Source organism: Sapajus apella, unplaced genomic scaffold, assembly GCF_009761245.1.
Source record: "Sapajus apella isolate SASKATOON/1434 unplaced genomic scaffold, GSC_monkey_1.0 scaffold83, whole genome shotgun sequence".
In the NCBI taxonomy this organism is placed as follows: Eukaryota; Metazoa; Chordata; class Mammalia; order Primates; family Cebidae; genus Sapajus; species Sapajus apella.
In genome coordinates this window covers 8,223,238-8,294,918 of record NW_022437023.1, presented here as the reverse complement: position 1 = coordinate 8,294,918, position 71,681 = coordinate 8,223,238, and the positions used below count along the sequence as shown (strand labels likewise).

Here is a 71,681-nt window from a genome sequence, read left to right as displayed (position 1 = left end):
AGTACAGGGACCCACAGCCCCACCAAAAACAGGTGGAGCCTGGGAAGAGCACCTCCATAAAGGAAGGGTTGAAGGACTTGGGGGATTCTGCTGCCAGAAAATGGCAGAAGGGATATGCATAGACAGAGGGGAAAATCGATGTTTAATGCAGAAGTGATTGCAATAATCTAGATGGGGAGAAACATAGTCCAGGGAATGGTTTGAAGGAGAATGGAAAAAAAAAAAAAAGGGACTAGCATGGATGAAGTTACTGTGTGCCAGGTATGGAGCTGGGTCATTTTCCTTATTTTCACAATTCCATGATGTAAGACTGATTTCATAGAGAAGAAAACTGAGGCGCAAGAGAAACAGGGTTGTTTGCCTGAGATCACACAGACATTCAACAGAGGGTTTGAGAGTTGATTTCAGGATTTGGTGGTTAATTTCAAACCCTATGCTTTCTTGTATTCAATGTGTATCTTGGGCAGAGAAAATAATTCTGGCCTTTGACATTGACTTCCCAATTACAGGGAGGCCAACCAGAGAGAACAGCCTTGGAAATAGCTTAACATCAAGGCTCACAGAGAGAATGAGGGGTTCAGTCTAGATTTGGAGGTTGAGAGGTCATCCTGGCAGGCTCCTGAGGCATGTGAGTCCCCCATTAAAATGGGGGACTGTGTACTGCCTACCTCCTTTTTCTTTCCTCCCTGCCCCCCTGGATGTGGTTACCTAACTGGCCTGGTTTTTGCTGATCTTCCAATTAACAAAAAATCCAATTGCTTTTTTAAATTCTTATTTTAGGAAAAGAAGCAAGATGATTTAGCATAGGTTTGTCTGATTGCTGGATAGCAGGCGCCTTCCAACTTGCTTAATCCTTATTTAATTCCTTGATCAACCTGGTTCAGCCCAAAACAGCCTGCACCTAGAAAACTCAGAATAAAAGCTGTGTTTTCAGGCATTAAGCACTGCCATTGTGTTTATTCTTTAATGTGATCAAAATGTGCCTGTGTGTAATGAGAGGGACAGGCATACCAAGAAGTGGTTGCTGGATACGGAATTCAAAGAGCAGAGAGTCTGCATCTTGAAAATGAGGTCCAGGAGGCCAGATGCAGTGGCTCACGCCTATAATCCCAGCACTTTGGAAGGCAGAGGTGGGCGGATCACTAGGTCAAGAGATCAAGACCATCCTGGCCAACATGATGAAACCCTGTCTTTAAATTTTATACTAAACCCTGTCTCTAATTTTGTACTAAAAATACACAAATTAGCTGGGCATGGTGGCTTGCACCTGTAGTCCCAGCTATTTGGGAGGCTGAGGCAAAGGAATCGCTTGAACCTGGGAGGCAGAGCTTATAGTGAGCCGAGATGGTGTAGCTGAACTCCAGCGTAAGACACAGCAAGACGCTGTCTCAAAAAAAGAAAATGAGGTCCAGGGGAGATGGAAAGGGGAATGGACTTGGGGGTGGAGTCAGGAGGGAAGTGTGACTGGATACTGTGCCCCCAGGGCTGGGAGCCCCAGGCCCAAGCAGGGACTGCTCAAATCATAGGGTTCAGGCAGGAAAGAAATGTCACATTGCAAGTAGGGAGTTTGTAGACAGTTTAATATAGGGACCATGTGAAGAGTGGGGAAGGAGATTGCAGAGAAACCACAGAAATGATGTGGTGTCCAGGGCTAGTAACACAGGGGCCATTCCCATTCCTAGATCTGAAGGGCCAAGGGGACAGAACAGAAGAGTAATGGCCAGAACCCAGAGGCAGAACAAGTTGAATGTAGAGGACTGCTGGACAGGAGCTGCGACCTCTAGTTGAGGATCCTGCAGGGTGGGAGCCGGGAATGAGCCCCCAGTCTCATTCTCCTTCCTCCCCCCATCTCCTGTTGGTATTCTTCATTGGCAAAACCCAAATGGAAATCTAGGGGCAGACAGCCCAGTGAGGGATCCCATAGGCTGAACAGAGGTCTTGGTGGTGGTGGGGGGTTTGCGGGGGAGCAGATACAGAGGACCCAGCACAGCTCCCTGCAGTCATCCTCCTGGCTTCTCTGGCTGTGGGCTGTGAAGGGAAGCAATGCACGTGTAGGGGAGGAGGATACACTTCAGACTCAGTCATGGCTGTCTGAGCCTGGCCTTCCAGCTTCCTGTCCACCCAGGCTTGCCAGCCATGTCTTCATACCCTTCCCTCCTTTCTTTACCTTTATCAATGTGTATTTGTCTCTCAAGGCTTATTAGACAAGAGGAACTAGTCTGACAGATAGAACCTGGATTAGATGTGTTTCCCCTTCATGTTCCCATTCATACAGAAACAAAGCAACACTCGCCTCTTAGGCCCTGCTTTGGACCTCAGGGGAGTTTGGATACAGCTCCTCTGAGGAAGAAGAGAATCTACCTGACCCAGGTGTGCCAAGCCTGCCTCCTTGTTTTGACTCTCATCTTTTCCAAGACCTGAGAATCCATCAGAGTGGAACGTAATCTGGATGTGCTGCCCTCTTCTCCCTCCTGACTCCACACTGACTGTCCGTCTCTATCCCTTCCTTCTAAGAAGTCTTCCCTGATTACCCCACCGGTATCTGCTCACTTCTCTGCACCACAGGCAATTAGTATTCACAGGTTCCTCTTGCTCCTGAATATGGCTCTGAAAATGTGGGTTCTAAGCCCACTGGGTTATGATCACTTTCAAGGAGCATCTCTTTGGAATGTCCCCAACTTTCCACCATCTGCACCAGCTGAGCCAACATCTCTGGAAAATGTGAGGTTGCACGGGAGGCAGGTGTTCTGTGGAATCATCTAACTTGACCCCAGAGACACAATACCGAGAAGTAAAATGTAATATACTCAGGGTTCCATAGCTCTGGGAACAGAACCAGGCCATTGAACCAGCTCCTACTTCTGGATTTTGAAAACTGAAATTGTTAGAATTGGAAAGAAGCAGAGACAACACCTAACCCAATAGCTTACACTAATTTTTAGCTAAAGAATCTTTTATTTCCCACAAATTAAATCCTTTGTGGATTTCAATAGCTAACAGAGAAATGGTAGCTTCTTTGATGAGGGAGGTTTAAGGGTCAGAACTCCACTCAACCTCTGCTGGTCTTCAGGTCAGAGAGTCAAGGGTTCCATGTGGCACGAGGCCAAATCCCTGAGCTCATGCAGCCCCAGTGTGAATATTGAGGCCACACAGGAAGGTAACTTGTCTTAGCTGGTTACCGGTAGGGGAAGAGCTGGAACCCTGGCCTCAGCATTCCCCGGCTGATGTCCTTTCCTTCTCACCTGGCCTCTTATGAAAGTTGTTTGCCTTGGTCATTTGTAGCTCAGCTCTCTCCCCTCCCTACAGACATGCTCCAAGAAGCCAGGTCTATGGGAGGACAAAGCATAGCCCGTGAAGCTGTGCTGGACCTATGGGCAGGCTGGACATCTGGGACTGGAACAAACCTCAGAAGCTCCTCCTGATCATACCCCCAGAGCCTGTTAGACCCAGTGGCTGAGCCATCCAGTTGCCAACAATCCAGGCCCAGGACTTTGGGTTGTGGAAAGCCCAGGCCGGATTCTCTCACTCTTAGCTGAGTGCCTTTCTCTGACCTCTCAGGAGCTTGCTGGTGACCTGGCAACTTGGCTGTGTCGAGATCCCATGTGAGGATCAATTAGCATGCAGTGTTGGTGCTGGCTGGCTCCACGTATTATTTGCATAGGTTAAATATTCCTGATAAGACTTCTCAAATCAAAGGGCTGAAATGAACTTAATTAGAACTCAGAATACTCAAGGTAGAGATAAAAGGAAGCACCTCCAGTTCTCTGAAAAAACACACTGTGGGTGGGATAGGGAGAGCAGAAAGGAAACAGTGAGGGTGCTGGTCCCAAGCTATGATTAAATCCTTCCATGTGCAGACAAGGAGGCTGGAGCCCAGCCTTCAAGCCCTGGTCTTCCCTCCAGGGACCTTCTCTTCCCACCAGACTTAAACTCAGACTGTCTCTCTGGAAAATGAATGTCAAGTGTACTCAGGGGCCAAGCAGCATGGGTGTGAGGAGAGCAGGTGGGCTGGCAGGCAAGGAAAGGAAAGGGAATTCCATTTTGATTCCATTTAGAAAGACGGACAGCCCCCAGTGCTCACGATTCCCTCCAGGTTGGGGTAGAAAATGCAGTCATCAGAGATGGCAGCTTCTTAAGCCTGGGGTAAGAGGGCAGGGGAAAGGGGAACTCGTTTTCTCTAATTCTTTCAGATTTTCATATTAGTTATCTCCCAGATTCTACACTTCCAGGAATCTGGGTCCTTACTAGTGGCACTTTCAGCCCGTTGCCCGGTGGGTTAGCTAAAGGACACTCTGCCATTCCCAGTGGGGCCAGGGCTCCTGGTGCCTCACCCATGTCCTCACACATGCTCATTGCTCAAGCGTGAGGTGTGTTCCCCACAGGGCCCCAGGCCTCCCTAGCAGGACCGAGCCCCAGTGGCCCACAGCCATCAACTACTCAATACTGCACCCTGAAGGTGCCATACTTCCTATTGTCATGGCCCAAAGAAACCACTTGCATCCAGGTCCTTGTTTCAGAATTTCCTCTGGAAGACACAAGTCAAGATACTGAAGAATAAAGAATCTTCAAAGACTGGGGGTGGTTTTTATTATTTTCCTCCTCGACGTTCTCACAAGCTTGGACTGAAAAATCGCAGCTCCTGCATCATTTCCTTGGTCTCACGTCTCTTTATCTCTCATCTGAGTGGTGCTGAGCCTCCGGGGGGTGTGACCTCACCATGGCCTCCACCCCAGCCTCTGCCTCTGCCACTGGAGGGTCATCTCACCACTGACTCACCCCTGGCCATCTACTGCCTTTCAGCCTTGGTCTGGAAAGCAGTCTCAATGCATGTCCACTTGCCCACATGATGCACTGGTACCCGGAAGAATGGGCCCGTAGATCTGCAGGCATATGCTTCTGGGCCCCCCCCAGAAGCCCCCACTTGCACCCTGCACCTGCAGCCCGAGCCTCTGACCCCTTTGAACCCCAGCCTCACTTCTCTGTCTCTAAAGTCTTTATCCACTCTCTGCTCTCTGCTATGGTTAAAGGTACAGGTCATGTCTTGGGGAGGTCACTTGAGAGCAGAATCTAGGTTGAATTCATCTTATGGCCTGTGCAGTCACAGGCACTGTTGCCCTTAGAACCATTTCTCGCCCTCCCTCCCACCCCCCTCCGCTCTGTTCTATACTGAAGGGCCAACCCCTGCTCATCAGCTTGACTGGCTTCTGGGTCCACCAGTAGGAGGCCCTGATGGAAATTGGAGGGTGGGAGGAAGGGAGAGTGTTTCTCCTTTTTATTTCCAGCAGTGTCTGCCTTTCCTCTGGTTCTACATTCCTTCTAATAGGATCATGAAGTTCAAGATATCCCCTACTGCTAGGGTTTGGTGACCTCCTTCTTTCATCTCCAGCCATAGGGGCAACAGTGGCTTCCTGCTATTGCTAGTCTTGCTGTTGTCTTACTCTCCCCTGTTGGCTTCCCACCTCCCCGCATCATCTAAGCAACCAGTATTCTGCATTAAATTCCCCCGGTTCTGTACTCTGAGTGTTTCCTGTTTACCGGGTTGGACCTGACTGATTCATATCCCATTGCCCTGTAAACCCTCTGGATACAGATCTGTAAGATGGGGGTAACATTAGAACATGCCTCAAAAAGTGGTTATGGGGTTCGTATGAGTCAACCCTTGTAAAGCACAGAGCACAGCACCTGGCATGTGGCAGGCATTCAGTAAATGGGTGGTGTTATTATTAGTGAACTGTGTGTGTCAGTGAACTGTGTATATTAATAAACTCTGTGTGTGTGTTATTGCTAGTGAACAGAACTGATAAATCTCTGTGGATGTGGGTGTGCATTGGGGAAGGGGAGGATATTCACTTCTAGGGGCAGCTGTGTGTGGCCTGTGTGAAAGGGTGCCTCTGTGGGTAACCAAACCAGAACTGAGAGCCCACGGGGAGTGCTCTTATTGAAAATGACTCTTGTCACCTCATTATCCCCTTGTACTATCACCTTTCTCTTTGCAAACTTATAAAAATCAAAGGGCCTGGAGGACTCTGGGGGCAGAGAGTAGGTGCCAGCCTCAGCCCACCTGGGGTTGGCACATCAGAGATATGGCTCGTCTGTGGGGAAAATAAGGTCTTCTGTGGCTGAGTGGCCAGAGGAGTAGGGGAAGGATTGCCTGGAGCCCATGGTGCTGTGTGGGCCATGTGGAAATCTGTGCTGGACTTGACAGAAGTCATCCCATGGGATCAAACTTCCTGATCCTTTAGCATGTGTGCCCCTGGTCCAGGCATGGGATGCACCATGTAAGAGCTTTGTGGAAATTCACTCAGGGTGGTGGCAAAAATATTATGGGAAAAATATTAGAGAAAGCTATAAAATATAGTCTCAAACATTTTTGGAAGGCCTACGAGTTTTTTCTATAGTTCTTGGGTGTTAGTGAACTGTGTATATTAATAAACTCTGTGCGAGTGTTATTGCTAGTGAACAGAACTGATAAATCTCTGTGTATGTGGGTGTGCATTGGGGCAGGGGAGGATATTCATTTCTGGGGGTAGCTGTGTGTGGCCTGTGTGAAAGTGTGCCTAAGGCACCCAGAGTCCCTTTGCAGGAGCCAGAGAGATTAGGGCACAAAGACAAAGGAACGTGAGTAGTTTACCTAGCTAGCTTGTTTACTCATGTGGTCTTAAAATTAAACTTTGAGCTGAATAGCCCTCTTGTGGGTAGGTCGACAAGGGATATTAACCACTAATGGTGTTTGCTTTGGGCACTGGAACCTGTCCTTTGACCTTTAACCTCTAGTGGTGTTGACTCAAGCTTTTGTCAATTAAACTTTACTAAATAAATGTAAGTCTCACTGGCTGGTGGGGGCCAGCAGCTGCTATCTCTTTACAGCACTCTCCAGAGAATCTGTAAATGGCCACAGACCCTCAGCTGAACTGACAAAGCATAATATCTGTGTGTCAGTGTACTTTATTCATCTGTCACTGAGTCAGGGTCTGCAGGACAGATCCCCGCAGATGGTGATCCCAACAGAGCTTCAGTCTGTGGGTGTTGGCAAGGGACCTCCAACTCCTCTGATGTGCAGAGACATGCAGAATTTACAGCTCATGGGCATTAGAGACTCATTCCTACCATAATAAAGAGGAGGACACTGGATAAGAGAGGGGGAATGACTTGCTCAAGATCACTGAGCTGAAATGAGAACTCAAGTGTTCTTATTCTACTCTACCTTTTTTTGTGTTGGGCAGAAACAACCTTCTCTAATTTTTCAGTACAAATGGGATATTTCAATAATAACAATTATCCTTTATCTTTGTTTTAGGCTTTATAGTTTACAAATACCCATCTCATTTGTGATGGGGATAATATTTTGCAAAAATAAAAATCAATGCATTTTAACTTTCCCCCTAAATTGTATTCTCATGCAGTCGTGTTCCTCCAAGGCTGAGCCATGAGATTTGTCACCCCAGTGAAGGGAGTCCTGCTTGGAACAAAGACTCCATGGAGTGGGTCTAGAAGACCCTGGTGAATCCAGTGGGGCTCAAATCCTGGCTCATTCACTGGTCAAATAACTTCTCTATGACTTAGCCTTTCTTCTGCAGCCAGAGGATATCTCAGATCTCCCTTATAAAGTAGTTTTGAGACAGGCACAGAGTAAGTGTTGCATACGTGCTATCAGGCCTAGAGGACTTGCTCATGGAGCTTTCCATAGGGAACATCCCATTACTCATTCATTCCAGTCTGGAGGCCTGTAAGGGAAAGAAGGAAGCTGGAGATGAGGAGGGAGGCAATGAGACCTGCCCTGGTCTTTCACCAGGCTAAACTCCCCAAAGAGGAAGTTATCCTGTATTAATGGAGAAAACACCAGAGTAGAGAGGATTCTGTCCCCATCTCTTTTAGAACTCAGGCAGGTCATTGGCTTCCCAGGCTGCTCCTACCATAGTGTGAGGTGGCTGCACTGAAGCAGACTGAGCAATGTGTACAGTTAGTGGAGAGAAGGCCTGAGTTTGGGTCTCCAAGTACCTCTTGGTGTTTAAGCCCAGAAGTTTGTGCCAGCCTGAAGTGAGGTAATTCTAGTTTGAGAGTTTCCCAGAGAGTTCAGAGAGGGCTGTAGGCCAGGACCTCAGAGTATCTTCAGCATCATGAAGAGGCAGAACGGGACCTGTTCCATATGGGAGTTCCAGGGCAGCCCTGCCCTGACAGAGCTAAAAAAGAACATGCCAGGGGGTTATCAGCCTTGCCCACCAGCAGTGGAGGGCCTACTGAACACTCAGAGATAGACCACCCACCCTCATCTTGCTGGGCACCAACCCACACACACCCAAGGACTGCTTGAGGCCACATGTGCCCTTCCCTCCAGTGCCCCACCAGCCTCTCGCCATCCACAAAAGTGCCACCTGGAGGGCAGGAGGGAAAGAAAGATCAGCATTTTACCCCCAAGAAACCGAGTGGTTTCTTTAAAAGACTGTTTAAATCATTGAATTGAACTTAGATGACTGGATTGGGCTAAAATATAGTTGCCTCTCCCCCATTACCCACAGACTAGGGGCACACACTCCAAACAGCTAACAGAAAATAAAGAAAAATGCCTTCTCTGCACATCTGAGTGTGCTGTGAGTACATCTGTGACCTTGCCACATATATTATCTTGTTTGATTCCCATATGTGCTGGAAAATGGCCATCACTGGGGGTCAGCTTAGAGTGGCCATATGGTAGGGAGCAGCAGAGGCCATGGTGGTGTGCCCAGATTCATCTTCATTATCACCATTTCCATTTCCAGTGGCTCCAGAGGCCTTGGTCTCCACCTGCTGGCACCTCCTTCCATGCTGGGTTCTAGGTTGAACCAAGTTTGGTGAAGGAAGGTGGATGCAATGTAACTCGGGGGAAACAGCTCAGGCTTTGGACACTTCCAGACCAGACCTGGGTGGAAATCCCAGCCTTCCTGCTCACCTGCCATGCAACCCTGGGAAAGCAACCTCACCTCTCTCAACCGTAAAATGGATATCATACAAAGTTAACTCTGCAATGTGGATGTGAGAGTGAGAGGTGCCTATAGAGCATGAGCACAGTGCCCTGGGCTCGGCAGGTTCTTGGTAAATGGCAGCAAATTTAAGGATGAATGAATGAATCAGTGGGCCATTGCAGAGATAAACACACAGGTAGGGGTCTCATGCTGAAAGGCAGTATAGTGTTGTGTTTAGGAGTGAGGGCCACAAAGCCAAGTGGCCTGGGCTTAAATCTGGCCTTGGTCACTTACTTGCTATATGGAAAATTTACTACATCTCTCCACGCCTCTGCACCCCTATGTGTACAATGAGAATGGGGATAATGACACCCATCTAATGGGGTTGCTGGGAGGATAAAATGAGTTAATATACGTAAACCTTTTCCAGCAGTGCCTGGAACAAAATGAGTGCTCTGTAAATGTTAGCCATTGACATGATGACGAGAGCTGCCATTCCATTTCACTCTGCCCTGTGCCCAGCATTGCTCTAGGCCCTGTGAAGAATATATATGAGAAGCCTAAGACATGACATCTGGCCCCAAGCAGTTCATTGAGGAGCCCAGATGTTCATCCCTGCAGCAACCATGCTCAGGCTGCCATATGGGCCAGAGTGAGGCTAATAGAACCAAGGACCCAGGGGAAGTGCACATAAAAGATGGCACTGGGAGGAGAGGAGCAGAGTAGGTGGAGGCGGGTGGCTGAGGTGATGGTGCCTATGTGCACCTGTAGGACGGGTGTGCTATCCAATTTCACATGCTCTGTGTCTCCTCACTAAAGCGTCTCACTGTGGAGGTACCTAACAGCCAGGCCAGTGACAGTGTAACAGGAGTCCAGACACCCGTGGCCTTTGTATGTGCCTCATCTTTCAGAGAATGGAAGACTGTGGACCAGTCACTTGCTGCCCTGAGCCTCCATCCCCTTAAGCATGAAATGGGAATCACAGCACCTGTCCTTCCAGTTTCTCAGGGTGGTCACAGCATAAAGTAAACCAAGAAGAAAGTACCAAATAACTGGTTAGGATCTTCGTATGAATTAGCCAATGCATGAACCACCAGCCCATGGACTATTGGGAAGATAAATGAACCACCCCCTAAAGGAGAAGTTGGGGTACTTTCACTCCTGATTTGGTGAGAGGACAGCTGTCTCATCCCATAGACCTAAAGATCTTCTGTGTTTAATCTCCTCAGAGCCCTGACATTAACCATGGGTTAAACAGCTGACTTCATAGCCTTCCCACATCACAGCTACTTGCCTGTAGATATCACAGCTGGGGAGGACAGAAGCACCGAACTCGAAGCTCCTTAGGGGAAGAAGATATGCGACCCACACAGCCTTCTTTGCTGGACGGTCACCTTTCTTTTCTGCCATAAGATGCTGGCCTAGGGGCCTCATCTGCCTGCTGCCCTGTGAAACCCACCCACGTCTGCTCACAACCTCCACCCTATTTTCCTATCTGCTCATCCCTCGGAAATCAAACTTAATCACCTTCCATCTGGCTTCTGCATTGCAATAAATAGTTGCAGCACGCTTCTGAGGAGGGAAAAAATATCCAGCATTTAAAATATTGAGCCACTCAGAAATAATTATTCATGAGGTATTTGTGCATGCGTTAGAGTTTTCCCTCGAGGCTGAGGGCTGCCTGCTGGAATGAACTTAGCCACAACTTGGCCTTTATTTCCTTGTTTTATTTTTTTCTTTCTCATTTTTTCCTCCCTGCGTTTATGAATCCTCAACACATTTGATAAATTGAAACATTAAAAATGCTGATGAGCATGACATGGGTAGGGCATTTCTAAAGCTCATCAACAGAAGAAGCTTATGATGAGGAAGGACCTTAGAGATGTGAGGCTGTGCAGGAGGGCACCCAGTTCGGGTTGGGAGCCAGCAGAGCCCCGTCCTCAGGGAGTCTCAGCCTGAGGGGAGACGCAGCCCCGTCCTCACGGAGCCTCAGCCTGAGGGGAGACACAGCCCCGTCCTCATGGAGCCCCAGTCTGATGGGGGAGACACAGCTCCATCCTCAGGGAGCCCCAGTCTGAGGGAGACACAGCCCTGTCCTCAGGGAGCCCCAGTCTGTTGGGGGAAGACACAGCTTCATCCTCAGGGAGCCCCAGTCTGAGGGAAGAGAAAGCCAGGCTGTCTTGGGACTTCCTATAAGAGGGGAGAGTCTATTCTGCTTTAGAGATGGTGTTCTTAAGCTCAATGACTTTCTGATTGGGAGATATGTTTGATAGTGTCAGTTTTCAACGGGCAACTGAGTTGACTGATTTACCTATTTGTTCATTTAACAAGTATTTATTGAATTCAGATTTTACTTCTGTATCAAGTAGCCATAATACTGAGGGATTCCCCTAAAAAAATAAGACAGTTTTTTTTTTGTTCAGGACCACCAGCCTTATTTGGGAGACAGATAGGTAATGGTTTTCGCTGTAAGCTGCTCTAAGTGCCCTAACAGAGAGGAGCCCACAGGTCTGGGGAGAGAGACAGGCAAGGCCCAGTGTCTCCATTTTGCTGTGGAATCTTCCAAAAAGATGGAACAGAAAACAAGTGTTGCATGTGGACTATCAGAACCTCTCTAAAGGATGTTTTTCACTCATTCATTTATGGATTTGTTCAGAAAGTATTTTTGGAGACCCTCTAGATTCTAGTGTGATGCTAAATGTGGGGATAGAGGGGGAGTAGACATGATTCCTGCTCTTCAGCAGCTCCCCGACCTGTGGCATCTTCACCCATTCTTACTTGGTATATTCCAGAACTTTGGAGCAAAAGCCATTTGGAGGCCACCTAATTCTGTCCCCTCTCTTGAGACATAAGGCTGTGTGGGCAGACTGAGTCCCAGCACCCGGCATAGTGCTCAGGGAGGAGCACTCTAAATCCAGGTAGATCCAACTGCGCTTACCTGATCCCCACTCTTAAGAGATCTCTGTTTAGGTCTGATCAGCTTTCCTCTATCCCTCTTGCTGCAAACTCATCCCTTTTCCATGCGGAGGTGCCATGGAGGAGCGCTTTGCTCTCCCTGCCCTCCAACCTCCTTTGCCTTCCTGGCCTCACCGCAGCACACCAGCCCAGTCATCTCTGGTTTCTGCTCACTGAAAGGCCCTGAAGATGATCAGATGATAGGTTTCCAGGAGCCCAGAATCAGGATCTTCACAGGGCAAAGCTGCGCCACCCTCTGGGGTGTTGGGGGCTGGGGAAGGGTAAATCAAGAGCACACTGGGAATTGAAGCAATGGCATTAGGACCTGCTGGGCTTGCTTCGGGAGGTGGGGGCGGGGTGAGTCTGGGTGAAGTGGTCCCACCTGGGGTATAGCTGCCTTTAGCGTGGGTAGGGTCCTTTAGGACAGCTGAGTTAGAAAACAGGTAATAGTGACTCAGACGGTGGCTGACATACTGGGGAGCTTACCACTCTCTTTTGCGATAAGCCAGAGGCAGGTGGGCAGTCACCCCACACTGGGGGTGCTGCTCTGCCACTGTGAGCACAGGTGTTCCACTGCAGGCTGCATGAGGGCTGCTCCAGGGGTGGCCAATCTCCAGCTGGTGGGAGGTCAGGAAAGAGTAAAGAGTATTCTCCTTTTTCTTTTTTTAAAGATATGCCCTGGAGGTTGCTTCTGCACGCACTTTCACTCACATCCCATTGGCCAGAACTCAGTCACATTGCCGGGGCACCTTGGAAATGTAGTCTGTTTCAGGGAAGCTACGAGCTCTGCTGAAACTTGAGCGATGCTAAAAACAAGGAGAGAATGGGCACCGGGCGTCATGCAAGGTTCTCTCACAGGGATCGCCTCAATGCTGCCGAAGAGCCATGGCAGTTTTATTTCCCCCAAACACCTCAACAGCCCTTCGGTTCCCAAGGAATAGCAGGATTTGAGAGAAAAGCCCCCAGGGCAACCAGCTCAGAGGCAGGAAGGAGACTTTTTGAATTGGTTTGATGCAGACTTGTTAATGCTGCCTAAAAATGAGACTGGTGATGGGGTCCCTCAGAAGCCAGGCTGAGAGGCTCAGTCCACCAGGGCTGGTGCCTAGACCCATTGCCGCAGCAGCGGGGACTGAGCAGCATACAGTAGCGGCACCCACAGTGGGGCCCTCCAGGATTCTGGGGGTTTCGCACTGTCCTGATCCAGCAGTTACATCTGAAACCCTCCTATGTCCTCTTAGGGTGCCCTTTTGAATTCTATTTCCAAAGGAAATGATGGCTCCTTTGTGAAAGCTCCTGTGCGTGCTGGCTGAGGGCTTTCTCTGGTTACTGGAGCACACGTGTGCCCTCCCGCAGGACAGAAATGGCAGGGAATTACCCTGAGGAGTAGCTCCCAAACAGTAATAAATAGCCAACTCTGAAATGTGTTCTGCACAGTCTCTGAGACATTCCCAGTGGGATTGAGCCCCAGTTACCCACAGCAGTAATCTGCCCCCCGTATTGGCTTCCTTTTCTTTATTTTCTTTCTTCCCTATAGGTACTTTTTGGGGTGACCTCCCAAATCAACTGTCCTGACATCATTGTCTCTGACTCTGCTGCTGGGGAACTCAGACCAAGAAACCTGGGTTGATTGGTTCTCTTTGCTCTTTCCAGAGAGAAGATCCTACAGCCAAGAGGAGGACTTCAAACTGGGAAGGAGCAGGAAGCTGTGTCTTACTGTCACTATTGTCCCAGCACCCGGCATAGTGCCACACACAGGACAGATGGGTAAGCGCCCAGAAATTACTTCATTAGATTGAGTTAATTAAGTAAAGTGTATTCTCTCATCAGCTTGCTGTGTGATTTGGGGCAAGTCACTTTACCTCTCTGAGCCACACTTTCATCATCTACAAATACATCACCTACATAGAAGATGAAATGAGATAACAGATGTGAATGGGCTTTGTGATTCTAACACCCTGTGAATCTTAAGGGGTGAAAGAAAGCTGCCTCTTATTCTTGTTGCTGCTTTTCAGAATGCCCAGATGGGATCATTTAATGGCTAAAAGGCAGCACCAATTTTCTCATTGAAATTCTTTTATTTGAGAAAGTGGATAATCTTAGTGGAAGGAACATACATTATATTTTCTGTAAGATTCATTAAAGTTGTTTTCATTTTGAATTACACACGCAGTTTCGGAATATTTGTTCTGAATTGGTCTTGCGCCCAAAAAAAGAGGAAGGCTGCTCCTCACCAATTTTCTCATTTGATAGCTGAGGAAATGGACCAGAGAGGACTGTGTCCCTAGGGCTACAGGCTAGTTAGGAATATTCATTCATTCTGCAGATACTACATGGGTGCAGTTATGGCCAACACTGTGCTGGGGGTGGATGTGCCTTGGTGAGCCCAAATGATCACAGTCCGGCCACCATGGAGCTGCCAGTCTCATGGAGGCTGTGACTCTAAACAAGACAGTCACACAGGAAGCCAGTATAGGGAGCAGGTTACTGTTGTGGGTAATTGGGGCTCAATCCCACTGAGCTGAGCAGCAAGTACTATGACAGAAAGAAACATGTTTCTTCAGGAACTAAAGCAATGGACCTAAGCTTGTGGTGGTGGGGAACGGAGAGAGAAGGTACCCAGAGAAAGACTATTTGAACCAAAGTCTGAAGTCTGAAGCATTATCTGGGAGAAAAAGGAAGGGAGAGCCTCCCAGAGGAGATAGGCTATGCAAAGATCCTGTGGCCTGAGGTGGTACATACATGGTGGGTTTGAGGAAGTGAGGCACGTCCTTGTGGCCGGAATATGGAGCGCCAGGTGTGGGCTGGTGAGAAATGAGGCTGCAGAGGTGGGCAGGAGAGTCCACATTGGGTCCTTGGAGGGCACGTGTGCCAAGCCAACTGTGGAATCCAAGTTTTATTCATTTTTTTCTGCCCAAAATTGTCTATAAAAATTTTAAAATACAGAAAAGTTGCACTGTGAACGCTCATATACCTACCACTTGGATTCTACAATTTGCATTTTGTTTTCTTTGCTTTATCGTGTATCTGCCCATCAATGCAACCCTTATTTATCTATGAATCCATCTAATTTTCGGTGTTCTTCAAAGTAAGTTAGGACATCCATGCAATTCGGCCCTAAACACTTCGGCGTGCATATCGTATCATTGGTAAAAGCATACTGCTGTGAAGCCCAGATCCTTATCAAGATACCAAATATGCCGTCACTCCAGAAAGCTCCTTTGTGTCCCTTCTCAGTTAATTCCTGCCTTCAGCTTTCAGGCAACCACTGTTCTGATTTTCTGCACCATAAATTAAATTTGCTTATCCTAGAACTTCATATAAATGGAATGATTTATTATATTCCTTTTTGAGCAATGCTTCTTTAACTCAACCTAATGTTTTAGAGATTAATTCATATTGCATGTATCAAGAGTTCCTTCCTTTTTCTTGTAGAATAGTATCCCTTGTATGTATGTGTTACAATTTGGTCATCCATCCTACTGTTGATAAATATTTGGGTTGTTTCCAGTTTTGGGTGATTAAAAAAAACAGTGCTAAGAACATTTTTGTACAAGTCTTTCTGAGGAGGTGTGTTTTCATTTCTCTTGGGTAAATACCCAGGAATGGAATCATCGGGTCTTGAGGCTGATGTATATTTGGTTTTATAAGCAACTTGCAGACTTTTTTCCAAAGTGGCAGTATCATTTTGTCTTCTCGTGAACAGTGTAGAATTTCGGTTGTTCCACATACTCATCAGTACTTTCTGTTGTCAGCCTTTTACATTTTTGAATTGGTAAGTGTATAACGGTAGTTCACCATCATTTCAATTTGCATTTCTCTGGTGGTTGGCTGATGTTGACAACTTTTTCCATGGGCCATTTGCATTGGCTTTTGGTGAACTGTCTGTTAAAATCTTTTGTGTACTTTTAAAAAGGAGAATTGTTTATCTCCTTATTATTGAGTTTCAGGGGTGTGTGTGTGTGTGTGTGTGTGTGTGTGTGTGTGTCCCGCATATGAGTCATTTGTCAGATATATAATTATTTTATCCAACAAATGTTAATTGAACAATTGCTAATGCCAGCAATGTGCTTAACTAGACAACCAGGGGTCTACCTGTGAAAAGCCACAGTCTAGGTCTCCTGACTAGCAAACCCAAAGCTCTTCCTACTAAACTCACCTTCTTCCGAAGAAAAAAGCTTTAGATTCCATGTTTCTTTAGGATCTTTGAGCTAGTAGGAAGGGCCTCAAAGGAGGCATCAGATGACTTATTTTTGAAACTCAGCTCAGCCACTTACTTGCTGTGTGACTGGGGGCAAGTCACCTAACTTCTCTGAGCTTTTATTTACTCATCTAAAAAAAGAGAAGGGGAAAAATATGACCTGCCTCACAGATTTACTGCGAAGACTAAATGAGGCAAAAACACCGGGTGTACAGTAGGTCCTAAGCCAATGTCAGTTTTCTTTCTTTTTCTTCCCCTGGGATAAGAGACTGTGCAAAGCCTGAGGTAATTTCAGCAAGGCTTGACCTGTCTTTGCAGGGTTCTAATAGAGAAAAACTATGTAGTTTAAAAATTAGATGTTATGACGGTGCTAACAAAGTAGTGAGTACTCATTCTCTCCAGGGTTGTGCTCGAAGGCCCCTGCTTTCCAGAACTGATGAGATTTCCTGGGTTTGCTAATGGAGTATGTTTTTAATGGGCTTCCTGATCTCTCTCTATCAGCAAAGAGCTGAGAGAGGAGCACACTGGCCTGGGAGGGAGAGGGCCTGGGTTCCTGGTCTGTCTCTGTCTTAACCAACCATGTGCTCCAGGCAGGATTCTCTCATTCCGCTTGTGCATACCCTTTGGAGTAAAATCAAGGAGTGGGGTAAAGCAATTTCTAAGGTCTCTTCCGGTTCAACTATTCTGTGCTTACAGATTTCTTGGGTCCCTGATGAATGCTGGACCACAGCTGGGAGACACATTTTCAAGCAGAATTGGCTGTTAGATCAGCAAGCGTTTATTAAGCACTTTTATATGATCTTATGTTTTGAGAGTTGGGGTGGGAGGACAGACGCCCAAAGGAACTATTAGATGCTGTATCACAACTCAAAGAGTCTCAATCAGACCTAAATTTAAAAATAACTGATAGGAAAGATGTTAATGTCCTTAAAAAAAAAAAAAAAACAAAGACAAAATAACGGCATACCCAGTGACTCAGACTCCTCTGTGTTCTATTTTCCTTTAACCAACTTCTTGACAGTCAATGAACGATTCTCTTTATTTCCCCAGTTGATGGAATTGGGGACTGTCTCACTACTCCCTTTATTTTTGCCTAAGTAGAAAACATATATTTGTTGGCTGTAAGGGTTTTGGATAGTTTTGTTGCTGTTGTTGTTTTTAGATTATATATCGGTGAGATGAAAGCCATATCTCTTCTCTAATTTACTAATTTGGTAAAATCAAAGCTTCATGGGAGGGATTGGTGTAAATCATGGTTGAACAGGGAGGCAGCTCATGGGAATAACAGCAGTCAGGCTGGCAGTGCTTGGAGGGGCTTCCTCAGGGCCCCAGCCTAGGGCTCCCCTGGAATCCACAGCCAAGCTAGGCCAGCCCCAGGAGGCAGCATTGCTGTGCTTCAGAGCAACCAGCTACCTGTGTCACTTTCTAGGTGGACACATTACTCTGGGATTCGGTTTCCTCACCTGTGTAATGCCAACCCTCCCAGATTGTTTGAGGAGTCCATGGGGTGGTGGGTATGAAGCACTCAGTACAGTGCCTGGTGTATCACAGGCTCCACATCCATGTTACCTGTCGCAATTATCGGTATGAAGGAAATGGTGTTGGAGGCCCCTTACCTTCTAGTGACTTGGATGTAAGGGACCCCTTGGGCAGACACACAGGAGTCAGCCCCTGAATCCTTTCAGTTCTTCTCCCTCTGGGATATGTCTCCTCTGGATTTTCCGCAAGGCTTAATCCTCAAGCGACAATTTTCCCAACATTTTTTTTTTCTTTCTGAAGCTCTTGGTCTCCATTTATATGTAAATTGGATGTCTGACCTCCTGAAGCCACAGAGTTTGTTGAATCTGGCTTTCACATTTCAAGGGATGTAAAAGAAATACCACAGCAGAGAGGGGTGCAATTTTCAACCCAGAATAAATCTTCCTCTTTCGGGGCCCCTGACATTCTCCCGCTAGTAGGCCCTAGGACTAGGAATGGCGAATTTCCTATTAAAAGGGTCTCCCCAAAGCTATTCCCCAAGGGGCTCATTTAACAGGGCCTCTGTCCTAGCCCATCAACACCTCTCAAGGGCTGACACTTTCTACCTCTTGAAGCTTTTTCATATCTGCAGCAAAGGCTTCCAGGCATCAGGGCTCAGAGTAAAGGCCTACTTAATTGCCCTTTCCCGTAACACCCCGTAACACCTCCATCTCCCCTCCTCCAGGTCCTGAAGTCTCCCAGGCCAGTGCTGTCCTGAACTGGAGGAGGCAGTAGAGGGGGAAGTAAGTCCTAATAATAAATACTACTGTATAACAGCATATTGGATGCCAGTCCCCTTTGGCTAACCAAATACTTTCCCTCCATGATCTCATTTCAATCTCAAGAACCCTGGGAGCAGATACATTAATCACTCAACCTAAATCAGGATGCTGAAGCTCAGAAAGGTCTGCCAGTTTGCCAGAGACATGCACTTTGCTAATGGTAGATGTGGAATAGGAGTCAGGGGTTCTGACCCCCGAGAGCAGCATGCCAGCCTCTGCTGTAGGTGTGACCCTCATGGGACGGATGAAACCAGGATTTGGCCTTGGGCCTGTCTGACTCCTCAGCCCTGCTCATGCTGCTTAGGAGAGACTCACTATAGGTATCATACAATGCATTTTCAAATAAATAAGATGCAGTGAAACTTAGAAAACATCAAAACCTTGTCAGATGCAATTTAATGTCTCTTAGAGATTCAAGGAAGCATATTGTACTCATTCAGGAATTCAGGACTATGGCTGCTGTGTTGATTGCACTGAAGATGGGCTGAGCTAGTCAACTGCTAAGGCTTACAGCGAAGGAGAACCAGGTAATGAAAGGTTTTCCGCACTGTCTTGGTTTATCTTCTTGTGAAAATGATGATTGGATTTTAGAGTCAGGGATGGGTGAAGCTCATAGAGAACTGTTTAGATGTGAAGACAGTTTGATCCCACTCACCAGATAGGCTATAATAATTAATAATAGTAGGTACCACTGAATTTCTGTGCTAAGCAGTTTCTAGACACACACATATATATTTAACATAGTATCTCATTCAAAGTTTGTCAACCTATGAGGTGAATATTTTCCCAGATTGACAGATGAAGACATGGCCACCCAGAGATGTTAAGAAAGCGGCTCGATGTCACATAGCTGGGAATTAGAGGGTTTGAACCTGGGTATTCTGGCTCTAGAATATGTGTTTTAATAATGTTCTATCTTCTGTAACTATTTAGTGAGCCCCTGATGAGTACCTAGCATGATGCTGGGAATATTAAAGTGTTAACCCCCAGACCCCTGCATGTCTTCTTCCTGAACATGAATCATATGGAGGTTGGTCCATGGTTTCTTCCATAAGATCATGTGTGTTCCATGGGGCAGGATTCCACCCAGCTTGCCCAGCTCTACATTCAGCTGTTGGTAGAGGCTCTGGCACTCAGCATCAACTGACATTGAGACACTTCAGCTCATTCCACCACAACCAGCCAGGTGAGCTCCAAGCCCAATGGCTAGAGCTGCAAGAGGGCCTGGGGTTGGAAAACGTGTATGGGGAGAGTGGAAACTCCAGGGAAAAGAAAGGGCTTCTATAGCCTAAGGCCCTTCTGTTATAACTAAGTAAGGCCCTGGGTCATCTCTAACAGCATCCGTTTGTCAGAAATGCAGACCCAGACCCATCTCAGCCTTGCTAATCTGAACATGCATTTTAACAAGATCCCCAAGTAATTTGTGTGCACATGGAAATATGAGAAGACTGGTGCTATGGCCTCAATGTTTGTGTCCCACACCCCAAATTCATGTGTTCAAATGCTATCCCCCAAGGTGATGGTGAGGTCTTTGGGAAGCATTAGGTCATGGAGGTAGAGCTCTTATGAACGGGATCAGTCCTTTTTTTTTTTTTTTTTTTGACAGAGTCTCACTCTGTCACCCAGGCTGGAGTGCAGTGGCATGATCTCGGCTCACTGCAACCTCCATCTCCTGGGTTCAAGCAATTCTCCTACCTCAGCTTCCTGAGTAGCTGGGATTACAGGCACCCACCGCCATGCCCAGCTAATTTGTGCATTTTTTAGTAGAGACAGTGTTCCACCACATTGACCAGGCTGGTCTCGAACTCCTAACAACAGGTGATTCACCTGCCTCAGCCTCCCACAGTCTTGGGATTACAGGAGTGAGCCACCATGCCTGGCTGGTAAGTGCTCTTATAAAAGAGACCCCAGAGAACTCCCTCGCCTCTTCTACCATGTAAGGGCACAGCCAAAAGGCACTGTCTATGAACCAAGCAGCAAACCCTCACCAGACACCAAATCTGCCAGCTCCTTGCTCTTGGACTTCCCAGCCTCCAGAACTGTAAGAAATGAATTTGTTGTTGTTTATTAATCACCCAGCCTAAGGTATTTTGTCATAGTAGCTTGAATAGACTAAGATGACTGGTATCAGGAGCTGTCATCAGAATGGCCGAGATTGCTCTAAAACTCTTTGTGGAATTGACTGGCTCCACAGGTGTAGCAGGCAAGGGTCAAGTGCAAAAAGGTCAGCTCTGAGAAGTTAATATCTTAAATCCCAGGGGTTAGTGTCAGCTGTGGGAGGGTTAGACCTGCAGGCAGGACTGTCATCCCATGATGAAGGTCGCTTCTCTCTCCCTCTCTCTCTCTCTCTCCCTCTCTCTCTCTCTCCCTCTCTCTCTCTCTCTCTCTCTCATTTTCTGTGTGTGAACTGCCCTAGGCTTCCCTCACTGGGGGTAGCCATATGTGCAAATGTGCTACGAGCATGTTTTGTTCAACATGCAAGCATTGATCCACAGGGTTTGAAGTCACTCTCTAAGTGGAATCAGAATAACCTTATCTCTGCTTGTTGTGTCTACTGCTGCCCAGATTCTCATTCATGAATACATAAGTGTATATTTCATGTACAGCTGGAAGTCTTTCCATACACAGGATTCTTATGTCTTACACAAAACACTTTGCAGAACACAGTTCTCTACCGGAGTCCCTCTCCACTTATATTAGGCTTAATTATTTAAATTTAATCTATTAGTAGTTCTATATTTAATTTTTTAAAATTAAATAAATTATTAGCTTATTAATAAATAATAAAGTTTAACAGCTGTTAATGAGCATTTGAAATAAATTATTGCTTACACAATGCCAATATTTACCCATGAAACAGAAAAGTTGTACCTATAAGAAACTTTCCCTTTCTACCTGGTTCTCTTTTGCTGTTAGCTAATATGAACGAATCACTCTATTATGTAGCATAAATAAGAAAGGGAGGGGGAGATGAAGATGATTTATGTGCTACGAGCATGTTTTGTTCAACTGTTTTGACTGCTCTAGCCCAGCCCATGCTTCCTCCCATCCCCAAGGAGGGGGAGATGGGGAGTAGCCCATGAGGGTTGACATTAGTTACTTAGTGTTATAAACCACTTAGGAATAAATTGCCCATCCCTCTCTTGCTGGGTGTTTCCCCAGAGTATTATTAAAAGAGCCTCATGTAAAACCAGAAGTGGGAGGGAGCTACACACTGAATAAGAAAAGCATCCATGAAAATACTGTTACTTTTATTATATAGGGAGTATAAAAGGCATATATATATATAAATATTTTATTATGCAATTTGAACATTAAATTTCATTGCCATACCCCACATGCTTTGTTATGCAGACTGACGTCTGCTAGGAACGAGACTCTGGCATTGCCTTTCTAGTTTGTGTAATTCTAAGAAGTCTCGACACAGTGTATTAGAATTTCCACTCATGCAAAAATCTTTGTGTGTGTGTGTGTGTGTGTGTGTGTGTGTGTGTGTGTGTGTGTGATGTCTGCATGGAATTATATATATATATATATATATATATGTATATATATGTATATGCATGTGGATGAAAAAATGCAGATACATTTGCACGTGTAGTTACTCATTCTGTTTGTCAGTTAATTATTTATTAAAATGTCTACCATGTGCTGTTTTACATGCTGAGGATTCAGCAATGCACCAAAACAGACAAAATCTCTGTCTTCATGGAGTTAATATTCTCATGGGAGAGGATATCAGGCCATTCTTGCATTGCTATAAAAGAATACCTGAGACTGGGTAATTTATAAAGAGAAGAGGTTTAACTGGCTCACGGTTCTGCAGACTGTACAGGAAGCATGGTGCCGGTATCTGCTCGCCTTCTGGGGAGACTTCAGGAACCTTGCAATCACGGGGGAAGGTGAGTGGGGAACAGGCATCTCACACTGCAGGAGCAGGAGCAAGCGAGTAGGGAGGTGCTACACACTTTTAAACAATCAGACCTCGCAGGAACTCACTCACTATCTCCATGACAGCACCAAGGGATGGTGCTAAACTGTTAATGAGAACTCTGCCCCCATGATCCAATCACCCCCCACCAGGCCCCACCTCCAACACTGGGGATTACAATTCAACATGAAATTTGGTGGGAACACAGATCCAAACCATATCAGAGAGAAACACCATATCCAAACCAACAAACAAGCAAATATTAAGTGAAGAAAACCAATTAGGATGCATGATCAGAGTGCTACCAATGACAGGGTGACCAGGAAAGGCATCTTTGAGAGGGTAAAGTATTTGTCATATGGTAGGCACTCAGCTTACTATTGTTACATGTGTGTGGGCCACAGATTAGTGTGTTTGTGTAGGTATACATATGCTCCTATCAACACATGTGGGGGTAAGCACACATGTATGTGTGATTGTTCATGAAGAGGATGGCACAAAAGACAGAAGGAGAGGCTGTGGCCGGCTGTGTGTACCTGTGGCTTTGGTTTTTTTGTGTCCTGTGCCCTGTTCTGCTACCTAGTGGGATAGGGCAGGGCAGGGCAATGACGACAGGGCCCACCTCTCACAGAATTGAGTTTCCATGGGAGGCGCTTTAACACTAAAAATTCCTGCAGTCCAATTTTGAGGGCAACAGGCAGAGAGAAGCTGAGTTGCCAAGCAACCAGCCATTAACAGGAAATTAGTCGCTCATCTCTGAATGTCCTGTCCCATTTCCATCCTACCTCCCCCACTTCTGCCAAACAGAAACACACATACAGGGACACACACAGAGCAATACAACTGAGTGTCTCCAGGAGCTTCTAGAGAGAGAATTCGCATTGCTGGGCTCACATCCAGCTACAGCAGGGAGGCCAGAGCATCACCAGTCACCTCCTCCTCTCTCCCCATCCTCTGTTTCTCCTCCTCTACCCATTCCTCTCTGGTCCTAGTTCAGCCCTGTGTCCCAGTGGGCCCTAACGGCCTGCGCTCATGTGTTTTTCCCCTTGAGCTCACTTAGGGCAGGGACCTTTCTTCTTCACCAATCTGAAAGCTCCCTGCAAGTCGCGGCACCCAGCCTCTCAAATCTCACCCTAACCTGATTTCTCAAACTTTGCTGAAACCCTATCGCAAACCCAAATCCCAAGCCTGAGTTTTGACCCAGGTTTCTTGCTTTAGGAGCTGGGCTGCACCAGTTATCAAAGAGGCAGGGCCACCTCAACACTTACTTGGGCTGTGCAAGAAATTGATTGCCCATCTGGGGAAAGAAGGGGGAGTGGAGCAGGCTTGCCTGACCTCCCATATTGGCCAGGCCAGGGTCAGGGGCTTAGCTCAGGCCAGGAGCTGCTTTTGCCTCAACCCGGTCCCAACAGAGGACAGTGAAGTAGGGGGTCCCTTCAGGTTGCCCGATACCTCCTGTGGAACATGCCCCTTCCTTGGATCTGTTCTGCCCCCATGGATAGCACTTGGGGTCTTCATAGACACAAATCTATCTGGAGAGAAAGCCACATACCCTGGTTACCATCTCCAGCAGGAGCCATATTTCTAGCAAGTTGACCTTGAGTCCTGAGGCCCCTTCTTCACCTATTCCCTCCCTCCACACATTCATGGTCATGGGCAACTGATCCCCAATTAGCAATGTCAATTGAGCCACACACTATGCTAGACGTTGGTGTAATTCCCCTCTTGGAAGGAGCCCATGGCCCGGGGAAAGAAATAGACATGTAAGTTGTCATGTGCTCAGCAGAGACATGTGAAGGGCGTGGAGACCCATAAAACGAGTAATTCAGTCTGTTAAGTTGAGGGGGTGGGGGGAGAGAGAAATCCAGGAGCAGGTGACATGTCAGTTGGGCTTTAGAGTATGAATAGAAGCTTGCCAGAGAGAAATGTTGGAGGCGGTGTTGGGGAGAGGGAATTCCAAGCAGAGGCAACAGCCTGGACATGGGCTGACTGTGTATCAATAATCACCTTCCATAATTAAGGAGCAGTACTGATGTGTTTTGAAAGTTAATATTTAAAGAACGTTGGGATAGGAGCGAGGGGGTTTAGGCCTCAGCTCTGACCCTGGCTGGCTTTGCATCCACAGACAAGTTATGCCACCTCTCTGAACTTCTGGCTTGACAACCCCTGGCTTTGTCTGTGCAGAATGTTCATCTAGTGGAAGGAGTCTCAGGTGGGGGTGTTGCAGGGGTTGGGGTCCAAAGTCCTTTCTTCTCATTTCTCCCCACTTCCCTCCCTCCCCACTCTGGGACTGCCTCATTGCCTTTAAAGTGTCTCCTGGCAGCATAGAACTCTGAGCATTACAGTGACCTTTGGAGAAAATTGCTCATTTCAAAAGATTTAACTGCATTTAAAGTTAATGTAGGAGGCTTTTAAGCAGGGATCGGCAGGTGTCACGGAGTATAAGGACGGGCCGTGATGTGTCCTGGAGACCAACACATAGTTCTGAGGCCACCCCTGCCTGAGGAATGCTCTGAGCTCGGAGAGCAGAGTTAAGATCCGAGCTGTACCTGTTCTCGCAAGTGCTGTCCTCTAAGAAGCATTATTGTCATGCAGGAGAGAAAGGTGATGAGCAAGCAGAGGAACAGCTGATCCTGACTCTTCTGGGTCTCCAGCCGCTCCTGTACAGCCCAGTCTACTTACTGGCAGAGCAGGAGGCTGTCTGGATGTCATTCCCGTTCTGTTGACACCTTCCTTTTTTTAATACAGGCAAATCCCAAGACGACAAGAAAGGTCATATTATTAACACATGAGGGTGTTAGCCTGATGGCCTCTTGAGAAGCCACTGAAAGGAAAAAATGAGGAGGTGCCCAAACGGGAGATGGAAGCACCGCAGACAGGCTTGATGCCATGCTGTAGCTCTGGGGGGGGGCACCCTGGGCCAGAGTGCCTGCCCTGAGGCCTCCGGGAAGCCTCTCCACTGCTTGGCAGCAGGGCTTGTAGAACTGACCCTGTTTCAGCCTCACAAAATCGTGACTTTCAATGCCCTTCAGGGCCCCAGGGAGGAAGACCATCTCTCAATGACAGGAGCAGGGGGAGGAAAGCTTGACCTGTTGCCCCTGTTCCCCAGGTGGTCACTGCTTTCTGGCCTGAGGCTTTGAATCTTCAAAGCCTTTTTTAATGTGAAAGAAATGTAATTTCTTTGTCAAATCAAAGGCTCCTTAGCTGTGCAGAGGCTGCTGAGCCTAAACACCCTTGCCTTGGGCAGAGCAGAGGCCTGATGACTTGCCATGGGTGTGCTTGTGCATACTTAATTTAATTTGTATTTATGGAGCGCTGTGCTGTCTGCACAAGTGGGGGCCTGTGTGCTTGAATGCTCCCTTTTGCAGGCATCTCTGTCTGCAGGCACTCATGCACGCCTGTGTATTATGTGTCTGGCGTACGTCCACATGCCCTCATGTGCAGGCCTAGTGATTCTGGGTGGAGTGCGCTTGTGTGGAAGACATACATGGATGCGCAGTGGGGTGGGAAGAAGAGAACCGCAGAAAGTCTATGCCTGGAGCATCTCTTGCTAAGTGCTAAGAACACATCAGAATCTCAGAGGAGCTGCCGAAGCCTGGGCCTCAGTGAATGGAGGGCCAGGAAAGCTCAGGTCTACTGAGCTGTCACCTCAGTAGAGGTCTCTGGGGACCTCAAAAGCCTAGTGCCTCTCTGTGACCTGGATCTGGGCAAAGGATTTCCCATCATAGCCCCTTGCCCCCTTATTATTAACTACTCAAGAATGTGCCAGCCTCCTTGACCCATCTGAGCAGTGGCTGGCAGGGTGGCTGGCTGGAGAGAGAGGAGGAGGGCATGGATATGAGGAGTTTCCTGAGTAATGTGAGCAGGGGCAGAGGCTGAGGGAAATAGATGTTTGCCCATTCAGTGCCTTTCCCAAGAGGGAAGCAAACGGCTGAGGTGGGAGCTCCTGGATTACACAGCCAAGGCCTGACCTCCCCCATCTGACATGGATGCCTGATCTGAAGATGGATCTTGGCTGGAGGATCTGGTGATGCAAAGCACAGAGATGGGGTGGATGAAAGGGCTAGACATAAAGAGACAAGGTCTCATTACTTAGGGGAAAGTTGCATTCTCAGTTTTTATGGGGCCCTTAAAGACAAGAGTCAGTTTTTTTCCACTTGCAGCTGGCCGGAAAGCCAGGGCTAGATCAGGGTTCAGGGAGCAGGAATAGGCACTGAGACCTTTTTGGCTGTGGTGATGGATGGTTCTGATGAACTTGAAAGGATGCTTGTGGGTGGAGCTGGGGGAGGGTCTGCCTCATCTCAGGACAGAAGAGGCAGAAAGGGACTATTGTCTGTAAAACGCGAGGTTGGGGTGCGGAGACCTGAGGGATCTTCCATCTCTCAGTGCCCCTTCCCTCCTTCCCTCCCTCCCTCCTTCCCTCCCTCCGTCCCTCCCAAGGTTCCTCTTCCCTAAGGTCCTTTCTTTCCCTGCTTTCTCCATTGAGGCATTCCCCAGCTTAGCTGGTCAGCTTTTCTTCTGGCCCTGGAGGCTGTTAAAGACCGCAAGTAATTAACATTCTGGGCTGGTGGGTGTGCAGGTACTGCAGGACTCTGAGAGCCGGGAGAGCACCTCACCTTGCATTCCCACCTCTATGTTGTCTCTCCCCAGTTTGCTTGGATTCCCATGTGTGCTCTTTTTCTGCATCTGTCTGCTCTCCTCTCTGTCATCTCCCTGACTACCCTCTCCATCTCTCCCTGGCTCTGTGTCTCCTTCCAGGGCTTCTGGGCTCCAGCTGCCTCTCAGTCTTACATGGTTAAGTGTTGTTTTTCTTTCCCCAGCTTCCTGTTTCCCCTCTCAGTGCCTGGCTGCCTATTTCTTTCTAAATGCTCTGATCTTACTTTCAGTTCCTCTCCCTGTCTCCCTGTAGGTCTCCCGTTCTATCAGCCTGTCTCTGTCTCTCTCTCTCTCCCTCCACATTCCACCCCACTCTCCCATTTGAAAGGTAAGTGTTCAAATAAATGAAAAAGGTCAAACCCCAGGTGCCTGGCAGTAGAAAGCAACTTTGCAACCCTGGAATCAAGCGTGGTAGAGACTGTGGAACAAAAGATTCCCAATTACTGCCTCTCAGTGCCGGGCTTAGTGCTCTAAAAAAAGAGGAATTCAAAGCAGGAGAGGCAGAAGGGCCTCAGTGGTGCTGTGGAGCTGGAGATATAGCGGGCAGCTGTGGGCGTGAGAGGACTCAGCCCCAAGACTCTGAGAATTGTCCCTACCTCTCTCATCTGGCTCCAATTCCCAGCCTTTTCTCCATCTGAGCCGCTCTATGGGCCAGCTCCACTGCCCCTACTGCGTGTTGATGATGCTCATGCCCCCTAGGACCTCACCCCGAGACACACACCTAGGCCGTTAGAATCTCCACTCAATTGCAGCCCCATGGTTCCCCAGGCCAGAGCTCTGTCATGAACAAGTATCAGGGAAGTTGCCCTGACAGTCTTGAGACAGGCTTCAAATTCCCTTCTTACTCCCCTTTTTGAGATCTCCTCAAATTCAGTGGGAATCTATCTCCCAGGAACTAACCTAAACTGTATTTTAAGCAATTTCTCTTCCTTCCCACTTTCTCTTCTGCAATGGGTAGTGGACTGATAGAGGATGGGATAAAAGTTTTGCCATTTCATGTTTCCAAAGACCACCTCTGTGAGTTACAGGAAAAGCTGGTGTGATGGTTAACATTATGCAACAACACAACTGGGCTAAGAGATGCCCAGGTAGCTGGTAAAATGTTCTTTCTGGGTGTGTCTGTGAGGATAAATCTGGAAGAGATCAGCATCTGAAATGATAGACCAAGCAAAGAAGATCTGCCCTCACCAGGATGGGTGGGCATCATCCAACATACTGAAGGTCCAAAGGGGGAAAAAAAAGTGGATGAAGGGAAATTTTGTTCCCTGTTTGAACTGGAACATCCATCTTTTCCTGTCCTTGGACTTCAGTGCTCTGCCTCTTGGGCCTCAGGACTCAGACCAGGATTTATACCACTGTCTCCCTTGGTTCTCAGGCCTTCAGACTTTAAGCTATTCACTGTAAGCCAACTCATTACACCACTGGTTTTCCTGGTTCTCCAGCTTGCAGATGGCAGATTGCGGGACTTCTCAGACTCCATAATTGTGTGAGCCAATTCCTATAATAAATCTCTATATCTATACCTATCTATACTTCCTATGGATTCTGTTTCTCTGGAGAACCTTCACTAACACAAGTAGTATAGATTTTAGAGTTAGAAGTCCAGAACTCAAATCTACCTTTCCCTACTTAATAACTTTTTGACCTTGGGCAAGTTATTTACTCTCCTAGAACGTCAGTTTCTCCGTCCGTCAAATGTGGGCACAATAATCTCTGTCTTACAGAATGATAAGGATAATATTTATCTTAGAGATAATGCCTATCACAAGGATCCTCTTATTAGCAACAGCCATAGTTGGCAGTCTGCCAGTCCCAAAACACAGTGGTATTTGAAACAACAAGTAGCTTCTGGTGACGGTTCACCCTTGAGTTTATTCAGGAGTCTCAGGTGGATTCCAGCAGGTCCTGGTGACCTGTTTATACTGATTTCTAGATGCAATTCAGAATCTGGGTTCCCCTCAGGGAGGAAAACTATTAGAGTCGGTGCTATGCTGTTGCCCAGAGGTCTCTGCAGGACTGAGCCTTGTGAACCAGGTGCCAGCCAGCCAGATTACTCACACTGTGTGGGCTTCTCCCCTTCCCTGTCCCACTGTCCCACCCTTCTTTCATTGCCTTCTTCACCTCCCAAATAAATGACATTGCACCCACATTACTGCCTCAGGCTCAGCTTCTGCAGGATCCAAATTGAGATAGCATGGTATCGCATAAAGACTTTGAGTTTTGGGATCATGTTCCAGTGCTGACATGATTTAGCTGAAGATTCTTGCCTTTTTCTTAGCCTGTCTTCTGCTACCATAACAGAATACCATAGACTGGGTAACTTAAATAGAGATTTATTTGGCTCATGGCTCTGTGGGTAACTTAAATAGAGATTTATTTGGCTCATGGCTCTGGAGACTGGGAAGTCCAAGAGCATGACACTGGTGTCTGGTAAAGGCCTTTGTGCTGTGTCATAACATTGTGGAAGACATCACATAAAAGGGTGAGAGTGTATGAAACAGAGGGAGAAGATTAGAATAGCAAACCCATCCGTTTCATTAGTAACACTGTCACAAAAATGGCACTGATACATTCATGAGGATGGAGCCCTCATGGCCCAACCACCTCTTAAGGGACCCACCTCTTAATGCTGTCACAATGGCAATTAAAAGTTTCTTTCTTTATTTTTTTTTTTGAGATGGAGTTTTCCTCTTGTTGCCCAGGCTGGAGTGCAATGTTGTGATCTCGGCTCACTGCGACCTCTGCCTGTCGAGTTCAAGTGATTCTCCTGTCTCAGCCTTCCAAGTAGTTGGGATTACAGGTGCACGCCACCACACTCTGCTAATCTTATATTTTTAATAGAGATGGGGTTTCCGCATGTTGGTCAGGCTGCTCTTGAACTCCTGACCTCAGGTGATCCACCCGCCGCGGCCTCCCAAAGTTCTGGGATTACAAGTGTGAGCTGCCGTGCCCGGCCAGGCAATTAAATTTCAAAGTGAGTTTTGGAGGAGACATTCAAACCCTAGTACTTGTTGACCAATTTTGATCATAATTTTCTCATCTATGAAATGGGGCTGCTAAAGGTTCCTTTCCTACCCATCGTAGAGGCTATGTGATGATGGCTTCAAATGAGATAATGTGAGAGGAAAAAAAAGCAAACCATAAATCAATGTGGACATGTAAGGAGTTACTGTTGTCATCAGTATTTGATCTTATGTATCCAGCTCTCACCATCAAAAGACATTTGGGGAGTGGAGATTTCAGGGTCATCTTCCCTGGCACAGATTTGGCCGAGCCTGTCCACCAGCCTCTTTTCATTCTTCGTGCACCTTTTGCACTGTGATCATTGAGGGCTCCCACTTATTCCTCACCTGGTTCCCTGACTTTGAAGTTATTTAAAGGAACTGTTATTACTGGCTTTGGAGTTCCTCACAAGGAGATTCTCAGATGCTTTTTCTGGCCATTTGACTTCAAGTACATATATGACCTGCTATGCACTCTTTTCTTGTAATAAATAATTAATAATAAAATGTAAATATATAATATAGATTATATACACTTACATGATGCCTTTCCCTTTACATCTTTACATGACTTCTTTTTCTCTGCTACTTAGCCATGCAGAGGGGTCTTTTTTTTTTCCTTTCCAGAAACCAGTCTTTTTGATCCTCAGCACACATTTTTTCCTGGCTTTCAATGAGGATTTTCTTTATTTTTTTAAAACAGTCTATGGGCTTCTTATGCTTTTAAAAATGTTATTTAAAACTTTCTTTTAACCATTCCTTTTGATTTTTTTTCTTCAACACATGCTCTCATTTTCTATATTTCTCTCTACAAGAAATGAGCAGTGGCATAATGGGTATTTTCAGCTTTCCCACCAGGGGACTGAACTTCAAGGTGCTGTGGTCTGAAGGAGGCAGAGCTTCACCCAGTACTGTGTTTTGCCCAGTTCCTTGCCCTTCCCTCCAGAAGCACCCCTGCCACTTCCCCACGCTGCGACCAGCAAGCCTCGTGCCTGTGATGGGTGCCCTTATCTCTGTCACCACTGGGCCTTGCTGCACAATGCCACTTTATCACTTGCACCAGCTGCCTGCGCTCGCCGCACCTCACCCTTAATTAATTACACCCTCTGCTGTAAGGAGCCATCTCCCTCCCGAAGACAGCCTTCAAGCCCCGTCAGATGAAGAAGCAAAACACTTTCATCTTTCCTGATGGCTCTTCTCTTTCTATGTCATTTTCCCCACTGCCTGCCAACCCTGATTCCTTTGTAAGTCTGCTTGTGCCCTTGGTCTAGAGCCATCCACGAGGCCTGGACTCTGCAGTGAAATCAGGCTCCAGGAAGCAGGTTGCAGGACCCATTAAGTGTGGCAGGGACCACAGGCAGGGTGTTTGGTCTTATGAGACCCCAGAGGCCAGCATGCAAAAATGGTCAGAGGGCATGGGAGCATGGAGCAAGGGGGTGTGTGTGTGTCCCAGATACGGGGAGCAGTGACTGCTGGGGATCAGAGATAAGCTTCAGATATGCTTGTGAAGAATATTCCCCTGTGATACCATGTTTCACTATTGTGTCATAGACAGTGAGAGACCCTGCCCACAGCGGCACAGGCAGCAATGGGTTCTGCAAATCATGACACAGACAGCGATGCTAACAGGGAGAAACCTCAGCACAGAGTTGCACAGAGAGACTGCCTCTGCATTCGTGGCACTGATAGCACAGACACCATCACTCCAGCCATGACAGGCTCTGCACACAGGGACCCCGGGCACTGCGGACCATGCCTCGGACAGTGACAGACTCTGAACATCCACAGAGACAGTAACATCAGCACTGGCAGCTCAGCAGACAGAGAACTAGGGAGGAATGGGCTCTGTCAATATCATAATACGAACAGACACAGCAACAAGTATTGCAAACAGCGACACAAACGGTGCTAGCCTCTCCCAATAATACCAAGCTCTGCAAATAAAACTTAACTCTACAGAATGACAAACAGTGTCGTGGTCTACAAATGGTGACACAGGCAACGACAAGCTTGGCAAACAGCTCCAAGCTCGGCAAATAATGACACACAGGGCCAAACTCTGCGGACAGTGAGTGCAGTTGCACCTGGGGTATGGACAGCCAACCAAGGGCCACGCCTGGTTATTTAAGAGGCTGCCCCTGAGAGCACCCACCTGCTACCACCTTCTCTAACACTGCCATCTTCCTCCCACTCTCTCCACTGCTTCCATTCTCCTTCCATTTGAAAACCCTTCACATGACCCGCTCTTTCTTCCTCTTAACCGTGGGTGTCCTGCCTTTTAGAGTTAAGCCTCTCCAGTGAAGAACGAGGCCTAAAGCCCGTTGGAACCCTCCCCCTCAGCACCCTGGGAAGTCACGCCCTACACCAGAGCCCTCACCTTCATGCCCTGTGGTTTCTGTAGCTGAGCTGCCCACTCCCCTTCAGATTTTAGCCTGACCTTTTTAACTCTTGGTTTCTGGAATCTGCCCCCATCTGCCTGAAACAGGAGGTGGGAAAAAGAAGGATGACCCCCAGGCCCCAAGAAGCCATGTCTGCTCATCTCTGCTTCCTCCTTCATGATGACCCTGTGAGGGGCAGGATAGGAGGAGACAGAAGCACATGGAGGAGAATTCACCTGCCAGGGCCATAGGGATCCTGTGCTGCTGTTCAACACTGGAATTCCTGTCTGACCAGCCCTAAGGTGGATGAGTTACTGTTACGGACGACGTAGCAAAGTGGTTTGATGTGCAGACCACAGGCAAGAACTGCTTGAATCCTGGCTCTGTGATCTATGGGAAATTATGTAACCTCTCACTTCCTCAGTTTCCTCATCTGGAAAATGGGGATAATAATTATACTTATCTCAGAGCGTCTGAGTGAGAATTTAATGATACGTGTAAAATGCCTAAAAGGCTTTTTCTGGAAGCTGCAACTGACCTGCTAAGCCCTGCTCTGGTCTCATTTCCTCAGCCTCTCCCCTGTCCCCTCTACTCACACAGCCTCCTCACCCTCCTCCAACCAGCCGGACCCCCCTACAGGGGTAATACACTCTGTTCCCTATGGAGTGAGCTTTCCCAGGTGTCCACCCAGCTCACCCCTCACCTCCTGCAGGTCTCCAGGCTCAAGCATCACCTCGCCAGAGAGACTTCCCTGACCACCCTGGGTAAAGCAGCACTTTCTCCAGCTCTCGCTCCCCTCAGCCTGCTTTATTCTTCTTTTGTGATTACCTTTACTGCTGACTCCTGTAACCTCTGGGATGGCCGGGAGCTCAGGGGCAAGGGTTGCAAATGTAAACAGATCTGCAGAAGGTGAGGGGGCTGTGCTGTGGCTCCCTGAGGACTTGAAGCCAGGCCAGGAGGATGTCGCTGGCTCTTCCTAGGGATCCCTCACCTTGGCATTGCTCAGCTGAGGTGGCCTTTCCCTTCCAACAGCTTTTTGGTAGGAAGTCGGAGGCCTGCTGGCAGCAAGGGACATGACACACCTGAGCCTTGACACCAACACTCTCCCCCCACCCACAGCAAACAGGTGTGAGGGCTGGAAGAGGAGAAAACAGAACTGCCCAGGAGAAGGCAACCTTCCTCACTGTGGCGAGCGACGGTCGTGAGCTGTCAGCTCCTCTGAGACATCCTCTGCCTTTCAGTTCTTTCCCTCTCTTCTGCCAGAGGAGGCTTGGGCTGGCAGGCAGAAGAGAGAATAACCAGAGAAGGACCAGGCAGAGGGGTGATGAAAGCAGCGTGTGCTGGTGACTTCGAACTGCGCTGAGCTCAGACATGCAGGCTCTGAGGCTGGAACGGTGCTTCCCTCTTGAGGCTTCCTCCAGACAGGGCCTGCAGAAGCTGCCACTGCGCTCTCTGAATTCCAAAGCTCCAGATGTGCAGGGTGGCCAGATGCACAAACTGAAGCCTCGGAGCCCTGGGTTGAGATGTCTGGGCCACAGGGAGCAAAGACTCTGCCTCGTTTGGGGATAAAATAAGCAGGTAACTTCTTTTATTGAAAGATTGGATTCTCCTCTGAGTCTTGAGTTGAGATCCTGGGTCTGTAGCATGTCATCTGAGCATCAAACACAATATTAATCTTTTGGGTATCTTGACTGCCGTGTGTGCAAATGCTGTGCAGTCAGGAAAATGGCAGCTTTCTCCTGTTGTCATGTAGGCTCTGCAGTCCCCTGAGTCCAGGCTCTGAGTCCAGGCTCAGGGGCGCTGCACTGTGCTATCCACAGATGCAGCCTCTTTCTGTTTCCTTTCCCCGCTCCCTGGCTTCACACCCAGGGAATTCTCCTTGAGGTGTGATGAGTTGCTCTTCTACCTGCCCAGCATTTCCAGAACACATTGGAGGGAATCAAAGCCTTCCTGTAGAACCTAATGAGGACAGATTTCATACTCTGGAAGAGTGCTTTAAGCAAATGAATAAGCAAATACCAGGACATGGGCAAAAGCAAGAGGAAGAAAGAGATGAACATCAAAGCCTCTGTGGTATGGTGTGGGGACCAGAAAAAAGAGGGGTCAAGGCAGATCAGGATCATGGAGGTGACCCACCTGGTGATGCTGGTCCAGGACACTGTGACCTTGTCAGTGAGAAGGTCTGTTCATTCATTCGCTGACTTGCCTACTTGTTTATTCATTCAACTGCCATGTGCCAGCACGGGGCAGCCCCAGGCCATTGGATGAACAAGAGAGATATGAAACTCACAGTCCAATGAGACTGATTTCAAAGACCCCATGTCTCCTTCCGAGTTTGTATGGTTTCTGTATATCCAGCCCACATTGCACACTGTCAGGGCTGCTCATGAGAGAGCAAGCATCAGAGTAGCATGTGGAGCGGTGTGGATGTGGTCAGAGCCAGTAGCAACCTGGGTATTAAGGATTTAGAATGTCAACTCTGCGTTCCGTTCTCTTTATAGATCCTTTCTGTCAACTTCATAAAGTCTGGAGTTAGGGAGTCCCTTTAGGTATGGACATGCTCATATCCCTGAAATGGGTAGATAGGACATGGCTGTTATAGTCAGCTCCTGATATCCTAAATGGGCAGGGTCAGGGGGAGATCCTGAACCCACCCCTGCTCCCAAACACACACACTCATACTGACATATGCAAACACGAGGATACAATTTACATGCACTTATACACTCACACCTACATGCAGATACACACAGATACACACATACAATTTACATACGCACATGCATTCAGACACACACACACACACACACACACACACACACACTCTGTCTCTTGCTCTCTATCTTGCTTTATTTTTCTCCCACAGACTGTTCCTTTCTGTCTGGCAGTGCTGCAGACAGGGGGCTTAGGATAGTTAGGTTAAGAGATGTGCTCTCCAGAGCCAGTTAGCCCTCAATCCTCCTGTGCTTTCTGCTGCTGACTAGCTCTGTATCCTTGGCTAATATTTCTGATCCTCATATACCTGTTCTGATGAGTGAGGATGACATATCCACCCTCAAGATTTACGTGAGAGAAACGAGAACATGTGTGTGAAGTGGACAGGTGTCTGTTTTTGTGGCCAACCTCACTCCCTGTGTCTGGAGACTTCTCCCCATGTTGGGATCAGAGTGAGTGGCAGAGCCCACCTTTCACTATGGAAGAATTTGTCTCTGCCATTGGATGCACCTGCCCAAGACTCGGGGGGTTACTAAAGCATTACCTCTGGCTGCTGCAGCCGTCTTAAGAGTTCTCAGGACGGCAGTGGCTGTGCTGCTAACTTGGTGGCCAGCATCCAGCTGGCAAGCTCCAAGCCTAGGGCCAGCCCTGCGGCAGTGGTGCTCAAATGTGGACCATTTTTGCAGCAGCATCACTTTGGGTGTTATTCTTGAGTGTGTAGCCCCAAACCTGATATTTAGGCCCTTTAGAGATTCTATGAGCAACCAAAGATGTTTTTAGTAAATCCTTTTTCTGTTTAAATCAGCCAGAGTTGGTTTCTGTTGCTTGGATCCCGGTCTGATAGAGTGTGTAGTGTTTGGCCTGGTGCCCAGAACACACATAGCAGGTGCTCAATAAATGTTAGCCATTAGAGATGACATGCACACAGCTTCAGAGATAAATTGGAAGGGTTAGGATGGAGGGAGGGGGCTGTGAGAACAGGATGCAGCTGAAGCCCTCAGGGAGGAAGTGATTCAATCTCCCCACCCTCAGTTTGTCCAGCCACAGGGCCCCAGGGGCCAGAGGGAGGCCTCTTTCCCTTTTCACGGGTTCCCTATCACTTGCCTGCTTCCAGTCCAGTCAGGGTTGGGTTTATTTGCACTGTTTAGATGCCTAGGAGTGGGAGTAGTGGAAAGGGCAGCAGGAGAGGCAGGGACAGAAATCCAGATAAATGGCCTTAAGTGGAAGATCCGTCAGATCCTGCCAGATCCCTGCTACCAGTTTACTCCCTGTACTTCCCAAGTAAACATGCTTGTATCTGTTAGCTGGCTTCATTGTCTCCATTTCTGCTCAAACAAAGCCCGGATCACTGAGCTTCAGAAAAGAAATACAGGAATGCTAGGGAGCCCCTGAAGGCAGAGGACTCATAGGGAGACCATTGGCCAGAGCCTGTGAAATTAGTCCTTTGCCCTGCTCCAAAACCCCCTTGGGTACATGGGCCCTTTCTCCAACCCCACCTCCTTCTTCCGTGGGGGATACGTATTACCTTTACCCAGACGGCCATATTCAGTTGCGTGCTTTTTAAACTACAGAGGCGTCAGCTGAAAGGAAAAGTGGGGTTCCTTGGATCCAGGCTGGGTCTAACTTGAGGAGGGAGCACCTTTATATCTTCACAAGAGACTGCAGGCAAGACCATGCCTGCAGCACTATTGAGGGGCTTTGAGGGTTTATCACCATGTTACTAGTTTAATCTGGAAGAATTAGCATCCTCTCATTTTCTGTTTTTCGGTGCAATGGTTCGAATTTGTCTTCCAAAGTTCATGTGTTGAAAACTTAATTCCCAATACAACAGTGTTAGGAGGCAGGGCCTAACAAGAGGTGATCACGTCATCCAATCCTGAGTGGATTAACGTCATTTTTGTAAAGTTTATTCTCTGTAGGTTTATTGCCGAGTTAAAAACGAGGAAACTGAGGCCAGCACAAGAACATAAGATGACAATTTATTCAGCTCCCAGGTGAGGTTCTGTGGTCCCAGGAAGAGTGGCCAGGGAAGTCGGCCTGACTCCTCTCAGGAGTGGGGTTTTATAGGGAGTGAAGGTGTTTGACTGGATTTGGAGAAACAGGATGTGGACGGGTCAGCTGCTATTGGTAGGTAGGTGGGATTTCCGGTCAGCGGGCTAAGTGCTGAGTGCAGAGGAGATTTCCAAGGGTGGGGTTAGGTGCCGAGTGCAGAGGGGATTTCCAAGGTGGAGCTAGATGATGGGCATATTCTGATAATGTAATTTTCAATCGGGGAGGGAGATGGGCGTGTCTGAACTCCCGGCGAGGCAACCAGCCTTACAATTATCATGAGAGTGGGCTTGTTATAAAAGTGGGTTTGGCCCCCTCTTGTTCTCTTGCCTTTCCACCTTCCACCATAGGATGACACAGCAAGAAGGCCCTCACCAGGTACATGCCCTTTAGCCTTGGACTTTCCAGCCTCCAGAACTGTAAGAAATAAATCTGTTCTTTATAAATTACCTAATTTGTGGTATTCTGTTACAATGATACAAAATGGACTTAGACACTCGGAACTATTGCTTAACAATCTCTAAGGGAGAAATCAAGGCTTTCAGTTTTCCCAGCTCTCAAGCATGGGGGTGTATTTCAGCTCCTACCTTTCCTCCTTTAGATCTTTCTGGGGCTGCCATTAATTAGGGGTGACCCCATTTGGTCAGCCATAGGGACCTCCATGCTCTCTTTGGTACTGCTTTGCTTGGCGCCATGTTGGGGAGGGGTTCGTTTCCTTGTCTGGAGTGTCCTCCTCCTCCCCAGCTCCCTCATCCAGTACACTTTGCAGTACCATGAAGGTATAGACAGGGCACTGTGGGGGCAGGAGCTACATCTTTAAGCACCTTCTCCCAAATGGGATCTGTGCAGACCTTGAGCCCACGGCACTTTGTAGAGCTCCCTTCCCATAATGGCAGAAACTATGTTCCTATTGATATAAGTGTTTCCCTAAAGGGTCAGAGCAGTGAAGGTGGGAAGAAAAGAGGCTATTCATTCATCAGCTCAGTAGCTGTTCTCTCTGTTCACGGAGCAGAAGCTCTTTTCAAATTTCACCTTTAAAAGGAGTTTCTTCACATGGTTGTCAGTCTCCCCAGAGGCCTCTGTTGAGTTCCTGACCTCCTCTGCAGTGGCCTCCTCTTTTAAGCCCCCGGGTCATTTTCCTACCTCCTCCATGGAGAGGTGTCTCCCTTCTTCCAGAAGGAAGAGGATATCCCATCCCAAGCCTCAGTCTTCCCTTCTGTCTAGCTAACTTAGCCCTGTCCTCAGAACTTTTCCTCTGCTCAAGCTATGCCAGTTGAGAGCAGGAAGGGGGCTGTCTTGTTCAGTGACAAAGGGTGACATGTCTTCTAAGTCTTTTTAAACAAAATAATTTAAAAACAATTTTTTAGAGATGGAGGTCTCACTCTGTTACCCAAGCTGGAGTGCAGTGGTGAGATCATGGCTCACTGCAACCTTTCCCTCCTGGGCCCAAGCAATCCTCCCACCTCAGCCTCCCCAATAGCTGGGACTACAGGAGTGTGCCACCAGGACTGGCTAATTTTTAAAAAAAATCTATGTCTTCTCACCCTTTTTTTTTCCCATTGTAACTTGTTGATGAATTGAATTTCTGTTCTTTACAGTCTTCCAGTGCTTAGCTTTTGTTACTTGCATCCTTATGGTATAGTATTCTTTAACATATTTCTCTGTCTTCTGTATTTCTACAAATTAGAAGCTGGGCCCATAGGCTTGAGCAGATTCAGCTACTTCCTTCTCTACCTCTTTTTTTTTTTTCCTGGGATTCCACGTTAGTCCCACCAGTGAGTGCTATGACTGATTTCCTCACTAGCTATCAAACAAACAAACATACCCTACTAAGGAAACATTAGTGGTTTTCTCCTAGAAGGGCAAAGTCCAGCCTCATATTAACAAAAAGTATTTCTCCTGGCAACATGACTTCGATTCTGCTCCTTCTGATCCAGGAGCCCTGTGTTCTGGTGCTAAGGAGCACTTGATACCTTCATTAGCCTGACTGACATCCTGCAGGTCACCTGAGGCTGTCAGTGCCTCTCTCAGCTCCTGGCAAGGTGGCTGCCACAGTTTAGGTCTCAATGATTTCTACGTTTCCCTGCTGACATGGGAGCAGGCAGTGGTGTCAGTCATTTCAGTTTAGCCCCACTATTCTAGGAACTTACCTTTTTCTCTTCACCCGTAAAACAGGCTTCTTCCCCCAAAGACATATTCTTTTCCCTTCCTAACTCTCTATTCCTCAATCCATCTGATTGCCTGAGAGGGCCCAGTAAAGGAATGGGTGGGAAAGTGTATAAGACCTTCATCAGACCGTAGAAACAGACCCTATAACCAAGGTGTTTATTCCTCACAAGCATGCAGACTAGGAATGAACGCAGCCCCAAGAGTTGAGCAAAAATTTTTCTATGGCTCCCTGGACCTAAATCTAATCCAATATTGGTTAGGTAATGTTCTGCTTTGAGGCAGAAGAAGAGCCTCCATGACCATTAAAAAAAAAGTCATCTATTTGTTTAAGTCAGAATTTGAATAAGGTCCACACATTTTGAGTGGTCAATATGTATTTATATGTTTATTAATCTATAGTTCCTCCCATCTCTGTTTTTTGCCCTTGCAACTTATGGATGAAATTGGGCTATTTGTTCCATAGTTTTACATTATTTGGTCTTTACTGATCGCATTCCTTTGGTGTCTTTTAACATGTTCCTCTGTCCTTTGTATTTCCTGTAGATTGCCAGCTGGACACACAGGCTTGAGTAGATTCAGCTTTCTCTCTCTCTCTCTCTTCCTCTCTCTCTTCCTCCCTCCCTCTACCCTTCTTTCTTTTGTTTTGTTCTCTTTCTCTCTCCCACCCTTCCTCTCTCATTCCTTTCTCCCCCTAACTCTCTCTTGGCAAAACTACTCACTCTCTCATGGGTGGCACTGTATTCTCAGGTCAAAAGACACAGAAGTCTGATTGTTTCACCTTTTGTAATGTTAGCAGCTCAATGAGCAATGCCTGAATTCATTAATTCACAGGGATTGCCAGATGGTGCTATTTTAATTTTATTATTCTTTCTTCATTTATTAGGTGGATTCTTTATTTCTTAGCTGATTACATCTATAGAGAGAAACTTTCCCAGATCATGTCATTCCATGGAATAACATATATTGGAAACCTCCATGACTTCCTACTCAGCCGACACCCCTGTCTTTCCAGTACAAGGCATGGGATGGGACTTGATGTTCACCCCGCTCATAAGGCAGGAATCACCATCCTCATTCATGCCAACTTACTAGTTCAGGTTCAGGGCAAGAAGGGGTCTTTGGCTTGGATCCTGCTCCTGGGGGTCCCGCAGTCTGAGGCACAAATACTATTTTTTAAAAAGTGGTGTGCTTTCTGGTTGCCACGGTGGGTCATCCACATGGGGGTCTGTTTGCATTCCCTGTGGTGGGCATGTTGTCTTATGTTTATCCCATTTATTCGCTTATTTGCTAAACGCAGAAACACACGACCACGTAGTGGCAGAATTTGGAGGTAATGGGGGAGGAAGGGGTGGTGACATCATATCACCAGAAAGCAAGTTACTTAGAACCGGATTTTAAATACCCATTTTCTTAAGTGCCTCTGTCTGATCTCCCTATCCACCACCCCCATGGCATACCCCATCCTCCCAGTGTGCCTTTGGAATTACTTCTTTTCGCCTCTCCCAGATCCCTGCCCCTGCCCTTTGTCTCCTGTTCCTGCCCTTTGCTTCCCTTCCCCAGCTCCCCCAAAACCTCCTAACACTGACTTGATGCAGTCTGAGCTGTCAGGGCCTCTCTGTTTTCATACTCACTGTGCTACATCAGGAGACGCTGTTAAGCAAAAAGTCATTTGCCTGCAGGGAAATTATGCCCTTCCAGCTGGTAGGATAAAACAGCTACCATCAGTTGGGGTTTTAAATTACTTTATATATTTTTCTTGTAACAATAATGAAGAAAATGAAGCTCAGTTACCTTAAGGACTTGCCAAGCTTTCAAAGGTAGAGAGTAACGCCTGGAGTTGGGATTCCAATACAGATTTTTAAGCTGCAAACCCTAACATATGTCCCTGTCCTCCACTGCTTATCCACCTGTCACAGTATTGGCACCTCTCTGCAGGATAAGAACAGATACATAGCTCATCCACGAGTGCTCAAAGGACAGATCCATCTAATGGGAATAGAGGCTATAGGCTACACCTGGCTCTTATTTCAGCAGTTAAGCTGGACTGTTTATGAGAGCTTTAAAAGCAAGCTACTTGGGGCATAGTGTGGTGTGGTTAATAGACAAGTGTGCGCACTGTGAAGCCATGCTGCTCTGTTTCTAATATCAGTTCTGCCAATTATTAGCAGTGTGGCCGGAGGCATAGATATTACATAGCCTGTTTGTGTCTCAGTGGCATCACAAGGTAACAGAGATTATAATTGTTCCTACCCCATAGGGTGGCTCTGACGTAATGACTTAAATGGTTGTACCATTAGCATTATCTGGGAGTCTGTTAGAAATGAAAATTCTCAGGCTCCTTGAGTCAGAAACTGGCAGGGCCCAGCAGCAGTCTGTGTTTAATACACCCCCTAGACAATGCTGATGAGCATTAAAATTTGAGAACAGTGGGTTTAACACATGAAAGTACTTAGCATAATGCCTGGGACATCGAAAGTGCTCAGTAAGTGCCAGCAGCTTATTTTTTGTTATTATTAGCCAGGGCACTCTTTACTCCTAGAGTCCTGGGTGAGGAAGTTTAGCCCAGCTCCAGAGGAGAAAGGTGGAGCACCATCCTCAACCTCAGTTGAGCATCTGGGTTCCCAAGGCCTGGGTCTGTCTTGCCTTGTCCACTGCAGAATTTCCAACCCCCAGAGCAGTTCTCAGAACATAGTATAGACTCAGCAGCTACTCACTGTGTGAAAAAGCCAGCTCCTCTCACTCTGTCTCATCTGTCAGTCTGGCCTTGAGAAGAGGAGGGGCATCAGGAGCTAAGGAGTAGACTTCAGCTCCTGGTGGAAGCACCCCACAGCTAGGGAGCAGTCTTTGCTCACCTAGGACTTGCTTTCATACTCCCTTGCTTCTGGTAGTCAGGGAAGGTAGGACATGTTGGGATGGGTGGGTAGGAGGTTACCAGGTCCCTGTGTTTATATTACAGTGTATTAATAAGTAAAAGGTGATTCAAGAGAGAAATGAAGAAAAGCCTTGTACATTACTTGAAAATGAATAACCAAGTGGCCAATAAACATGAGAAGGTGCTCACATCATTAGTCTGTAGGAAAATGCATATTAAAACCACAGTGGGATACCACTACACAGTCACCAAGAAGGCCAAAGTAAAGGAGATGGAAAATATTGGGTTTGGAGGAAGATGTGGAGCAACTGAACTCTTCTGTAGGGCCATTGTGAGAATACACTGATAAAGCCACTTTAGACAACTGTTGGGAAATATTACCAAAGTATATCCTATGGTCCAGTATTTCTACTTTTAGGTATAATATACCTATAGAAGTGTGTCCATGTGATTCTCTTGAAAGTTGGGAGCTAGAATAAGTTGGGAGCTCCAAACTGGAAACTACCTGAATAAAGAGGTCCGTCAATAGTAGAAGGGATAAATCAAGAGTGGCGTATTCACACAGAAAAATACTACACAGCAATGAGAATTAATGACCTGTGATTACACTCAGGAACATGAAAGAACTGCATAAACATACTCAAGCAAAAGAAGCCAGACATGAAAGAATATGTATATACTGTTTGATTCCATTTATATAAAGTTCAGTAACTGACAGAACCAATCTATGGCATTAGATGGCAGATGGTGGCTCCCCCCGGGAGATAGTAACTGGAAGGCAGCGCAAGGGGGCTTCTAAGGTGCTGGTAAGTTATGTTCATATCTTAAGAAGTGCTAGTGACGCTGATGTGTTCAGTTTGTAAAACTTCACTGAGACGAATACTTCTGACGTGTGTACTTCTCTGTGTGATTACTTCAACAAAAGATTTAAAGTCTTGGCCAAGGGCAGTGGCTCATACCTATAATCCCAGCATTTTGAGGGGCTGAGGCAGGAGAATTGCTTGAGACCAGGAGTTCAAGATCAGCCTAGACAACACAGCAAGATTTTGTTTCTACAAAAAGATAAAGAAATTAGCCAGGCATGGTGGTGCATACCTGTAGCCCTAGCTACTTGGGAGGCTGAGAAGTGAGGATTTCTTGAACCCAGGAATTCAAGACTGCAGTGAGTTATAATGGTGCCACTGCATTATAGCATGGGTGACAGAGAAAGGCCCTGTCTCTTATTAAAAAATCTAAGTGTGCATGGAATATCAGGCAGTTCATGTCTCCTACTGTTCCTAAGGAGGCAGCCTTATGGGAGGGAAAGAAGTCCATGATCCAAGACCTAGACCCCGAGCCCAAAACCTTTAAGCCTTCCAAGTCTCACTTCCAAGTGCTTATATCAGTTGATTTTGGACTGTTATAAAGGAATAGCTGAGGCTGGGTAATTTTTAAAGGAAACGAGATTTATTTGGCTCACAGTTCTGCAGGCTGTACAAGAAGCATGGCACTGGCATCTGCTTCTGTTGTGGGTTTCAGGGAGCTTCCAATCATAGTGGAATGAGAAGGGGAGCCAGCGTGTCACATTGTGAGAGATGGAGCAAGAGAGAGGGGTGGAGGTGCCAGGCTCTTTCATGTAACCAGCCCTCCCATGAACTAATAGAGATAATTCACTCTTTACTGTAGGAAAGGCATCAAGTAATTCATGAAGGATCTATCCTCATGACTCAAACACCTCCCACTAAGCCCCACCTCTTAACATTAGGGATCACATTTCAGCAGAAATTTGGAGGGGACAGCTATCCAAGTATACCAATGCCCTTATCAATAGATGACAAGGAAACTTAGACCAAAGAGAAGAAGGGAACCCTCCAAGGTTGTATAGGCAGTGGCTGGAAGAATCAGAGACTTTGTCTTGGCCACATGCAAGAAGGTAGCCAAGGCCCTTCCCAAATGCTTTTAGAGTGATGGGATGATGTCGGCAGAGGTGCTGTGTGCTCGATGGGCATGGTAAAGCTGTGCAGACTGCTATTGCCAGCATTCTCTGGGCCAGAGATACATCTAAGTGGATTTCTCCATAACCTCCCAATGCCATGCTCATTCTTTCCAGTGATGAGCTCTCATTGTTTCTTGAAAGTGATTACAATCCCTAAATGAACACACAAAAATAAACCTCTTTGTTAACTAGGGGAAGAAATGCACCGCTTGAGTGGAACGTGAACCATAATGCAGGAGAATCACAGCAGCATATGCTGAACTAATTACTCCTGTCTCCATAGATGGATTTGTTCAGCACCGTGGTTGCATGATGGGGTGGGGTGGCTGGAAGCTGCCTTGTTCAGGACAGCACTTCCAAAGGGTATTCTCCAAAACTCTGGTCCCATGAGATGTTAACAGGTGTTGTGAAGAGACAATTCCATGCTCAAATACATTTTGGGAACCACAAAGTTAAATGTTATTTGTCCTTTGCTGCAGGACCTCTCAGAGACTTTAATATACTAGGGGGTGTGATGAATCACCAAGATAGGCATCAAGTAGGTAGCATCTTTAAAAAGTTACTTGATTGCTCATCCCTTTTTGATTTATAGGGCACATTGTGAAAAATGTTCCCTGAAACCCAGAGTGAGAAATATTAACATGGACCCAACCTTTGTCCAAGGGTTGGGGGATCTGGCTTGAAGATTCATCTCTGTTATTAATCAGCAGGAGGGAGACTCTGAACAAGTCCTTCTTCTCTCTGAGCCTCAGTTAATTTGGAAAAAAGGGATTTGAAGAAAAGGAGGAATATGGGTTTGCCTGAGGGAGATAATGTTATTCTAATCATTATCTTACCATTTATTTTTCCTTTTTTAATACCATGGTGTTAGGCAATGAGACAAATTTATATATGGGGCAGATACTATTGATAATCTACCTAATCTAATGGCTGTCACCTACTTCTTGCTAAGAGAATCCTGACTTTTCTCATTGGATAATAATCCCAATGACATGGTAAATCTCTTACCACTTGTTTTTGAATTAGTTATGGCCAGTAAGATGTCTAAGGGGAAGTTTCCTGGGGTTATCTAAGAAAGGCTTACTTCGTTGATAAGACAGAGCTACTCAAAGATAAATGCTCTTTTTTCCTTCCTCCATTCCAGATAAAAAAGTGGTTATGTAAGGATATGGTACTTAGGGCTATGGCAGCATCATTTGACCATAAGACGATAAGGATGAAAACCAGCAAGCTGAGGGCTCATAGAGGCAGGAGGGAGAGTCTGGGTCTCTGATAACACTAGGGACCTGCTGACCCAGTAGCTGAACTGCCTAACTCTGACTTCTTGTGAAGTAAACCTAAGTATCCTCATGGTTTTAATCTCTGTTAGTTTGATGCACTGTTACTTGCATTCATGCAGAAACTTACTGATAATATTTGTGTCTATTTTTATCTTTCACTATTCAATTTTCTTATTTGTAGGGATCCTCAGTTATAAGGTGCATTTCCAGTTGATTTATTAACAAGTTAGGGGGCTCTGATACAATCTGATACAACAGCTTAAAGTCTCAGTGACTTAACACTATAATAGCTTATTCTTCACTCCATCGTAGTCCGGTAAGGTGTGGATAACCCTATCCCAACTAGCAGCAGTGTCATCTAGAACACATGGCATATTAGTCAAGTTAAGCTAAGCTAGGTTACAGTAATGAACTCTGAAGTTTCAGTAGTTTAATACATAAAGGTTTCTTTTTTGGTTCACTTAAATTCTGTTCTTGGTCTATTGGCTCTCCAGAGAAGTTCTCTTCCAACTAATGACTCAGGGATCCAGGCTGCATCTTAGAGATACAGACTTTAGAACAGGTGACTTCCTGGTTACTGAAGCAAAAAAAGGAGGGAGCTGAGGGTCATGTACCAACTCTTGAGTACTGTTGCCTGGAAGTGGTGCCAGCTTTCTTCATAGCCTATTGTCCAGACCTAGTCACACATCCCCACTTAACTACAAGGAAAGCTGGAAGATACAGAGGAGCGTATGGTAACGTGGTGAGTGCTAACTGTCCCTGATGCAATTTTACAATGATAGCTTTTTAAATAACCTTGCCTCAATCCCTGAAATGTGTCAAAGGGAATGGGAAGGAGACGTGTGTGAAACTTTCTGGATGCCACTGAATCCAGCTTCCAGAGACTAGTCCAGGCCAGGCACTAGGTTCAAGGTAGCATACAGAAAGGGCCAGCTGAGGACCCAGAAGTCTGGGTTCCATTCGCTGTGTTTCTCTCAACCTTGGGCAAGCTGCTTTTTGATGGGCTCGCCTAATCTGTAAAATGACGGGTTTGACCCTGTCCTGGTCACTTCACGTGTGACACTAGTCACCCCAGAACCATTTATAATTATAAATAATCATTTATGGTCTCTCATGGTTTCCAAGGATTAAGAATACAAGAGAGGCGTGGCTGGGTGGTTCTGCCTCAGGGTCTTTTATCTGCAGTCATCTGAAGGCTTAACGGGCTGAGGATTCACCTCCAAGGTGGCTTACTCACATGCTTGGAGAATTGGGGCTGGCTGTTGGCCTGGGGCCTCAGTTCCTCTCCTGCAGGACTCTCCACAAGGCTGCTTGAGCATCTCCATAGCAAGGTGTCTGGCTTTCCCCAGAACAACAATCCCAGCCACCAAGATGAAAGCCACATGACCTGGCTTTGGAAGTCATACAAAACACTCCACTGTATTCTCTGGGTCACCCTGACCTTGTGAGAAGTGACTATGCAAGAGGGTGAAAGAGACGAAATCACTGAGGGCCGTCTTAAAGGTAGGCTTTGCATGTCTCATCTCTAAATCCTGGCTTTCTTTGACTATGATCTAGGACGATCATTCCCCTTCTAGTTCTGCTGGTCACAGAGCAACAGCCAGGACCAAGTCTTCCTAAGGTTTCCTCAAATGTTCCTGGCCTCTAGAATGAGATATTTTCTAGGACAAAGACCCTAAGAGTAAACTCATTTTCTATTTTATTCTTTCAAGAACTCAAAACATTTGCTATTTTTATCATCCACATTTCATAAATTGGGACGCTGAGGCCTAGGAAGTTGACTTGTCTAAGGCCATGGCCAGCATATTCTGAATCAGATTTCAAACCCAAGTTTATATTCCTCATACCTCTTGGAACCAGGCTCAGCCCCAGCGGGGGTGAATAACAGCCCTGCTACTTGCATCTGCCCAGGCTTGAGTCCAAAAGTCCTCTCTGCAGCCTGGAGGTGAGGTAGCTAATGTCTACCCTCCAGAGAAGGGCTTGGCATTCCCAGGGAGTTGCCCTTGCCCACACAGTGCCCACTTCTTTCCATGCAGTTCTCACCCTATCTAGAGGGGCTTTGCACCCCAGGAACTTGCTAGAGACTGGAAGCTCCTTGGTGGTTTTGATATTTTCAGTGCATGTTGAGCTAATAGTGTTAGCAGCAGAACAAAACGGTGTGTTTCTGCTTAAGGGAGTGATCATGGAGGCTGATAAGTCAGATCAGGGAGTGATTTCTTTATGAGCCAGCATATTAGGGCTTAGCTATAAAACTGCCCTTTTCTTTAACTGGCAGCAGCAAGTGAAAAAGCTCCTGACCACAGATTTATTAAATGTTGTGGACTTAGATAAGATGATTTAAAGTTCATGCTTCTGTTCCTGATCTGCCTATCACCAGGAAGCTTCAACAAGGACTTATCCCATCTCAGTAATTTGCTTGCATTTGAATAAGACAAACGGGCAATTTCTCGAGGTCTGAGGACTGGAGGGGAACCAATGAGCCTTAAAACAGCATTGAAAGGCAGTGCCATTCCCCTGCAGAGAGGGCCAGAGAAACACTGAATGCTGCTGACGTGGCGCCTGTCCCCAAAGAGCACAGTGCATTTAGTCAGGTATGCGGGTATGTGGTCATGAAGAGTTGGGTGTGGGAGCACCATACATGGGGGGACACGTGCAGCGGGTAGCATGTGTCCTAGTGGAAACCTGGAAGGTCGTGGTTGAGAATACAGACCACAGAGACACAGTAGAGTCTTGGCTCTACCATTTACAGCTGGAAACCCCTAATGGCCTTCCTCATCTGTGAGATGGAGATCATAATAATGATGGCACCTATCTTAAAGAATTCTTGCGAGGGTTAAAGGAGGTGACACTTACCTTGCCTTTCATATTGTAAGGTTGCCTAACATATTGTAAACACTTATGATGATGGCTGCTTTCATTTCATGTGTTTCGTGTATTTATTCATGTGAACTCCTATTTGGAATGTGTACATATGTGTTTATCTGAATCTGTGTTCAGTTGCGCATGTGCATAAAGGCAACCATGTGAAGGTGAGCATGAAACCTTAGTGTGATTAAAGACAATGAACTTCCTGGCTGTTGGGGACTCATCCCCTCCCAGGTAGAATGTGATACCCATACCTTCTAGTTGGAGATCTCACCTGGAGCTGGGAAGTGATAAAAAAATTCTCCCATCACTGCAGAGGCCTCCTTTACCTGGGGCTTATGGGGGAGTGGACAGGTGGGTAACTGGAGGGCCATATTTCACAGGCAGAGAATGAAAGTTTTGTCTGTCAATATAATGAAACTCAAAGGATTTAATGAAGCTCCAAGGGGCCAGATATAACTCTGACTGATTTTTCTCACTATAATTCTTACACGTTAACCAAATAGGTGGGTTTGCCAAATCATCTGACTGCAGGGCCTCTACTCTCTGCCATCAGTGTTCCTTGGAGCCTGGGGCTTTGGGGAGGAGGAGTCAGTCAAGCATAATGCTGGTGGAATTGCCATGCACTGCCCACTGCTGGCTGCGTGTTTGGCTTAAGGCCTTATGAGAAAGTTGCCAATTCATCCCCAGAGGTGGGATTCAGGGGGGTAGCTACTGCTGGTTTTGCCATAAAACTGAGTCCTTAATCAGTGAGATGGCTTCATCAGAGCCTGGTCTCAGCCTTTCTCTATTTGGGTTAATGTTGACTGTGCTATGAGGTGGCTTTATGGAGGGAACCAGCAGCAACACTTTCTTCCAGTCTTAGTAACTCACCCGGAAGGGCCAGTGTCAGGAGAGTGAGGACCCCAGTCCCATATCTGCTACTGCATTTCTGTGGCTGGCTTAACACTGTCTCACAGCCAGCCAGCCATAAGCTCTCCCATCAGCCCAGCTGTCTTCATCGTTTACCCCCGGGAATGACACACTGACCACCAGTAAGGACATCTCCCAGCAGTGGGGGTGGAGAACCACACATTCTCTCTGGGTCCGCTTGTGACTGATTTTCTGTTTGTGAGAAGAGATAGAGAGCTGGGGGAGCCACGGTGAAGTGTGACATCAGCTGAGCCACTGACGACCCTAGAAGCTTGATATAGTGGAAGAGGCCTGACCTGGAGGTTAAGAGCTGTTTCTTTACCTGCAAATTGAAGGCTAGAGCCAGGGAACATTGACTTTGGAGACATCCAGAGAGCCTGTTACAGGTAGCTTTTCAGCCCCTAGACACTGATGTTCTAATTCAGAAGGAGTAAGGATGGGCTCGGATGCTCCATCTTTGGCATGCATCCCAGGTGATAATGATGAAGGTGGTCCTCCCAACTTTTACATTCAGGGGCCTTCCAGCCTTTGGTTTGTCAGAACATAACTGCCATCTCAGGGACGCGAGGTTCGGTGGTGGTTCTTCCTGTGCTACTGGAGACCAATAATGTCACGTGCCCCACCTGTTCCCAGACCCTGGGGCAGAATAGGCTCTGTGGTTTATGAGTAGTTCTCTGCCCCTTTCTTTCCTCCTGCAGAGATTATATCATAGTGGGTAAATACCTTTCTATTCACCCAGGTATTCAGGGAAAAAAATGTTGGCATAATCTTAATTAACTTTTTCTCACCATCTATATCCTTTCCATTGGCAAATCTTGCCTTTCCGGTCTGTTGCTTACATGGCAGCCAGTGGGGTCTTTTTAAAGCATGTAATTCTCCAGAGTAAAATCCTCCCAGTGGCTTCATACCACACTCCAAATATAATCCAAAGTCTTCATTGAACTTACATGAGCTGGCCTTCGCTACCTCCCTGACCTCATCTCCCATCAATCCCCCTTCACTCCCTTTCTTCAAACTGCCTCCTGGCTGTCCCATAAATACATGGACAGGGTCTTGCACTTACTGCCCTCTCTGCCTGGAATGCTACCCTTTCTTCACACATCTGCATGGTTTGCTTCCTCATTGCATTTAATGGCAATCTGAAAGCTTTTCTATTCTTCTTTGATGCTTTTTGTCAGATAACATCCCTACATGTGCTATTCCCTTACCTGGCGCTATTTTTCATGTGTACATGTGTGTGTATTCACACCAAGTTAGCTTACTTCAAGCCTTTTATGCTCCAGGGAATGTAAGTTCCATGAAAGCAGGGAGGTTGATTACTTTCTGCTCTGTCCCCAGAGCCTGGAACACAGCCTGGCACACAGCAGACCCTCAAAATACCCATGCTGAATAAGTGAAATCAGTAAGTGAATAGGGAGTATCACAGGCATGACCCAGAATCTTGTCTGATTTTTAAAATCAGCAACTTAGCTGTCATATCGAGCTTCTATGGGTCGCAGTGGCTCAGCTGACATCACCCTTTGCCGTGGCTTCCCCAGCTTGCTCTCTCTTCTCACAAATAGGATCTCAGTCACAAGGGGACCCAGGGAGGATGTGTGGTTCTCCATCCCCACTGCTAGGAGACATCCTTACAGGTGGCTGAGGGTCAGTGTGTCACTTCTGAGGGTAAAGGATGAAGACAGTTGCAGTAACGGGAGAGCCTGTGGCTGGATGGCTGTGAGGCGGTGTTCAGCCAGGCCTAGAAGTGCAGTAGCAGCTATGGGACTGGGGAATTGAAAATTATAATTTCCAATATGTCATTAACAAGCAAGGGGCATGCACTCATTCCTGCCTCTGTGACTAGGATGAGCTGTTGCTGTTGGGTGCACAACTGACATCCACGGGGCTCGCTGGGGCTACACAGATGCCTTCTCTGATTGAAAGGGTCTGCCTAAAATAGCACCATTTACCACCTAGTCTGGAACCTCCCCGTTGAGTGTGCATGACTCCCCAACCCTCAGTGGGGCTTGGCAATGTGGGATTCTCCATTTAAACACTTTGTGGTACTAGTGAGGAAATGACACTTTGCATTCTGAAGGTGCCTTGGGATTTAAAAATCTAGCATTCCTACTGCTTTATGTTGCTTGAGCTGCCATAGCAAAGTGCCATGGGCTGGGTGGCTTAAACAAAGAAATCGATTTTCTCACAATTCTGGAGGCTACAAGTCCAGGATCTAGGTGTTGGCAGGTTGGTTTCTTGCACGGCCTCTCTCCTCGGCTTGTAGATGGCCGTCTTCTCCCTGTGTCTTCACATGGTCTTCCCTTGTGCACTGTCTGCGCCCTAATCTCCTCTTCTTATAAGGACACTGGTCATACTGGACTGGGGCCCACACTAACAGCCTCATTTTAACTTAATTATCACTTTAAAGGCCTTATCTCCAAACACAGCCACATTCTAAGGGACTGAAAGTTAGGATTTCAATACATGAATTTTTGGGAAACACAATTTAGCCTATAATATTTACCCATTTCCCTTTCAATCTCGAATCAAGAAATTTCTAGAATAAACAATTTTTTTTTTTTTTAAATTGAGACAGAGTCTTGCTCTGTCATCCAGGCTGGAGTGCAGTGGTGCGATCTTGGCTTACTGCAACCTCTGCCTCCCTGGTTCAAACGATTCACCTGCCTCAGTCTCCCAAGTAGCTGGAACTACAGGCATGTGCCACCATACCTGGCTAATTTTTTGTATTTTTAGTAGAGACTGGGTTTCACCATGTTAGCCAGGATGGTCTCGATCTCCTGACCTTGTGATCTGCGTGCCTCAGCCTCCCAAAGTGCTGGGATTACAGGCATGAGCCACTGTGTCTGGCCCAGAATAAACAATTTTAAAGTAAGTTTCTAACATGGGCTTTAAGCAGTTTAATAGTACCTTGAGGTGCATATGATTATCACTTCCACTTTACAGAAGAGGAGATTGAGAGAGTAGGTGACTCGCCCAAGGCCACACAATGAGATCAGCCTCAGGACTGGGACTGGATTCCCAGCACGGTGCTCATCTCACCACCAGTCACCTCCCGTTCGTGCTATAAAAGGAAGAAAATCGAGGTGAAATATTAAGAACCTAGTGCTGCCATTTTCAGATGTGTGCACTAGACCCTCTGTAGAAGAGGCAGTTGGCACAGAGGGGGCCTTTTTATGGTCTTGCATCTCTAATAATCTCTGCCTAGCACAGCATGTGCTTCTAATCATATTGCTGTAGAGAACAGTGAGAGGAAGGCGAAGTAAATAGTTATTATAGTAACTAAGCTGGCAACCTCTGAGGGACACAGTTCTGTTCCCAGAGATTCCACCTCCAGTGTTTGAGACAAGCTTGAATGCCACCAGAAGGAGGAGGAGGCTTTGGAAATGGGGTCCTTCCACCTGCTCTCCACCCTCTCCATCTGGTATAAAGGGATAAAGATTCTACACTTGATGAGCACATATCTGCGCAGGTGATCCTTTGGAAACCTGAACTGGGTGAGCAGCAAGCTTCAGGAGGGTGAGGCTGCTTGTCCAAAAGGCTAGGCACACCACACTTCTGCAGTCCCACCTGACCCTCCTGGAAAGATGAGTTCTATCTGCTGTAGAGGTCATGGCCCTACAGCATTTGCTCTGACATCAGATGATCCTGTCCTTCCCTTGACCTCTTCCTTCCTTCATTGAATGTGATGTGATGCCTGGAGCTACAGAAACCATCTTGAGGCCATGATACTCTAAGCAGAAGGAAGAAAGCCAGCTCTTTGGGGGTGGTAGAATGGAATGGTAGAAAACGCCAAGGTCTCTGGCATCACTGAGTGATAAATCAATACCAGCAACACCTACCTCCAGATTACTTGATATCTAAGAACAATAACCATCTTTTAATTTAAATTATCTGACTGAGTTTCCTGCTAATTCCTAATGATATGAACTTCAGAGTTGGGCTTTGTTGTTGAGTGATGTTCTAGCTTTGTAACTATGCTTATTGGAGGCTCTGAGGTCTTCAGGAGGAAGGGAGATGGAAGAAGTTGAAAAGGAAGGGCTTCCAGGAGCCATCCTGGCTGTCAACTGAAAAGTCACGTTTTATCTTTTTTATATACATTAGGAATGAGGATCCCAGGTGTTGGTTGCACCCAGGAAACTCTCAGCTAAATGATAATGGTAATTAATACTTGCAGAGCTCTTAATCATTTAAACAACTTTGCTACCATTTGAGTTGGGAAGAATGTTCTTATTTTACTCATTTTCGAGGAAACAGGCTTAGAGAAGTGCAGTGTCTTAGCTAAAGTAACACAGCTTTCGGGTGGCAGGGATGGGGTTCAAACACAAGTTTTCTAATTTCAAATCCTCTGGAGGGGACAGGTCCACCCTTGTGGAGGCCCCAAAGATCCTACATGTAGGGAGCCCTAGGTCAGCTAGGAACAAAACAAGTTGAAAGGAAGAGATTCAGGCACAACTTTTGAGAAGTACAGGAACTTCTGAAAGAATTAAAGGACCCAAGAAAATCCGAGAGGAAAGGATGTCAAATCAGGAAAGGTAGGTGTCTGTGGCAGCCCTACGCAGCTGCCTGCCTTATGTGGAACACGACAGGCAGAAGTGGGACAGTGACCCCTGACAGCTTCCTGAACAGGGCAAGCTGGGCCAGTTTCTGAAAGAGGAAAGAAAATAGAGAACAGCATTCTGAGGGTGGAAAGAGGGCTAGGTTTCTGGCCAATAGGAGTTCCAGAGAAGCTTGCCCTTGGCGGCCCACCTGCTCAGGCTGCAAAGTTCTGCTACAGATGCAGAGATCTGTCTGCATCCTCAAAGCTCTTCTCCCTGGTATGTGGACTGCCCATTCATCTCCAGAGCTGGCCCAGCCTCAGGCTCAGTGGGGCAAAGACAAGGACAAGTGCCAAGTCACCTGTGTCCCTCACAGCTGCACAGCTGGCTGCAGAGGACACTTTGGCAGCAAGTGCACAGAGCTGAACTCTGAGCTCCCCCATCACTTGGATGCTCTTTGAAGATGGGACCTCTGCTTCTCCCATCAGACTGGGAGCTCCCTGGGGGCAGGAGCTCTGTCACCCCCATTAGACTGGAAGTTCTTGAAAGTCAGGGGTCAGGATTCTGCCAGATCAGGGGTTCTCTGCAGAGAAGGGCTGCATGTCCCCCATCAAATCAAGGGTTCCCTGATCACAGAGATAGTTTTTCTCCCAGACTTAGGGATAAATAAATAAGACAAACTACCCTCTGTGGGTAGAAGAGTGGCTGTGTTAATCTGGGCTCTGCACTGCTTCCACCAGCCCATGGTTAAGGGACTGGTTACCAGCAGACTGTATTTCTGCTCAAGTCTTCTTTTCTAAAACAGCCTTAGAAAAACTCAACACTTTCATTTTACTTGCCTCACGCCCACCCTGAGTTTCTTGGTGAGGCAGATGGAAACATCACCCTCCGTTTCATGCTCCGATTGGTCTTTAGAGCTCAGAGGAGATTCTCTCTGCCTACTCAGCAACTCAGGCTACTGCCAGTAGGAATGAAAGCCGTGGATCAGCCCAGGTTCCTCCACAGGGTTTCTGGGTAATGTAGTTCCCTGCCTTCTTCCTGCTGCTATTAGGAGAAAATGGCTTCAAATCTTAAAGTAGCTTAATGCAATAAAATAAATTAAAAAAAAAAAAGAACTAAAAAAAAGTAGCTTCTGTGAGACGGATCTCTTCAGAAGGGAAGGGAGTAATAGTACAATTGGAGTTATAGAAACAGTGATTTTCTTTTTTATAGCTTGATACAGTTTAGAGATTTTCAGAAAGGGCAGGTTGCTTTTTTTTTCTGTTCTTTTTTTGTTTTTTTGAGTCTTGCTCTGTTGCCCAGACCAAAGAGCAGTAGTCTGATCATAGCTCACTGCAGCCTCGACTTCCTGGGCTCAAGTGATCCTCCCACCTCAGCCTCCCAAGTAGCTAGGACTACAGGTACATGACACCATGCCTGGCTAATTAAAAAAAAATATTTTTGTGGAGATGGGGTCACTATATTGCCCAGGCTGGTCTTGAACTCCTAGGCTCAAGTGATCCTCCTGCTTAGGCCCCCCAGAGTGCTGGGATTATAGGCATGAGCCACTGGGCCTGGATGCAGTGCTGTTTTTGATAAGATCCTGTCCCCCGTCTGCTGATGGAATTTCCCTGCAGTTGCTATTTCCCCACAGTTAGGGGAGGAGCTGAGACTGTGTGGGTCAGTGGGATTTGGTAACTAAGAGGTGCTTGTTCTTGCTGCGGAGACCCTGTAGCGGGCACCAAAGTTCTTTGTTTCCAAGTATTGATCCAGGCTGGTGGTTATTCATTCACAATGAAGCTTTACCAGTCCACAAGGAAATGAGAAAATAAGAAAAATCTAACTTGTTTGTTGTAAGGCTAAACATATTTAATTTAAAGGACTGTCCTTTGGTTTGATTCTTTTTTCACTTTTAATGTGAAAATGCCAAGAGGGAATGAGAGGGAAGAGGTTACCCCCATGTGGTGGGCTTCAGAGTGATTACTTATGTGTTGAGTTATTCATAAATGCAGTGTTCATAAGTGCAGATATACTGTAAGTTATCTGCAAATTCTGAATTGTCTATGCTAAAGTAAGGGAGAGGTAGAGATTATATAGAGAATCATTCTGTACTGGAGGTGAAGCAAGGAAAGAAAATAATATTTATTGAGGACGAATTCGGAAAGGGTAATTGACTTGCCTAAGGTCAGCCTGATAGTTAACATCAGGTCTGGGACTAGAATCTGTGCCTCCTAATGCCCAGCCTGAGGGGCACTGGATTATAGGAATAACAGTTATATTAATAGTGAGCAATCAGTGGGTCCATGCTAAGCACTTCACAAGCAGTATCTCTCTTGTCTCACGGCAGCCCTGTGAGTAGGCTCAGTAGTTAGACTATTTACAGATGGATGATTCAAAGATGACTTCAGTTCAATTCAAGACACATTCACTGAGCCTCTGTTAGGTCCCATTCCAGGTGCTATATGCTAGGGACAGGAAATGGAAGCATTAATAAGAGGGGATTCCTGCCCTGAACCAGCTCAGTGGGGAAATACATACGATGAAATGATTTCAGTGAAATTATCAAGTCTCACGAGCAATTTTTATGTGGGAATACTTTGGGGCAGGTGGCCAAATTTCAGGGGAGGGGGAATTTGAAGAGGGAGTGGCTTGCAGAGGGCTTCCTAGAGGAGCTGATCCACATCTTCCACAGGGAGGGGCGTCAGCCAGGTGAGAAAGGGCGAGAGTGGAGATGGGGAGGTACTTTGGGCAGAAGGCCCGACAATGGCATGTTGTGCTGTTGCAGAGGAGTGGAAGGTAGTGAGGGGGTGGGAAGAGGTTACGGGCATGGGTGCCATCCTTTGGGCAGTGACAGCCACTGGAAGTTTTTAAACAGGAAGTGGTATGATCCCATTTATAAATTATAATGTGCTCCATGGGAGCTAAATAAGTAGAAGGTAGGAGCCTTCCAGTTCTAGACCAGGAGTGGTGAGCTTTGAGCTGGGATCATGGTAGTGAAGAAGAGGGATAGGTTCAGCAATATTTGGGAAATGGAGTGACAGGGCCTGGGGACTGGCTGGGTGTGGGGGTGAGACGGAGGGAGGTGGTGATGGAGAGTGGGAGGTTCCTCATTTGGATAGCCAGATGGGTGGTGAACTGAACTGAGATGGGGATTCTGTAGGAGGTCCAGTGGGGTGTGTGGATTTCAGGCTCAGGGTGGGAAAGCTGATTCTCAGTGGCTAATGGCACTGTCACCCATCACCTTCTCCCCCTGATTTATGTAAATCCCAACTCCGCCTCCATCTCTACAGTGAAGCGTGTGGGTGAGAGAAGGGGCAGATGGCTGACCATGTCTCACAGGACTTGGTGAGCCCATAAACAGTAAAGTCCATGAGATATTACCTGAGACTTGAATATTTAGGAAAAAGGAAAAGGCATGCCCTGCCCCTGCCCTAAACTGTTGGCCCAAAAGACAGTGAAAGGACATGTGACCTCCCTTTCCCTGTGTGCACAGAGCCCCATTAAGGGTCCTTCATAGAGGACACATTTCCTGGCCTCTTTTCCCACATTTCTGCCTGGGAGACAGCAGAGAAGTACCTCATCTCACAACTGGGTCATCATTTTGGGGACTTTATCACTCTCCTGTGATGACTCAGATAGAATGATGCTTTAAATAATTATCATTACACATCATTCATTTGTTCTCTCCGGCAAACGCCTTGTTCATTGTTGTCCTTGGTGCTTTGCTAGATACAAGACAGATTCCTAAGACAGATCTTGCCCTCAAGGAGCTCACAGATGGTCAGGAGAGACAGGCGGGCTCAGGGCCTCTCATATCAGGTGAGCAATGCTTCTGTAGAGGAATCTTTGGATATGCGCCCCGTGGGTGTTCTTTGTGTGGAGGGGGCCCCGGGGGAGCTTAAGAGCACAGGCACAGGAACTGCATGGCTGTGGTTGAATCCTTGCTCCTCTCGACTTGTGAGCTGCATGACCATGGGCAAGTTACCTAATCTCTCTGGGCCTCCATTTTCTATCTCGGAAATGAAGATAATGATGGCACTTATCTCCTTGGGTTGTTGTGAGAATTGAACAAGGTAATGTTTGAAAGGTGCCCGGCACAGAATGAGCATTCCTCAGTGTTAGCTGTTACTACATTTTTTTTTTTTTTTTTTTTTGAGACAGAGTCTCGATCAGTCACCCAGGCTGGAACGCCATGGCACACTCTCAGCTCACTGCAATCTCTGCCTCCTGGGTTCAAGCAATTCTCCTGCCTTAGCTTCCTGAGTAGCTGGGATTACAGGCACATGCCACCACGCCTGGCTAATTTTTTTTTGGATTTTTAGTAGAGACAGGGTTTCACCATGTTGGTCAGGCTGGTCTTGAACTCCTGACCTCATGATCCACTAGCCTTGGCCTCCCAAAGTGCTGGGATTACAGATGTCATTCACTGCACCAGGCCAGCTGTGACTCCTATCATCCTCATCTTCATCACAAACTCAGAAGGAGTCTACAGGGGAGGAGCTGGCACAGGGGAGAAGCTTCTAGGAAAAACTACATAAAGCACATGACATTTGAGTTGGGCAGGAAAGGTGACATTTTGCCAAAGGAAACAATCAGGAGCAGGAAATCTGACCCCGGAAGAGGGAATGGGAGCACCAGCATAGGTGAGGAAGTGTGGCAATGCAAGGCACACCCAGGATAACAGTCAGGCCTCCGAGGTCTCTGGAGTGCAGAGGATGTGGGAGAGACAGGACCCTGGAGGCAGGTTGAGGCCAGCTTGGGAAAGCCAAGTTAAGCAATCTGAACTTTTCTTCCCAGGTAAAAGTGATCCTGAAAGAGTTAGTTTAAGAGAGGCGACATGACGAGCTTTGCCTCAGGAAGAATTATGGCGGCAGCTGGCTAGGTCAGAGGTAGGGGGCTGCTCAGATGGGCCACGTGAAAAATGGCCAGGGTTTGACCTCAGGCAATGGCTGTATCCAGGCACTTGGACACGGTGAAACTTTAGAGACAGAGGGGAAACTCAACCACCGTCCCTGTTAATAACCAGACAGGTGTTAGAAGCATGAGGTGAGATGATTGGGCTTCCAGCTGCCCTAACCAAAGGCCTCTAGACAGAGGGAACCAGACCCGTGGGGTCCCCCCTACCCAGCATCATCCACTGATGGTGGCAGAGCCACCCCTCTGCCTGCCATTGGAGAGCTATGGGCCTAGCCTCCCCTGCTGCAGTACCGTGGTGATGGCTCTGCACTGGGGGACAGGGCACAGGTGTCACTGCAAGAGTGATGGGTTTTGGAAGCTTGGTTGCCAGGTCTGACTGGGCCACTCACACCTAGCCGTGTGGCCCTAGCAAGCCTCTTTACTTCTCTGAGCCTTGGTTTCCCTCTTTTGTAACATGAGGACAATAGTAGCTACTTCTGAGGCTTATGATAAGGATTTAATGTCATCATCATGACATTATAACAGTGCCTGGCATTGGGCCTGGTGCCTAGGACATTCTCAGTAAGGGTGAGTGTTGGTTGTTATTATATCCGAGCAGCGCTGATCTTGAGCTCCCCTCATTGCACCCATCCCCAGCCCACACGGTTGAGAACTCCCTCTCTCCTAGCCTTTCCTCGTCATATCATGTGAAGATCCAGGACTCCAAGATAAGGTTTCTGGCTGGCACGGGAGAGAGGTTTCTTCCAACCCTTGCACCAATTCAGATTCCTATTCCATTGAATCCTCATATTTTCTTGAGATATGTGGTGACCTGCACTTTACTCTTTAGAGAGTCTCATTATCCAAAGGGAGTCAAAAGAGTGCCCGGACTGGATCTTGGAAATTTTTCTTGGAGACAGAGGGATGGTAAGAAGATCCCAAGGCATCGAGCCCCTGAGCCTTTGCCTAAGTATCTCAGTGCCCTCCTCTCTTGCCTGCTGACTTTTAGCCTGGCCCTAGAAACAGATTCTGTTGCATATGGTGAGAAAGCCACTGCTGTGTACTGCCCTCATGTTTATTTCTAATCAGCTTATGGAGCCGGGGAGGCCATGGCTGGATGCTCTGCCTCCCTGCAGTCTGTCTCCCGCTGCTGCACAGATCCTCCGAGCTGATTGAAATGTGATGTGTGGGCTTAGGAGGGAGAGAGGAAAAACAGCAACTCAGACCACAGCAGTTGTCCTGGTTCATTGTCTATGCTTCCCTCCCTCCACTGGGTACCCTGTCCCCTCCCATGCTAGGCTGCCAAACTAGGCATGACCCTTCCACCCAGCCCATACCTGGGAACAAAGCCAAGTATCTTCTTTCCTTTGCATCCTCACCTCACTCTAGCAAAGCTGCATTGCAGGGAAGCTAGTAGGTGCTCGGAACACCGGGAAGGGGAAATGGCACAAAGGCCTTCCTACTCATGAAGCTGTCTCCAGATTCACACCCTGTGATGCCAGGAGGAAGCTCCCTGCAGGAACCATAGCCAAAGCCCCAGCAAGAATTCTGTCAGGCAGCTTTGTGCACATCCTTGTACCTTGTAGCTCTCTTTCTCTTCTGGTCGGTAGCCCTGGCTGTGGCCCCTACTCAGGAGATATGCCATGGAAATGGGAAGCTGGTGTGGGCAGAGACCTTTGGATGGTTTACCCCATCTTACTTGTACTTAATAAAGTAATGGAAAGGGGGAAAGCTATAGAGTAAGGATAAAACAGCAAAGGTTATTATTTTCTTGGAGGAGGGAGGTTTGAAAGACCGAGAAAAACAAAGTAGACTTGGGCAGTTGAAAGAATAGCCAAGAAACTTAGCGACAAAGTGTATTCATTCTGTCACTCACTCATTCAAGAGTTCATTGGATACTTACTGTGTGCAGGTACTGTTTAGGGGTACAATGGGGTACCATGGCAAGCCAGCAGTCATGGCCTTTGCCTTCGTGGGGCACTCAGATCAGAAGGGAGTAGACATAAGCTAACCAGTCCTTATAATTCAGGCTGAATAGGGGTGCCTTAGGGAAGGACAGGGAGCTGATGATAGAGAAGGCCCATGTCAGTTAGGAAAAACCAAAAAAATAAAAATCACATAGTATATTTATAACTGAAGTGACTTAATGCTGGAAACTGGTTAACAGGTGTTGGAAGGGGCCAGTTGACTTAGAAATTAACAACTCCAGGAAGCAGTTACTGTACCTCAGTTAGAGCCACAAGGGCAGGAGGCAGCGTAATGAGATCATAGAGTCCCCTAGTGGAAAGTAGAGCCACACTGGGTGTGTCTGGTGGGAGCCTAGATGAGCCACTGCTGCTGATATCCCCTGAGGCAGAGAAAGAGGAAAGAAATACCCTCTTTTCCTTCTCTCCTGTCACCGCCTCCTGCCTGTCAGTGCCTCCCACTGTCTGACCCCAGCCAGTAGCCCGTGACAGGGGAGGCTGAGAATTGCCACTTACAGGGGTCAGCCTGGTCCTTCCCACCCCCAGCAACACAGAGTTGACCAGGGAGGGTGCAAAATGAACCTGAGGCCCAAGAGGTTCAGTCTAGACTTGGGCCCAGGGGATGGAGTGGGTAGGAATGGTGGGGAGATGGGTGCTGGTGCTTAAGAGAGCAAGTTTATTGGGGAAAATAGGAAGGGTAGTTTTGTGAAGCATGAATAATGAAGGCCAGGGTCCAGGGGAAATGGGGTGAGAGAGAAGGCTTGGAGCGAAGTAGGAGGAAGGCCACGAGGGGTCTTGAAAGCAAGTCAGGAAGACTGGACATTGATGCGAAAGCCATGGGGAGCCACTGACTGGCATTAAGCAGTGAGGTGATCAGACCCAGGTTTCAGAAAGACCATTCCAGCTGCAGGGACTGGAGTATGAGGAAGGCAGGAAGGGACAGTAAAGGCAACAGATGAATGACGAGACCACTGCGGTAATCTCCACAGGCGAGCATGATGGAGGTAGAGGGACTGGGAGAGGTGCATGGGTTTGATGAGTATTTAGGAGGGAGAATTGGTGAGTGATTGGCTAAGGAGGGCGTGGGGGAGGGAGCAAGGATGACTGCCATGACTGTGGCTTGGACAACTGGGCCAATGCAAACACTTTGGTAAGGCAGAAAGCACATGGTGAAGAGCATTTGGAGGAGATACGTGTTGCTCCGACTGTGAGTGCTCGTGAGACATTCTTGGCAGCAATATAACTGTTTTTTTTCCTAGACATGTCTGTGTTTATCTATAGAGTCTTCATGAGAAAGCCTTCCATGTCAGCTCAGGACTCCAAGAGCATGCCTTCTGCAGGCTAGGCCAGGCATGCTGTCCTCTTCAGGTGTCATGTTGTTCTTCTGTCCCTTCTCATTTTAACCCCCTGTCCAACCTCGGCCTTTGCTGTGACCCCTGACCTTTAAGGGAGCAATATTCAGGCTGTTCCTTCCCAATCCCATTACTCATCCAGACTGAGTTGTACCCAGACCCAGAAGCTCTGCTTCTAATCTTCTGTGTGAACTGGGATGCCGAAAGGCTTGGAAAATACCCTTTTCTTACTTTGCCTCTCATCAAGCATTGTTTAGTGATTTGCTGTAATCTGTGCAAGCCAGAATCGCATAGCATAGACTAAGAGAGGGCAAGAGCCCACACATGGAGCAACTGCACATGCAGTGAGGAGGCACTGCATCACAGGCAGGGGAGCTGAAGCAGGATGCTTCCCTTCTCTGAGCCTTTTTTTTTTTTTTTTAACTTTTCAAAATGTGTATATTAGACTCAGCGACCTGATAGTCACTCTCTAATTTTTTTGTAGTCTGTAGAACCTGGTTTTGTCCTGGAAGCAATGAGCTCAGCCTCACAAGATGAGCCACGACTGACCACGGCAATACCACTCTCTTTTTACCAATGGGTGATTTACCGATAGTTGTGGACTTATAACTCAGTTTTAGCAGAAGGGGCATGTATTAGTTTTCTAGGGCTGCCATAACAAAGTAGCACACCCTGGGTGACTTAAAACAACAGAAATTCATTTTCTCAGGTCTGGAGGCTAGAAGTGTAAAAAAAGGGGTCAGCGAAGCCATGCTTTCTCCGAGGCTTCAGGCGAAAATCCGTCTCATGCCTTTCTCTTAGCTTCTGGTGTCTCTAGCGATCCTTGGCAGTCCTTGGCTTGCTGCTGCAGAACTCCAGCCTCTGCCTCTTTTGTCACATGGTGTTCTCCCTGTGTTTCTCTGTCTTCACATGGCCATCTCCCCTCTGTGTCTCTGTCTTCTTCTTACAAGGACACCAGTCATATTGGATTAGGGGCCTAGCCTGCTCCAGTGTGACTTCCTCTTAATTCCTCATTATATCTGTGATGAATGACCCCACTTCCAAATAACACCACATTGTGAGGCACTTCCACATTTCCCTCTGGGGGACCCAATCCCACCCATAAGACATGAGAGTATTTGGGAAAAGCTTGCCTCGCTGCTAAGGAGCATCATCAAAGAGAGTCCACCACACTGCCTGTGGTGTTTGCCCCCTGGTGTGAGGGTCTGATGCTGAGAGGGGTGGCTCTCACTGGGGTTGGCAGCGAAGGGAGATGCAAAAGTAACAATGCTGAACCACTACCCCAAAACTACTGCTTCCTATCTCTGTATTGTTTACTGAGTGGGATAAATGTACAGGAGTCACATTTTATTTGAGATTCTACTACTGTCTGAGTTCATTTTTGCTGATATAACAAAATGCATTGAAGCTCACTAATTCATAAAGAACAGACGTTTGTTTTCTCAGAATTCTGGAGGAATTCTGTGGGAAGTCCAAGATCAAGGCACTGGCAGGCATGGGTGTCTGGTGAAGACAGCTCTCTGCTTCTAAGATGACACTTTGTTGCTGTATCCTCTGGAGGGGAAGGACACTGTGTCTTCACGTGGCAGAGGGACGGAAAGGGTGAAAATGGATGAAATCCCTCCATCAAGCTCTTTTATAAGTATACCTAATCCCATTCATAAGGGCAGAGTCCTTATGATCCAATCATCTCATAAAGGCCATACCTCTTAATACTGTTGCATTGGGGATAAAATTTTAGTATAAATTTTGGAGGAGACACCATCATTTCAACCATGGTAGTTACTCATGGTCAAACACATCAGAACTCATCTAGTGACCCCCAATTTCCCTGCTCAGTTTAGGGAAATATAAGAACCACAGGATTTAAGAGCTGGATGAGATATTGAGAGTCATCTAATCCAAATTCTATACTTAATGGATGAAGAAACTGAGGGTCAGTTAGGGGAAGGGACTCAGGGTCACAGCACAGAGTAGGGTCACAGACTGGACCTACACTAGGCTCTTCAAACTCCTAATCTTCTGTCATGTTTTTCTGGCTTCCTGTACTGTTTCCGTAAGGAACAGAGGGTGCTGTTGGAAAGGCAGGGCTCACTGGGTGGGCTGCTGCTGAGCCATCAGAGGGAAGGAAATGAGTGGTGGGATGGGAAATAAGAAGAATTCCAGGGGGAATGTGCAGGAGCTTGCCATGCTGCAGAGCCCTGTTCAGCCTCAGGGACACACATTTATTCTAATCACATGCTCCATGCAGGGCGTGCTGCTCTGAATTATGCACCTCGAAAGGGCCTTTCATCTCGCCGAGGGTTTGATGCCAGCCTGCCTGGCCGCCTGTGCTGGGCTGTGATTTAGCAAGGAGGTAGGAAGAAGGCAAATGGAAACACCTGGGACCTTCCCTTTCCTGAGGACTCTGCCTGCCCTACTTCCTTCCTTCCACCAGTACTGGCATGGAGGGGCAGCATGGCTACTGGAGAGGAAGGTGGAGATTCACATTTCACCTCTATCAAGAAGGGACTCAGATAATTGTGTACCTTGAAGCTCTCCAAGAGTATAGAGAAATCTAACTTTATGAGCTTAATTGAATTAAGATCTGGCAAATTATTTTTAGAAACCTAGAACTCTAGAGTGCTGGATAAAAGTACCTGAGGCATCTCCTAGGCTAGGCTGCTCATTTTATAGAAGTGGAAACCAAGGCCCCAGGGAAGGTTTAAAAAGATATACCCTAGAGGCAGAAGTAGAATCAGAACCCCAAACATCAGAACCCTAAACATCAACATCTCCACCTTGCCTACTTTCATCTAAAGCAGAGCTGCCTCTTGAATTCAGTCAACAAATATGTTTGATCCCTGTCATCAGCAGTTTCTGAAATTGGCCTCTAATTTCACCTCCTGGTGTCCATGCCCTTGTGTAAACCCCTGCCATTAAGTGTGAGCAGAACCTAGAGAATGGCTTGCTTCTAACTAATAGAATATGACAAAAGTGATGGGGTGTTAATTCCATGATTAGGTTACATGATGATTATGACTTTCTTCTTGTTTGCATCCTCTCACTCTTTCTGGGTCTTGATGAACTTGCTATAATGAAGTGAGCTATAAGAGCCCATGTGGGAAGAAGCCAAGGACCACCAGACAATGGCCAGCAAGGAACTAAGGCCCTCAGTCCAATAGCCATGAAAAAACAGAATCCTGCCGATAACCACAGAGTGAACTTGGAATCAGATTCTTTCTCAATTGAACCTTCAGATGAGACCACAGCCCTGGCTAACATCTTGTTTATGTACTTGTAAGAGACCATGAGCAGAAGACCAGATTAAGCTAGGCCTGCTTTCCTGACCCACAGGAACTGTAGAAAAATAAATCTGTGTTGTTTTAAACTGCTGAATTTTGTTATGTAGCAGTAATAGTAATATCCAATTTTAGGATAATATTTAGGATGCCTACCACATTCTAGTTTCAGGTATGAAAGTAAATGGTTACTAAGTAAATGATTTACAGGAGTTTGTAGTTTGATGAGCTAAGATATAGCATGTGAAATGATAACAACTAAGATTTTCCTGAGTGTTTCCTCTGTTCCAGAATGGTGTTAAACTCTTTAGATGTGCTATATATATGTATATATTTTAATTTTTTTCAGTCCTCACAACAACCCTGTGAGGATTCTTATTCCCACTTTACAGGCGAGGAGACAGAGGTGCAGAAAGGTTGAATAACCTGCCCAGGTTCAAACAGTTAGCAAGCAGTAGAAGGACTTGAACCCAGGCAGTCTTGCTTCAGAGGAAAACAAGACTGCATTCACTCATTTAAAAGGCACTTGATTACTTCCTATGTGCTTGTTGTTGTTAGTTGCTGGGCATGTAAAGATATGCACCTGTTGTGAAGGAGCTAGTGGCTCTGCCTTTTGCTAGCAATGACCTTGTGCAAGATACTTAAACTTGTTTCCTCACCTGTAAAGGGAATAAGGGGGACTATAACCCACATATGGTTGTAATGAGATTAAATGAGTTAATGTTTATAAAGGTCATGTAATAGTGCCTGCTACATAGTAGATGTTATATGTCTGTTAAATAAGAATAAATAAGTGGCAATGTCAGCAGAAAGGTACAAGAGCCTGAAGAAACTGCAGGGACCCATCTGTTCAGGGTGCAATGGGAGCTCAGGGGAAGTAATATCCTTCACCTCCCATCTTTTGTGCTTGTCCTTTTAAGTCCTGGGCTAAGCGATGGGCTTTCCATGCAACCTGTGTCATTTAAAAATTCTTCTTATTCCTTCATTAAGATAACTAGTAGTTCTAAGGTCATCCTTCTCCTGTGGAAATGCCCAGTTCTCTTTAATGGTGTACTTTTTTTTTTAGCTTAAGTGTCTCAGGATGAGGAACTTTTGAAACCTCTTCAAAGTTCCCAGATCCACTTGCATCTCCTCTAGCTCACCATTTTGGAGCTATACAAATGCTCAGAAGTCACAGACCTCACTCCCTACATGCCCATCCCTCCCACCTTTCTGATACATTCGTCTCTTTTGGTGGGAACAATAGTACCTCTTGATACTTTGCCCCAAATCCAGGAGATTAAATTATTGTCAGTAGAAGAAATGTAAAGACTAAAAATGCTTAATGAACTACAAATGCCAAAACGTACCCCATAGAGTATAAGAACTGATGGTGGCAGATCAAGGGGATCAGTGCAGAAAGATTTGGTTGAATACTTCAAGGAGGGGCTGAGGTTTCAGCCAGGCCTTAAAGAGTAGTGAGGATGGGGAGAATGGAGAGGGCAGGGGATTGCCATGCAGGGAGCAACAAACATAGCATGGTTGATGCAAAGAGGCTTGTAGATGTTACTAGTATTTATCCATACCCAGCTTTCCTCTATTTGGGGGCACTTAAGAGAAGTATTTCCCCCACTCCCACACTTGCTATCATGTGGGGTGATATGACTACACCCCATCTACTACATCATGTGACCAACAGGTTGCTATTGGAAGTGATGTGTGTCACCTATAGGCTGAAGCATTTGATTGGCAGTGAAAGTGTCTTCAGTGCCTTTTTTCTCCAGCCATGACCACCGTGGAGGCATGGGTTGAGAGGACGGATCAGGGACACTGAGTAATCATATGGAGAACAGCTGTCCTGGAAAGTTACTGGACCCACTGTGGACTTTGGATGAGTGATAAACAAATATTTGTCTTTAAGCCACTGAAATCTTGGTGGTGCTGGTTCTTGCAGATTACCTAGCCTTCCCTGATGTCCATGGAAGAATGTGTGTTGAGTATTGGGATGTGAGGCTGGGTTAACTAAGGAGTAGCAGAGGCAGCTACTCACGTGGGACATGAAAATCATCTGAAGGGACTTCAAACCACCAAAAAAAAATCAAATTCAGTTGTGTAGGGTTTGGGCATGAATATTTTTTAAGCTATTTAGATGATCCCAAAATGCCACCGGGTTTAAGAGCCATAGACATACCTATTTTCACCCTTTAACTGGTTTATTTTCTAAGCCCCATTTCTAAGGCCAAAAAAGGAGACAATTATAGGACTTACAGGACCTGCAATGGTCTCAATGTGTCCCTCCCAAATTCACATATTGAAACCTAATTCCCTGACTGGGCACAGTAGCTCATGCCTGCAATCCTAGCACTTTGGAAGCCAAGTTGGGCAGATCACCTGAGGTTGGGAGTTTGAGACCAGCCTGACCAACATGGTGAAATCTTTTCTCTACTAAGAATACAAAATTAGCCAGGTGTGGTGGTATATGCCTGTAATCCCAGCTACTTTGGAGGCTGAGGCAAGAGAATCATTTGAACCCAGGAGGCGGAGGTTGCAGTGAGCCAAGATTGTGCCATTGCATGGGTAACAAGAGCAAAACTTCAACAACAACAACAACAACAAAAAAAAAAAAAAAAAAAAACAAGGGAAAGAAATCTAATCCCCAATGTTATAATATTAAGAGGGGTTTATTTAGGGGATGATTAGGTCAGAAGGACTCTGCCTTAAGGAACGGGATGCATGCCCTCATAAAAAAGTTCTGAGGGAGATTATTTACCCCTTCCAACCATGTGAAGACAGGTAGAAGATACCATCTATGCAGCAGAGAGCCAGCCCTCACCAGACACTGAATGTGCCCACACCTAGATCTTGGACTACATGGCCTCTAGATCTGTGAGCAATAAATTTCTCTTGTTTGTAAACTAACTGTCCAATCTTATGTATTTTTTTATAGCAGCACAAAAGGACTAAGATGGGCCCCAAAGCTCACATTTCACATGTTTGTGAAAGGGCTTTATAAACTGTAAAGGGCTGAACAAAAATAAACAGCAATTTGAGGTCGGGCGAGATGGCTCACGTCTGTAATCCCAGCGCTTTGGGAGGCCAAGGCAAGCAAATCATGAGGTCACGAGATCGAGACCATCCTGGCTAACATGTTGAAACCCCGTTTCTACTAAAAATACAAAAATTAGCTGGGTGTGGTGGGGGGCACCTGTAATTGCAGCTACTCAGGAGGCTGAGGCAGGAGAATCGCTTGAATCTGGGAGATAGAAGTTGCAGTGAGCCAAGGTCATGCCACTACACTCCAGCCTGGCGACAGAGTGAGACCCCATCTCAAAAAAAAAGGAAAAGCAATTTGATTATTCATGATATTAAAAGCCTAGATGGTCAGGAGGTCATCCTTGACCCAGTGGGGTTTTCACTTGGAGAATGTCTGTGGCTCACATTTCTAGGCTGGAGTCAGCTTCTCTGGCCGCTGCTCTGTTGTGCTCGGGCTGAACCAGCCATGGATTCTCATTACCCCTCACTAGGACTGTGGCAACAGCACCCAACTGTTCTCCCTCTTCTGATGCTGCTTTGATTTGTATCCACTGATTGGTTAACAACATGACACCTGTTATCTTCCAGATAGCAAAGATTTGACAGCATCTTCCTTTCATGAACAAACACATTCATTTTAATTTTAATCACAGTTTTATATATATTTAAGTCAAATAGGTTTAGAATGTAAAAGGCCAGTGCCCAGCTGCAACCCTTGCACTCGGAATTCTTCTCCTCAGGAGCAACACTTCCACTCTTTTAGCTTCTTCCTCTGATACTCATTTCCATGTTATTGGCTCTTTCTTGATTTTTTACTTTCAGACCTTATCTGATGATTGTCTACCATGGCATTTAAGCTTTTAGCATTCTTATATCCGTTCTCCTATCATGCCCCGACAACATAATTGTGCTTCCCAAGAGCCTCCCAATATGGTTTTATCACAATTTTTGTGATAAAAAAATTAGTATTTAATGTTCACGTTAGCATTTATGATTATATAAATACCGTTTAGAAAAGAGCCATAGATGATAACATTTTCTTTCTTGGACTACTTTTAATTCCATAGAGTTAATTATCTCTATTTTATTGATATCGTCCTTTACTCGTATTTTAGACTTCTGAGAGGGATCAGAGCTAAAAAATGAATGTATTCCATTTGCCGTGTTCAGCTGAAAACTATAGCATCATTTTCTATCATTTTCCACTATGTGAAGGGTGTAATACTTACAAATGAGTCCTTAAGATTTTCCCTGAAACTTTAAAATAAGTATTCTAGATGTCTTTTCCAGCTTTTCACTCTTCTCTTCTATCTAAGATTAGATAGAAATATAATCTAAGATTTATAAAAGTCTAATATAAGGTTAATAGAAATCTTTTCCCTGTTGCACACAGGAGAAATGTGTCTTCAGAGTCTGCAGGAATAGGTTCTGTGTTTCTTTCTTTAGACTAGAAGCCTCCTGAGGGAAGGAGTTTTATTTCTTAATAGACTGGGGCTCCCTGAGGATGGGGCTGTGTCTCCCCTTAGATTGGGGCTCCCTGAGGACAGGCTGTGTCCCCTCTCACACTGGGGCTCCCTGAGGATGGGGCTGTGTGTCCCCTTAGACTGGGGCTCCCTGAGGACAGGCTGTGTCCCCTCTCACACTGGGGCTCCCTGAGGATGGGGCTGTGTGTCCCCTCAGACTGGGGCTCCCTGAGTACAGGGTTGCATTTCCCCTCAGAGTGGGGCTCCCTGAGGACAAGGTTGCATCTCCCCTCAGACTGGGGTTCCCTGAGGACGGGACTGTGTCTCCCCTTAGACTGGGGCTCCATAGATTGGAGCTGGTGGACAAGAAATAGAAACAGGGAGGAGATAGTCCCACAGACTGTGGAAGAAATCAGGTAGGCTGTGGAGACTGTGGGAGTCTGTGGGACTGTGTCTCCTTCCTGTCTCTATTTCTTGTCCACCAGCCCCACCTCAGTGTCTAGGAAGGGGCCTTCATGTGGGAGCTGTAGTGATATCACAGGTCAGGGAGGCTTCATCAACCTAGTCTGCTTCTGAGATCCCCCAGGAGCTGTTCGGGCTCCAGGAGCTTCTTCTCTCCCTGATTCTTCTGCTGATGACCTTGGGTCTCAAAAAAAAAAAAAACAAGGAACAGAAACTCCTCCAGGACACTTGAAGGGCTCTGTCAGGTCATTGGCCCCTACCAAGCATCTGTCCTGTTCTCTATGCCTTCAGGAGACATTAGCTCTCGGGCCCTGCTTGGTTCCAAGGCTGGCCTTCCCCTCTCTTTTTCTTTGTATATAGCTTTCCTTTCTTTTTGAGGTTGTCTGTGGAGAAAGACTGTGGATCGCATGAATAATAGATTATTAATTTGGAACCTCTCCAGTGAGTGAGACTCGCCACCAGTGAAGACGCCTGTTATGTAACCAGCAAACTGCGTTGGCATCAGAGGCAGCATGTCTGCCAGAGAGCATAAGATCAGAGATGTGAGAGAAGCGGGGAGGGAGGCCCCCTTGCAGGGGGGTCTGTAGGGAGCCCGGCTCTTTGCTGGTTGTTTTCAGCCGCCTTCTGCTGTTTAAGCCTCACAGTGCCCAGTGAGGAGGAGCTGCAACCTCCCAGTGGACAGAGAACAGGCCGGTCGCAGCGGGAGCTGACTGACGCTGAGGCCTGCCGAGCTCCCGGCACTGGGACCCTGATATGTCCCCATCATGGTAAATTGATTGGGCCTGTGCTACAGAAGACCTGACAGAAAGGTCTCCAAAGGCAAAGTGAAAACAGAACTCAGACCTAGGGACCATCGTCTCTGGAGGCGGAAGCGCCCAGCTGGCCCCTGACGTGACACTGGGTTTTTCTAGCAAGGCCCTTGGGGGCTGAGCTGTGGCCAGAAGCCGATGGCCTAGTGTGTTCTCCCTATCTCTAGCATTGATGCCTGGTGGTGCCTCAGGGAGGGAACCTCAGGCCACCTCATGTGACGGGGCACTGGAGGTAGGGAGTGTGTTGGTTGACAAAACTTCTGGGACGGGCTTCTCAGAGGCAAGGGTCTGGCTCGTGGCAGTTATGAAATTGCACCTCCCAGGTCTTCTGCAGGGAGCATAACTGCCTGACAGCCCTGGCTGCAGAGCTCTGAACCCACAGCCATGTTGGAGCTAAGGCCATGCTTCTTCCTGGCTGCTTCTAGCCACTGACTGAGTGGGACAATGGCTGGAACCTTAAGGCAGACCCATTCCTGCCAGATAGGGAAGGAGAGGCTCTGGCTTTGGTTTAACTCTCTCCCCCCGACAGCCTACACTGGCCTTCCCCTACTAGTCTAACTGTCTTCTAACTGCTCTGAGGCTAGGATTTTTTTCACTCAGTCTTCCCTACTTCTCACTCTCCTCTACAGGGGTCAGACCAGCACTGTCATTTGACAGTTGTCCCAGCGTCTTCCAGCCTTTTCCGTATTTTTACTCACAGGCATATCTTCTGTCTTGTCTTCTTGGCATTAT

General features: G+C 46.9%; 1 long non-coding RNA gene across 3 annotated transcripts; it reads left to right on the top strand.

Annotated features, from left to right (window-relative positions):
• The first annotated feature begins 12,454 nt into the window (after positions 1 to 12,454).
• Positions 12,455 to 67,112, top strand: LOC116533736. 3 transcript variants are annotated; one of them, XR_004261417.1, is made up of 6 exons: positions 12,455 to 12,521; positions 13,545 to 13,658; positions 18,296 to 18,353; positions 18,833 to 18,919; positions 19,326 to 19,578; positions 66,967 to 67,112. It is a non-coding gene; the product is annotated as an uncharacterized LOC116533736 (long non-coding RNA). The 3 variants fall into 3 exon arrangements; XR_004261418.1 differs by lacking the exon at positions 66,967 to 67,112 and having other exon boundaries at positions 18,802 to 18,919; positions 19,326 to 19,969; XR_004261419.1 differs by lacking the exons at positions 18,833 to 18,919; positions 66,967 to 67,112 and having other exon boundaries at positions 19,326 to 19,969.
• The last annotated feature ends 4,569 nt before the right edge of the window (positions 67,113 to 71,681 follow it).